Below are 72,089 nucleotides of genomic sequence, written 5' to 3' on the forward strand. Positions count from 1 at the left end.
ATTTTAACTAATAAAGCACTTGAGATAAAATCACTCTAAACCTGGCTCAAATACTTACTAATAATCAAATACAAATATTTCACACTCTGTCATGCTGCGTCTTCAATGGTATCTCACTGTGCGCACAGCAGTGCCATGGTGAGCTGAGTTAAATACTTGTGTAGAATTCTGGATAATTTAGAAATCAGAAAAGTGCACATCAACATGCCTCCCGTCTATATTTCTCAGCAAAATGATACAAATAGTTATTTTTTTTTAAAGACTGTTCTCTTGGTAATTTTACCCATTTTCCAATCTTTCATAATACATTGCGCACTGTGCCTGTGATAGGCCTGCCAGGAGCTGCTCATACTGCTCTTCCAATGCTCACAAGTGCACCTGAGGAGAGAACTTTGTGGGTTGAGCACCTCACACAGATACCAATGTAACCTACAGGTTAGAGCTTTGACTTCCAGCTGGACTCCCAATCGGCTTTTCATTTTTCTGACGCCAACACAATGGGACTGATCCCCCAAACCTTTTTTTTGGCACACGTTTTGGAATGCGCTAGCACACCCCACACTCTCGAAAAAACGTGTGCCCTCAAAGTCACAAAGGGCCTCTGAACGTGTGTGACATAGATAATTAATGCACACATTTAAATGCCAGTCCCACCCCTTGAAAAACTGTGCACATGGGTTTGTAGAAGGTGGGTCTGCACATGTTTAAGATCTTCCGAATTTACCAAAGGGCTGCGCGCTGAAATGCACAGAAATCAAAAGCATTCATTCCCCATTGCCTGTTAGGTCCAAGTGCAGGCGGATCTTCAAAGAATGAGAAGGTACATCCTGATCTTTTCACGTCCTTTTGGGACAACAGAGGTCTGCACAGTTGCTGTCCTGCTTGCGTTTCTACCCCTCAAACAGGAATAGAAGTGTCTTGATTTTTTCACGTTTGACACTGAAAAGCCATTTAAGTGCCTGTCACTGCGAAACGTGGCTGCAGGAAGCCTATGATACATAACGCATGCAAGGGGGTTGGGAAACACATCATGTGTGCTGGCGCTCAAGCCCTGGGTATGTTAGGACATGCTCTGGGAATAAGGTGACCTGTGTACATTTCCCAAACATTTATTGAAAATGTGCACCCTCTACGCTATCGTAAAATGCCCTTCCTGCCCATAAGTACAGCTGAGCTGGGTATGGTAAGCACTGAAGGGCATTTTAATTTGGAGTCTGCCCTATATAAATACTCCTATATCAAAGAGGGCACTTCACAGACTTCCGACAGCTTTTCAACATGTTGACACTATGTAGTGTGACTGACCTTGCTTTTCAGAAGCCTAGTGGGTCAGTGGGTGAGCTCCGTGCGCCACCACCTGCAGCAGGAGCAGGTGACAGGTGTCTTGTTTTGGTCGCCACTGGTCACCTGAGGCACGTGCGTCAGGTCAGTCACACACGAGCTGGCGTGGCGTGTGCCCGTATGGCAGTGAACATTGGGGGTGAACCAAGCCTGTCCCAGTCATTTCGGGCCTCGTGCTAGTGACTCGGGAATGTCACGACCGGGCCATCTCGCTGAAAGGCCCTGAGGCCCACACGTGGGGCATTGTTTTGACAATTAGGCATTGCTCAATGATCAGGCAGGGACATTGGGCGTGCGCCGACTTCAATGTCAAGCCGCACTCTGAATGCCTCTGTGTCAGCAAACGGCATTCCTGCCATTCTTCCGGGAAGTCTGTCCTGTCCAACTACATGGCGATGCCAAGCCACCTCCTCCCACCTGCCCGTGGATCCGAAGCTGGGGAGGCCTTTGAGAGGACGTCTGTAACTCTTTACCAAGATGTAAGCACTAAGTTCTGTGCCGTGATCTAACTGTGCACGTTTCTAATTTATAAATCAGTTCATGCATGTTTTCCAGTAGACCACACACTAGTCCAGCATCATTAGCAATGCAAGCCAGCGTTCAAGCCAGGACTACAACTTCTTGCCTGACATCAGCCAAAGGGTGTATTTGCATATTTGTATTTGAATTCATTTGAAGAACAGGGATGTCAATTTTGATCAGAATAGACTCACAATAAACCTTTACAGATGACGGAAGCTCTCCCACGAAGATAGAGTTAGCAAGTAAGTTAAGTTTAAGCCGAGCTTGAAAGAAATCCTGGATTTGATTGTTATGAGCGGCGGGTTCCAGCGAAGCAGGGCAAGTAGGGATCAAAAGTGGGAGAGTAGACACATGGAGAGTATGGGATGGTGAGTTTGAGTGCTTGGATGGGACAAGATGGTGAGTACACTGAGATACAATCAGACAGGTACTGAAGACCAACACCATTGATAGCTTTGTAGACTAGAAGAAGGAACTTGAAAATAGAGCAGCTGTACATGGAGAGGCAACCAGCATGTTGTCGGTAGGTAGAATTGGGGAAGGATATGGGTAGGTTGCAGAGAGTGTGGGTTGCAAAGTTGAGGAACTAGTAGAGAGCAAAGGTCAGGAGTAAGCTTGAGCAATAGTCCAGTTTGCTGAGAACAAGATGGGATATTAGAGTTTTGTGGAATGGTTAACTGGGCAAAGGGCACATTTTCTGAATGTCGAGGAGGTTAATAGGAGCAGTAGAGGCAGTGGTAGTAATGAATAGTTGCCGTGGGAGGTCGCTATCAATGAGGAACCCAGGATTGCGAGCCTTGGGTGAGGGAGAAAGAAGGCCAGAATGAAGGATCGGAGAGGGCAAGGGAGGGAAGGCATTGGTAGCTGCGGTTAAGATGACTTCCGTTGTTTTGAAGAGTTTAGCATGAGGCAGTAGAGGGCCATCCAGTGACGAGTTACAGAGAGACCATTTGTATTCTGTTCCAAGATGGCTGGGGTGAAGGAGGGAAAGGAGAGAAATATTTGTGTGTCATCAGCAAAAAGGTGATATTGAAAACCAAAGGATGAAAATGGTCTTCCTAGGGCAGAGGTATAGAGGATGAAGAGCAGAGTAGAGGTCCAAGGACTGATCCTTCGAGGACACCAACAGGAAAAAGAGTGGGGTCAGAGGGTTGTGAGTTCCAATTGATTAAAGGATCGACCTTCCAAGTAGGAGGCAAACCAGGCACGATCATATTTGTGAAAACCAATGTCCTAGAAAGTGAGCAGGCGAGTTGAGTGGTCGACAGTGTCAAAAGCGTCAAAAAGGTCCAAATGTGTGACTATAGAAGAGAGTTTGGGGTGGTGATCATTAGAGAGAACGATGAAGAAGTTCATGAGTGCAGTCTTGGTGGAGTGTTTACTACAGAAGCCAGATTAAAGTGGAACTCCATGGACATAATCCTCAAGTTACTTAGTGATCTGGTTGAGGTGTGAGCAAAGATTGGAGGGGAGATGAAAGTTTGCATGGGTGATTGTGAAGGGAGGAGATTAGGTTTGTGAAGTAGGAGGGTTTGTCAGAATCTAATGCAGAGGTTAGGGTATCAAGGGAATTTTTGTGGACTAGGAGTAGGAAATATGTCCGTAATTTGCATCAGTGTCATAGGTCACGGCGAATGTTTGTTTTCAGAGGTGATCTAATGCTGAGGACAGGTGCAGGAAGGTATGAATGTGCAAGCAGGATAGTATTGGTCAAAGGAAGTCATAGTGAAAGTCACAGAAAGCACAGTCAATGGAAGAGGCATGAATAGAGGGTAGAGACAGGAGAGAAGTGTTCACATCATCAATGTAAGGGGCAAGAAGGTCCTGCCTTAATTCCCTCCTAGTAATTGAAGAGGAGTGATGAGAAGAAGGCAGAGGAACTGAGATGTTAAAGTGAACAATGAAATGATCAGAGGAAGAGGGATCAATGGAGAGTTCAGAGTAGGAGAGTGAAATAGAGAGAAAGACAAGATCAAGAGTGGTCGCTCCAGAGTGGGTAGGCTGGTCGTGCAGGAAGTCAAGGGATTGGTCAGCTAGGAGGGATTTAAGTTCAAAGCAGGTGGCTGCACAGGGCTTGGGAAGGTTAGAGCCCCTCGATGTGTATGCCTGTAGGAAGTGACCCAAAGAGAAGGGTACGATCAGAGAAATTGAGAGGACCAGAGGTCTATAGAGAGCCAGAACAGTGAGATGCGATGAATAGTGGCATATTCAAAAGAGAAAGAGTTGATGTCAGAGTGAGTACAGGAGCAGTTCTGATGGCCTTATTAATAAGGTACCCCACACCACTGCCCTTCCGAACAGGTCTGGGAGAGTGGGAGAAGGTAGCAGAGCCGTGTGGTGAGCCTCTAGTGTAGCAGAATAATGAGTGGAGATCCAGGTTTCTGTGATAGCAACACGTGAAAGTTGAGGGAGCTAACAGTTGAAGTGGTTAGTAATGTAGGAAGATGAGTTGCAGAGGGATTATGCAATCCAGATGTCAAGTGAGTGATAGGTGGTGGAGAAGACAAGCAGTTACTGTGTGATAGAGGAGAGGGATAGATGAGGCTGGAGATCTTGGGAGCACAGAGCATCTTATTTGAGGGGTGTGTGAGCAGGGGGAAGGAGTATGATGGGGAGACCCTAGACCGGTGCAGAAGGTGCCCCAAGTTGAGGCTGAAGACTGTAAGGGAAGGGGAAGAGAAGAATGAGTAAAAGGAGGAATGGAGAGAAATCAAGTTGCATAATGGAGGGTAGACGAAATAGGCTGGTGAAGACAATGAAGAAAGGCTGCAGCCCAAAAGAGGGGAAGCTAGGTGGATGAGCAGAAAGGGGAGAGGTGTATGGCTAACTGAGGAGAAGCAGTTTTAAGTTCTGAGTTGGGCTTGAATTGGGGTATAGATTACCACATGACAGTTAACAGAACTATAGCAGCAATGTTCCTTGGTCCTGTGAGGTAACAGAACTCTGCTGTCAATAGACAGTCAATGGGTGGAAGGATCCCTATGCATGGAAGCAGAAGTCAGGTAAAGGGTGCGCTTGGTGAAGTCCTCATTTGAGCAGGGCTTCTGGCCCAAGGCTCTTTCCGGCCCCAACAGGCCGAAACGGGGAGCTACCCTTTACTGATTTTGACCAGTGGCTGCAGATTCCTGGGCTGTATGACCAGGGGAGATTGAATAAGAGAGGGAGTTTGTCACATGTCTCTCTCAGAGTCAGTCATAGTGCTCAAATGGCTTCCACACTTTCAGGCAGAGACCTGTGTGTTTTAAGCCCAGGAAGCTTTGCTATGTAGGCAGGACCCTCATATGGTGTACAGGGTCCGCAGGAAAAGCAGGATGTGGCCAAAGTGTAGATGGTCACAGGTTCAGAGTCCAGTAAAAACAAAGAGTATGAGGGCCAAGGCTCTGGTAAAAATCAATGGAATGAGCAAGGCCAATAAAAGACACAAAATGGAGTGGCTGTCCAGCTGTAAGTGGCCAGGTTTCTGCGAAAATGGAGAGATAGGACAGGGAAATATGCCTGAAATTTCAGAACTGAGCCACCAGATTTTGAGGAAATGCTAACATTTCACTATGACAGTATTCAACTGTGAGATAGGCTTTACAGCGGGATTACAGATTTCCATTGAGTCCGATCATTGGTATAAATCCCTGCCAACAGTGTATCCATCACAACAAGCATTTCTGAAGATGATATGCCTGAACAGACCACTTATCTGTGTATTTATTGGTCCGTTCAAAACGTCTTTATGCTACTTCAGCGTACTTGGTATATGTCCGGGAATATATACGGCAATTACTTAGTGTGTGCCTCCAAGTTTTGGGTTCAGTGGCTCCGGTGTCTGTCCGGGTGGTTTCACACTTGCTTGACAGGTAACTGTTTAAAGCCTGTGTTTCCTGATGTGACACAGCCATACTGTGAGTATGTGGAGACCCTAGGCTGGTGTTGGCTCTCCTTTTGGCAGAAAATTCCCCTTCAGACATGTTTCTGTATGATTGATTGATGGTCATTGGATGCCAATAAGGTAATTTGACATGGCATTGGTTGAAGTGAATGTCCGGATAACTGAGTTAGGTATGGGTACATGCATAGGTGGGTTTGACAGGTAGACACCTTGAGAGTTCACAGCAACTTTGCTTCTTCCACTAGGAGCTAAGGAGGGGTTGCCTGGGGTGGGCTCACCTCTTATACTTCCTGATGAGTGCCTGAGGGGTATGGCATTACCCACGCAGCCCCTGCCCATGGAAGGCAGCACAAGAGTTGCACAATTGTAAAGTGTGTACCAACAGGCTTCCTCTTTTCCTATTCTCCCTTGAGCCTCTGGCAGGCTCAGCCTTTTCTTGCCCGAGGGACACATGCTGAGGAGGAAGATCACAAGAAACACTCTGCTAGTTGAATCTAGCCATCAACAAGTCATTGTGAGTGGCTCTGTACAGGCACCTGGTGACAGCTTTCTCTGGCAGGAGAAAACGATTCCTCCTGTGCTTGGGTCTCAACTGTAGAGCAGGTTCTCCCCTCACCTGCAAGATACCATTTCCAGTGAATCCCAGCCAGCATGGCTATCCTTCTGAGGGAACATGTGGGTGTTCCGGATGCACTGTATTGGGCTCGTCTGTCAGTCACCCAATAAAAGTGGGTAGTCAAGTTATTCCTACCCACAAAGAGAAAATGCATGGCGTATGATGCATTCACCACAGCGTCGTGGCAGCATGTGTTGGCAAGCACATAATATAACTGGGGGATTCACCGTCATCATCATCCTCGGATTAATACAGTTTGGGCAATATGTATTTGCTACATGCATGTGAGTACTGCAACTTAATCTGTCTAGAGTTAGGCACACAGGGTTGGAATGTTCTGCCTTTGGTACTCATGTATAACCATGTGTAACTCTGGATAGATAGCTTTCTTGTATGCTGTTGGTTGGTTTGCCTGACTGGCCAACGCAAATAGTTCCAAGGGGTGTTATCAGCGAGTGGGTTATGAGTGCATCCGTGAAAATTACTCTCCCGGAAGCAATAATTGGATAAAGTTCTGGAAGATCATCTATACACACAATTACTTTTGGATGGCAGATAACCTAGCCCTTAAATAGGGGAGGCTACTCCTGGCAGGTAAGGAGACAGCTCGTACCGTTACTTTGGTTAACACAAGATTCTGCTCTGTTAAGAACTGGGATGCTGTGGGTTCAGGTGGGCTATACATATAAATATGTTCAATGCCCAATAATTGAAATGAAGAGTGTCATGCCTCTGGCCATATTGTACAAATGTAACAGAAATGTCATTTCTGACTAGAGATGCTGGAACTTCCCAAAATATGCCCACTGGGAAGGTCGAGCTTTTCTCAGCAGGTTCGACTCATCCCATGGAATCCCTGCTGGGTTTCCCATGGTCGAACGTTGCCACAGGTCTAAGAATGGGGTTTTAGGGCCTGCCTTCTAAAAACATTCAAGGCTTTAGAGGGGGGTACGACCAACCAATCAGAGGCTGAGACATTCAAAGACAGGATTGTCTTTATACAGCCCAGCTCGCCTCCTGCCTCCTCAGTGGAGTTTGTTTGGGAATTAGGGTAGTAGTGGACAGTACAGGCTCATAATATGTTGGTATCAGAGGAGTTTGGATTGCTTTTGACGAGTTTAGGAGTGTTTTGGTGGCGTTTGTTAGTGGTGTTTTTTCTGTGTGTTTCTTGATCCCTTTTTTACCTCATTTTCTCTGTGTTTTTATGCTCTTTTTCTAATGTTCCCTTTTTTTCCTTTCTCCCTTTTATATTTTTTTTAAAAGAATTACATGTGTATGTAACTATGAAAAATCATCATGTGCTGTGAGTGACAACCTTCTCTGCTGTTTGTGTATTACGAGAGGTCTTTCTCTTTGTGTGAGTTTTGCAGGAATCCCTTTGGTTGTCTTTGTCACTTATTCTGTATTTTGCACATTGACACCTTTGGCACATTTAGGATTTGTACATTGAGACCATATGCAACATGCACCTTTATTTGGAGGGATTGGTGGGGGGTAGGAGATGAGAAACTGCACTACTTCTTGACCTCTTTGGCAGGGGTTGGGGTAGAGCGGGAGACTGAGGATGAAGGCAAATGGAGGTTGAGAATGAGAGAGAGGCTGGAAAGATGATACTTGAAGTTGGGAAGCCAGTGGTTGAGGAAGGGGGGATGCTGGGTGAAGAGGAGGAGACAGTAGTTAACGAGTAGAATGGTGCTACCAATTTGGAGCAGGTTCTGGTGTCTTCTGAGTCACTTAAGGAGTACTGTCAAGATTGCCTGATTACCAAGACACTTCGTTGGTCACAGCTAACAACCCTATTAAGAGTTTCCTCATGATGGGGTAACCTTTCTCGTGAAACAACACTTCCCCAGAATAATACACTAGGCGAAGTCAAGGTTTAGGGGAAAGGGTTATTAGGCATCACCAGGCCAGGAAAGGAAAGTAACATGGCTTAGTTTCCAGGACAATTTATTATCACAAAAAAAGGATTGCACCTATATATATGACATACCTGAATGCCAATGGACTAGGGCTCAGACCATATAATCCCAAAAGGCCCTGTTTGGTTTCGGTATCTGGTGAATAGAATGATAGCTTCAGTACTTTGAGTTGAAAATTGTCTAGGAGTTAATATGAACCAATGTGAGAAGATCTCTCACCTAGTAACACTGCTGGAGGGACGCTATGATAAACCGATCCTGGGTGTGTGGCTATTTATGGAAGTGGGTCCTAGAGTCCAAGAAAGGTCCTCAGGACAATGAAAGGGAATGGAGGTTAGCAAGGTTAGTGGGACCTGACCCCGGGCGGCACATGGACGCTCTAGCAGGGACTTCCATAGATGGAGCAGTGATTCACAGCATAGCATCCAAAGTTCAACTGCTCCACTAATCTGCCAAAAGAGGCTATGCAATGTATTTCAAACAAAACACAAGACAATCCAGACAAGACTCATCAGCTATTTCAGGGTAATCCGAGGGCAATCCTTTACAAATGCCAGGACCCAGCAACAAGGAGAATCAAAAAGGAAACAGACTTGAGCAGCGTTACAAATGCAATCTGTTAAACAATGCAGGGTCAAGATACCAATAACAACAAACTTCAGGAACAAAAAATGTACTTCAATTAGAGGCAGCAGCACCATGTCAAGGGAGTGCTTTTCTATAATTCGGAATGCCAAGGTGGAAGGGCGTCCTGGTCTTCACAACTTGCCATGGCAGCATGAAACACACATCGGCGAGAGTGAGGCATGGAAGCCACTCTCATCCTGAGATGGCTTGTTGGGGCAACCTCCATGGCACCTGCCAGTTGCGCCCTGTGCAGCACCGGAGAAACCACCTAATCCGAGGGTGAGCAGTGAGACAGGACTGAATCCCAACAAGAACCTGCAGAAGGTGAGTGGCTCTTGACCCTGGAGTTGGGGGGTGCACTCCAGCAGCAAGAGCGAGAATTAGGCACAGAGGTGCAGGTGGAAAAATGGCAGATGGGTGAGGCAGAGCTGCAGGAGACCAAAGAGCACCGGACAGATAAGGCAGATCTGGTCCCCCAGCAGAGAGCTAAGCAGGAGGAGACTGGGGCAACTCAACAATGACCTGACTGTGTGGATTCGCAAAGCAGGCTCAGGTTTTTCTCAGGAGGGTTAATTCAGGCCAGGAGACTTTTCCACCCATGACCTCAAGGCTAATCTATTCATGAGTGTGGAATTATTTCAACTTGATAGAGGGTGTGGCTGTCAGGGGCAGACAGGTAGTATAATATACAAAGACTTCCTGAAGACAGTTCATCGGGGTAACCCAAGAAAGAGTGTTTTGGGCATCCCCCCCCGATGCTCAACCACTTTAGTTCCTGGCATAGCCATATGTTCAAGGAGCCCAGTGGCACCATCAACTAGCAGGGACAACTTACCATCACTTGCAGTGAAGTCTCGTATTGGTGGTGGTAGAATTCAGGGTGTGGTGACATTTGGGCAAAACAGGTGACACTGAGGAATGCAGACATGTATTGAATGCATTGCCTGAAGTCTGTCAGTCAGTGTAAGCTGGATGATGTGCTAGTGGTGGATGTTATGTAGAAGCACATGCTCGTGCACCATTCTACCCTCTTGTAGATGACTGGGTAAGAGGGTCATAAAAGTGAGGGCATAGTTCACTGCACAAGAGCAGAAAAAAGGCATTTGTTATTCTGCTGATTGGTAGAGTCAAATAAATGGAAGCAGAACATTCAGTTTGTGAGCGTAGTGCTAGGAGTCAGAGAGCGGCTCTTCTGATTGGTTGAGTCGAATCGAGGTAAAACCTCCATTTTGAGAATGCAGTACTAAGACTCAGAGAGTGGCTCTTCTGGTTGCTAAAGATAAATACATTCATGCATACCCTCCACTTTGTAAGTGTGGTACTGGGACTCAGAGAGTGTCTCTGCTGTTGGTAGAGCCAAATAAATTAAGACAGAATCACCAGTTTGTGAGCACCGTACTAGGACTCGGAGAGTGGCTGCACTGGATGGCAGGAACCTATAAATTGAGCCAGAGCCACCACTGCATCCGTTTGTGGTGTTAACCGGATGAAGGATATCAAGAATGAATCCTTATGTAGTGTTTGATGTGTGGCACTGCTCATTGGCAGAGCCAAATAAATTGAGGCAGGACCTCCAGTTTGGCAGTGTGATACTCAGAGAGTGGCTATACTGGTTGGTAGAGCTAGAGAAATGGAGGATGATGGAAAAACATATGATTTACCTTTGCAGTCTGTGAAACTACTACTGTCAAAGTCAGAGCCAGTAGCAGCTTTCAGCATGCCGCTCCATCGACATGATGTAGGTGGCTTGCATACAAATCTTCATCCCATGAGGAATCTGTTCTGTCTTCCAAGAGATGGTTCTGCTGTTTCCTCCCACCAATGGTAGTGTTACGACCGGGCTTGTGAAAATCTGCGAATCCTCAAGATTTTCTACTGTAGCGTTGCAGGATGTTGGCATACATTTCATGCATATGATCTAATGTGGGCCCATAGGGAAGAGGTGCACAAATATGTATCCAGCGTCCCTCACAAAACCCCTTTTTGCTTATATGGCAGGTGGCAAGATGTGCTTGTTGCTTTTCCTCTGTAAACTTCCTGCATACTTTTGACTTTATGGAGGGCTGAGACAGGCCCTAGCCTCTCCTCCTCCTTAGGGTTTGCTCAGTGTACTTTGCAGTGGCGGCTGTGCGGGTGCTCTTGACTGTGGAGCTGGCGCTGCTGAAGTGACTGACTGCAAAGTTGTGCTACCATGAGCATGTGTGTTTTCTGACCGTGTTTGGAAAGCACCGTGCACTCGGTAGCCAAAAGATCCCTTCATCTGCAGAGAACAGGGCTATCTATCTCAAAAGAATCTGGTGCTTCGGGAATGAAATTGTCCATGCGGGACTTTTGCACATGGATCAGCTGCCAGAGAATGCAGTTCAAGGTGCAATACTTTCTTTTGAGTTGTTTTTCGCATTTCACCCAATTTAATTTGTGTCCTCTTCCTTGGGTTCTTTTTGTTTTCTGTGGGCTGCTTGATGTGGTTTCTTTTTTTGTATATTTCCGGTTGGCACAGGAATTTTCCCTGCGTTTTTTTTTTTTTACTCTTTCAAAACTGACTTTTGATTTAGTGGAGGGGATCTTTTTTATAAAGGCATTTTTCCAGCAAGGTATCTTTCAAGCAACATAGATCCCAGGATGCATTAACAGAATGATATGATCTTATATGGCATTTATAACGCCCTTGTACACAAGTGTTTCTACTCAAATATTTCATGTTAAGGGCTGAACATACCTATGAGAAAGGAGGAGTTCAGCTTCTTTTCTGCAGCCCATGAAGGAAAGCAGCCCGAGGAGAAAGAAGCCTCTGTGCTGTGTGCAGGCAATCTGTTTACTTTACATGAGCTTCCAGCGCTTCCTACAAGCCCGAATCGCAGTTGCCACTGGCGCCGGCTCTCTTTCCTCTTTGCATCAGGGAGCAGCAGAGTGCAAGTTTTCTGGGAAAGTGGAAGCACTTATCTTTGCCTTGAAAGGGTTGCATGGAACCAGTATTTTTTTTAAATTTATTTTGCATTTTTAAAGCGCTCACACAGCCCCGGGGCATCAAGGCGCTGTTACAGAATATGTCTTAGTTGCGTATTTATAATGCGCTTAATACCCAGAGGTTTACTAAGCGCGGACCCGGGAATCGAACCTTGGTTGCTTTAGGTCGTCTTGTTTCCAAGGAGAGCACGTTGCCGCTGAGCTATCCCCCCGGAACATCAATCATGGTTATCAGGTCCTAAAAGTGAAGAGATGGGCAACTGTAATAATACTGCATACATTATGGGCAGCCTCAGACACCATGGCTCCTCTTAGAGGAAATTGCCAACCCATATAGGTTACTAATAATTTGTGTTTTATAGACAATGAACACAAGACTTTTTTCTGCCATGGGAGTGCGGTTCTCTAGGTGGTATCTTGCCGCAAAGCATGACCTTCTTCTCATATTGCCTAGCACTGAATACGCTGTTTGGCATTTGATTTCTCCAAGTATGCTTACACAATATCACACAAAATCTGGGGACCCTGTAATTGCTCGCCCAAAGTACATGTTATTTTCTATGGGAACTCATAGGATGTCTTATTGGAATGCCATAGGCCATGTGCTTTCTCATTGGAAGCAGGGAGCATTGTCTATTAGAAGGCCACAGGCTATGTGACCCTTAATTAGAACGCTGTGTGATTCCTAAATCGAAGATTAAAGAGTTCCTTGTTCATGAGCGAAATGGCATGTAAGTCATCACTGGAAGGCCAAAGACTATGTGATTCCTCAATGAATGATCACAACAGTCCTAATCTGAATGTCATGCAGTTATGTATTGGATCCCCAATGGGTTCCTTCATGAAAGCCCAACACCAACATTGGAACTAGGGTGCAAACCTGAAAGTATTCCTGTTTGGTAGTGTCGAACTATTTGTTGAGACTGCATGGTGGGAAAGTACCAATGAAAGGAATACAGTGTGAGTTAGAATTATCCTAATATTAAGCCCTATACAAGACACCTACATACATTAATGCATAAGTATGTAAAATGGCCACTGTGTTTACTTAACACTGAGGAAAGACAGGGTCGTAATGAATTGCTGCATATGTACACCCTGAATCATAAATAAAAAACAGGTTTACAATAATTCCTAGTACACCATTTGATGGTGAGGCAGAAACCTGAGGCTGATCTGTAATTTGGTGGGACGTCTTAAAGAATAGCATAGAACACAGTCTTATTCTCAATGGATATGTATGGCATTAGCAGGTAATTATAGTATATAATGTTAATGTTAAAGGACATTTTTACCAAGCACTTTCTCTACCGGGGTGGTCCCCTGGCGCTCTGGCAGATCTGAAAAGAAAAGGGAGTTAGTAGAACTGAACAGGGAAAGTGCAAACAGAGCAGTTGATGTGCTGTTGGCAGCTTCAGGTCGGTTAACACCATTCACTGAGGTCAGGTATGCTTTTCGGTTGGCAGCCGTCATGTTCTGTTGTGCAAGGCTATGTGTGATTTGTTTTTTTGTTGCAGTGTAGTGAAGTGCGTGCGGTTTGGTGTGCTTTAGAGAAATGGTTCTGTTTGGTTAGAGTTTGAGAGATGTATGCAGAATGGTAAGATTTTCGGTGGTCTGGTTAATGGCATTGCCATCTAGATGTTATGCGTGCTAATTTTAGCAATTCTTTCCTGATCTGGTGTCTGCTAATTCCCAAATTCTTTCTAGATGTGGTGTGTGAATTTCTCCACAATTCTGTCTAGATGTGATGCAAGCTAATATTCCCAATTTTATCTAAATGTGACGCAACCTATTATTCGCAATTTGATCTAAATGTGATGCAAACTAATATTCACAATCCGTTCTAGATGTGACACAGGCTAATATTCACAGTTCTTCTGGAGTGGCAAGCACATTTAGCATACAATTCATCTAGATGTGGGAGATATCTAGGCAATACAGTTGACAGCTTGGTGGATATATATGGGGTTAACAGTTGCCAAAGGGAGATTGGTACATTATACAGGCTTCAAGGTAATGGGTGGTGGGGAAGATAAGGTAGGAGAGAAGTGGGCCAGTTTAGTGGGGTGCAGTGATTGGTCTGCCCCCTGTCACCACCACATCTACTTTGTCTGTCGCTGCTGGTTAATGGCTGCCTGCTTCCTACTTCCTCTACTGACACCTGCAGACACCATCTGAAGCTGCTTCTGCTGGAGATGCCATTTGCCTCGGGGCCCTTCACCATGGGGGCTGCCGGGCGTTGGGACTAAGTATGTCTGAAGGCCCAATCACAGTGCTCGGGGGGGTTGGAATGGAGGCAGCAACCCGGTGGGGGCTGTGGGTAGGGGGCTTCATCGTGCACAGTAGTGTGGGAAGGGCGGCAGAATGAACATAATATTTTTTAAATAAAAGAAGTTCAGGGGGTCACCAGAAAGGCAATACACCTACCTCTGTCTTGGGTCATGAGATAAAGAGGGTTCTGATTCAGGGAAGGGAGGTGATCCGTGATTCCTCACAGAGGGGGCAGAAGGCCAAACACGGTGCTCAGGGGGTGTGATGGAGGCGATAACCCAGCGGAAGCTGTGGGGAGGGGGCTGCATCGTGCGCAGTAGTGTGGGAAGGGCGGCAGAACGAACATCATACTTTTTTAATAAAAGAAGGTCGGGCAGGCATCAGAAAGGCAATACACCTACCTCTGCCTCGGGTCACGAGCTAAAGAGGGCTCCGAGGCAGGGAAGCAAAGGTGAGCCATGCTTTCTCACGCCTTAGGCAGACAGCCAATCACGGTGCTCGGGGGGCCAGATGGAGGCAGCAACCCGGTGGAGGCAGTGGGGAGGGGGTTGCATCACACGCAGTAGCACAGGAAGGGTGGCAGAACGAACATAATATTGCTTCTTTAAAGGAAAGTCCAGGGGCACCAAAAAGTAATACACCTACCTCTGCCTCGGATCATGAGGATCTACCCAGAAGATATCTGAAATGGATTGAAGCCCTGTACAATGCATCGTTGGTGAGTATGTCCATGGGCCAATCCCCATTTAAATCTTTCAACACGGAGAGAAGAACAAAACGACAGTGTCAGCTGTTTCACTTACATTTTGTCTGCCCAATGTAGCCCCTAGACCGCCAGATCAGGGAGAACTAAATCGATAGCTGAATTGCTCTGGCACATTTAAGAAGTAAACCTTCACTCTATGCAGATGATAACCTTTTCATTCTGGCTAACTGAGGGAAGTAATTGTGTGGGATCCTGGATCTCAAAGCCCACTTTGGCAGAATATCAGGGTATACAAAGTACTGGGTAAAGACGTGGGTCCTCCTGCTTAGGAGTGACATCCTGGACTTTGAGCTACTGAACATACCACAACTGTGACTCATCTGAACCTGGGCATATCTGGTTATTAGTCGTCAGTGGTCTCTGTTGACAATGCTGTAAACAAATGTCGGACGGTTGGGAGATTCCATTCACACAGACATGCACTTCTGGAAGAGCCCCTAGGTTGTGATGATCGTCTACCTCTTCAAAACGGTGCCCCTCTCACTAGATGATCGACCTCATGACGTGATGGATCTTATGAGTCCATCCACGTACTTAGAAAAGCTGTCAAACTACTCTTGATGCTGTTATGGCAACACTGGAGAGCCAATATTAAGGTAGGGATGCTCTACAAAGTCAAATCAATGGCAGGTTTAAGAATCTCAAATGCAGTGCTTTATCACTGGGCAGCTTGACTTACACAATTAGCCCAATCCCGAATCCATAGCAGAGAGAGACAAGTCTGGGTTCACTTTGAGAACTCCATACTCCAGCCATATTCAACGCTGCACTTATTAACCCAGAGTCACTCATTTTCGACACCCAATGCAGTAGTGTCATATTCGAGAGAAACGCAGAACGGTAGGGCGCTTGCTAGTCCTGATACTTGGAGTAACCATCTAGCTTAACATCACTTTCTGAATTGACCGTAAACCCTTCAACAGGCTATACATGCAGTGCTAAAAGTCTCAAACTCCTCGATACTGCTTTAAAGAAGGTCTGAACTAATCTTTTCAGAAGCGAGTGCCACCTCTGTCCTAGTAAAAGAGGATTTCTGGAGGTAATTGCAGTTGGGTAATGTCTTGCCCTCACTGAGCAAATTTAAGATGTCAGAACTCAAAGACTCTCCACACGACAATCACCTAAATTCCTTTGAAAACAAAAGGGAAACAATCTCCACAAATGATAGCGAGGCATCCATTTCCAAAGCTGAAGGCTGTATGGGAGGGAGACTTTGGACACTAATGAAATGTCGCTGGATATCCTGGGAGCTTGGACAGTGGGACTTCAATATGGGAACACCCCTTATGTATTACAGACTCTTACACACATCCTATTAGTTACCACTAGGTTTGCAGCATCACTTTAACAACCTTTCCACAGACTGTTAGAGAGTCTGTTCTGCAGTGGCCTATCTCTTCATCTGGGAATGCCCAGCAGTGAAAAAGATATGGGACAATGGGCCTCATTACACGGAAGGCGGTGAGCCATGGCGCTATTAGCGCCATGGCTCATGCCAGTAAAATACCGGCACCGCCTTGGCGGAAAGGGGATTTACCGCCCCATTCCAAGGTTGGTGGGGCGGTAAATCCCCCTTCCGCCATTGCCCTTCCCCATTCCCATTTCTGCCCCATAGGGCTCTATGGGAATGGGGAAGGCGCTAATTACGGCACCGCAATTTTGCGGTGCCGTAATTAGCTCCGAGGTCCCTTAGCGGGTTGGTTTTTAACGCCTGCAAAAAGCAGGCGTTAAAGCACCAACCCGCTAAGGGACCTCGTAGTAAGGCGGTAATGGTTAACGGTCACCGTTACCATTAACGGTGGCCTTTAACCATTACCGCCTTCCGTGTAATGAGGCCCAATGTGTTTAAAACAACTGATGATGTTCTAGGTTTGACGGTCGATAATTCCTGTTGTCAAGCATTAGTGAAAGGGAAGAAGGGGTGGCCGGTGGTCTGAGGACACTACTATTTTCTGCTAAAGCTGTGAGCCTGTTTGGAATCCTACTCAGACAGGGTAAAATTATCAGGAGGCTGGTGGTAACAATAAAAGCATGTGGTAATATAAATACCTTGTATGTTTAAAATGCCATCTAATAATGAGTTGAAATTACAATGGACACGTACTGCATGGGGCATATGGAAAGTACTTTGTGGGGTAAATGACTCTATTTATTTATGTATGTATTTATGTATGGATGTATTTATTTATTTATTTATTTATTTATAACAGACCAATTATAATATTTACCTCATGCAGTTTTTTTGTATGTTCCACATGCAGTAACTACCCTGTTCAATCCCAACTTATAATTAGGTTGTATTTTCTCCATATAACTTTTTAATATTTTAAAATCAAGTGGCATACACAATAGCACATGCTATAATGAGGCCCTGATTGCCCGCACACCAAGGCAGCCAATGATCAGGTGAGGTGTTCTCCTACACTACCTGAGTGTCTTTACAGAACTTTGCAACGATACTGCAAAACCATAGACAATAGACCAGATTCTCAAAAACGAATGCAAATGAGAAAAGCGCACAGGGTTTGCTTTTTTCATTTGATTTAGTTTTAGAAATGCACAGGTCACCTTATTCTCAAAGATGTCCGGCACATTCCTTGGGGGTGCGCAGCCGCCATGCATACATTAGTGTCATAATGTATGACAGACTTCTACCACCTATGTGGGTGCTGTGAGAGCATTTCACAGTGACCATTCAAGAGAAAATATCTACTTAAAAAGTGCACAAAAAAGCATTTCTGTCACTGTTTGGGGGCTACAAATGTAAGTTTGACAGCAGCACTTTAAACCGTTGTTGTTACACTTAAAAACAAATCCATAATGGTGTCAGAAATGACTGGTCATGCTTTGTGCAATTCCCTGCACCTATTCGTAACAGTTAAATGTCAGTAATTGCTGCACATTTCAAAGTGTATATCACTTGTGAATTTGGGATATGCATTAAAAATGTGTAAAAATGCACCGTTCTTTGCGCAAATGAGCAAATGAGTTGAGAAAGGGCACCTGAATCCATTCATTTGAACTTTCAGACTAGGCGAGTGCATCTTAACACTTGCAAACTAATTTTTTTCAGAATCTGAACCAATGAGTTCAAAACTATTTATGCAAATAAGGGATAGTGCTTGTACTGTCCAGAAGGCTGTAAGTATCTCCCAAAGTTAGAAATGTTCCAGAGAGTGACTGAACCTACCTAACACTGGCTGTTCTGCAGCTTCTAAGGCACTAGAAGGGCGTTGATGTGTACGAAAGAGGATTTTAGACATTCTGGACCAGTTACAGGAAACCATATAGACTGAAAGCACCAACTGCTGCACGGCGTCCAGGAAATAGGATTTTCTTTGAAACAAGTACAGTGTCCATCGTGGTTGTGTCTTTCAAGGCAATATTGTGGGAAAGAGCAGGTTGGGAGGCACTTGCTTCCCTCTGTGGGGCTCCCAAAAGGACAGCACTTAACGGATTTACACACAACTGCATTCTTTCCCAAAGTATGTGCAGAGACATCTCAGAATTCGATCACCTCTCCGAGGCATCCAATGCAACATCCATCTTAAACAGAGCCGGGTATCAGTTCTATGACGTTTGCTGGCAGCAGAGCTAACTCCTCTAGCCACTGATGTCAGCCTGAAGTCCAGCATTGCAATAAGCCCTGTCTTCACTTCGTGTGAAGCACAGTGGAACGAGGAGCTGCACACGCCAAGGGTAGGTTCTAGGTTATTTCATGGCGTGCCACCACACTAAATGTTACACCCTAGTCACTGTTGCAAGCAACACTCACCGAAATCAATGTTCTACACACCCGCTCAACACGCCATGAATTTACACTCACACGCCACTAGTATCCTCACATGGCTAGTGGACACATAGAGAAATCACCTAAACACCCTCTTTATGTTTGAATGAAACTTATCCCACAGAAAATGATCCACAAATCTTTTAGGAACTCGCGGCCGTCTGAGCCTGCATGGGCGTCTTGTTATGAAGCACAATGAACTGCCCTATCTACGTTTGTCTATAGAGTAACAGGACCAACACATTCTGCAGTAATACTTCTTTGGTTGGATCTCAATGTCTTTCTGGCACTGTTATTTATTTTGTTTATTTGTTGTTAATGTTTTGTAGTATAAAAACAATTACACATTTAGAAATAAAATCTCAATAAAATCATTAAGATTAAAATTAACATGAAATCATGTTTAAATTACTATCATGATCACGTACATGCATGCATGGATTAAAGAGAAATGTCATTTACCACAAGACCCAGAAGGACCAGCTATACTAAAACAAGCTTTTAGGCCCCAATCATTTCATTTCGATTTGCTGCATTGTTTTTATGACCTTATGATGTACTTCTTTACACTTCTCTCTCATCCTTCCTTGCAGTACAATTGCAGCGCTGGCCACCATCACTTCTATTCACTTAGGCAGTTGCTTTTGGACCATTAACCAGACCCGATCTAGGTCCAGGTGTAGGGATCTACTTTGCTTATTTGGACAGCATAACGAAAATGTCTTAGTCTTAATATTATCCAACTCGTGCACATGTACTCCTAAATGCCTCATATAAGTGGATCCCAAAAAGGCACACTCGGTTAGGACATGCTTGGAAGTCTACAATGACATATAGCTACGACAGCTTTGACAATCCGAGTAGGGCGGTAAGGGATACCGGGCACCGGTAAGGAGACCGGTGCTGGTAATCCCTTACCGCCCTACTACGAGGTCCCTTAGCGGGTCCCTCCTTTAACGCCTGGTCTGACCAGACGTTATGGACGGGACGCGTTAAGGGACATCAGAGCTAATAACGGTAACGCAATTTGCGGTACCGTTATTAGCGCCTTCCTCATTCCCATTCCCATTGAGCTCTATGGGAGCTCAGATGGGAATGGGGAATGGCTTTTTCAATGGGGATTTACCGGCCCTGCAAAGGTCGGACTACACCGGTAAGTTCCCATTGAACGAGGCCAGTGCCGGTACTGTTATTGGAGGCAGTCATGGCGCAAATAGCGCCATGATTACCACCAATCTCGGAATGAGGCCCAAAATCTGTCAGTCTTTTGGGATTTTACGTGAACTACCTATCACCGAAAGCACTTGGAGTCGAAAAATGAAAATGAATCAGCCGAGGTTCTTTGATGGACTAATAATCAAATATGCCTGAGGTTTCATATAGGAGTATAGAAACACCTTAACAAAGGGTCACATGTGATTTTTATCAATCACGCAACAACTAATTAATTTGTAACAAACCCAAAATATCCAAAAAGAAATTACATTTTATTTCTTTGTTTTTGTGGGGGTTTCATCCCAGGCCCCCTTTTTTAATTCATACTTTTGCCCCACCCCAAACTCCTATTACCATTCCCATCTATATATATACATATAGTTTTATAAAATTCGTTTTTTTATGGTAATTTTGTTCGTTACAATAGATAGGTGGTCAACATTTCCTCCCAACCCCACAGGTTAAATTTCTTGCTTATGTCTTTTTCAGTTCATGAAACCCTGTATCCCAATTTGGGGACCATCCCAGTGTTTCACATAATCTGACAATGCTTAATTCAAATTTGGGATTACCTGCAGTTCTACATGAATCAAGTCCCACATGGTGTAAAATGTGCATTTCAGCTCAGATCTTAGTTTGTATGTATATTAATGCTTGCTTTTTAGCTACCATAGATCTGCAGTGAAAGCAAGCTCAGCTCCAATCTAACAATAGCCATCGGTTTGCAGGGCGGGAGTCCAAGGAGCCTTCTCCAATACTTCCCCTCAATTCACTGAAACCACTTGTGCTCCAAACCATATATGATGGTTGGTACAAAGCATTGTAAATATAGTCTTCTGGCACCTTCCAGTGTAAAATCCCCACTTCTAATCACAAACTGATTGACTAGAGATGCTAGCTGGGATGCTTTCCTGTTGCGATCTGACTTACATGTATGATATCCTGATTGTGAGTTCAGTTCCACCCCTAGATATGTTTATGCGCTTACATACTCAATTGTTTCCTCGTTGACAATCAATCGCAGCCGAGCAGTTTTTTTTAGCTGCAAATGTCATCAATTTAGTTTAAGCTCCATCTGTGTTAAGCAAGTTTTTCCTCTACATACCTCCATAGCGTCTTAGTAGCTCGACTCATCCCTGTAAAGGTTTGATCTAGTAAAACTAAACTATCCGCACAGGCTAAAATCTGGCAATGGGCCATATTGATCTTTGGGGGATAGCTCCCTACTTTGGCTAGGCTATCCGGCAAGTCAGCAAGATATAAATTGAAAAGCAGGGGAGCCAGACCGCACCCCTGCTTAACACTCTGCCACTGGGAATCAGTGCTCTGAAGGCCCCCTGCCCGTCAAGTTTTACCCTGACTGTACTATTAGTGTGGAGAAGCTTCAGATAGTACAACATCTCTGCAGGGCATCCAAAATCTTCCAATTTCTCCCATAATCTTTTTCTGTCCTCAGAGTTGAAGGCGGCTCTAAAATACATGAAGAGGGCATATAATCCTGAGGTATCTCTCTTACATGCACTCTCTGTGAGGTAGTCACTCAATTCCAAATTCTGTGAAGTCGAATACCCCGGTCCGAAACCGCTCTGGAACCTGTCCAGAAGGCCAGCACGATCAACCCATTGTTGGGGTCCCCTCAGTAGAAAGATCGAGAATATCCATGTGCAATCAAGCACAGATAGCGAGCAAACATTTCATGGGGGTAATGGAGACACTTTCTTCAAAACCGGTATCATAATAGAGGAGTACCATGTACGTGGTATTCTTCCTTCCAATTACATTTTATCAAACAAATTCTTCAGACGAGCCACCCAGAAATCAGGATCCCACTTGAGGACCACATTGGCTAGAGCATCAGGTCCAGGGGCCCTTGATGATTTGAATCTGCCAATCTTTTGTTTAATGTCCTCCACCTCTACCACAGGGAAAGGAAAGCCCTTACTGGAGCTCACAATGACCACCTCTTCTGGCACCCAAATCTGGGCTTGCTCACTTAGGTGCTGTTTCCATGACTCCTTATTAATGGGACTAAGGACCTTTCGGATTTCATTTCTTTTTGCCTCACCAAGCAGTGACAATATATACTGCTAGTATCACCAGATGCCAAAACCTGAAACATTCTCTGCCATTGAGTACTGGACCCTGACATATGCCACCAGCAGATCCAGTTCATGTAAGCATTCTTAGCAACCTTGATCTCTCTCTGTCTTTCAGATATGTTACAACAGCAGCCTCTTATTTTTCGCACTTCGTGTCTTAAGAGGCACTTTCTGTCCCGTGTTGTCTTGTCAAAACGTATGTTTTTTTTTCCATCCCATTGGGTGTTAAAAGTCTGCCTACATACACCATTCTGTTTTGAGAATTCAGTGCACGACATCTCGATCTCATCAATGTCTTTGCGAATGTATTCCCGCATGCTTACAGGATCATAGACATTAGTAGCATCCTTAGCCCACTGCACGTTCTCTATTGACCAGCTAATACGGTTGCCAGAATAGTTGATTTGGACTGCTCCGATCGCCTTTTCATGTTTGATAGGGCCGCAATCCACACTCAATACCAGAGTGGAATGGTCACTCCAATCATTCCACGTTGCTGATAAGGTGCACACCCTTGACAAAACACCTACATGCACAAAAAAAATTAAAGGGTTGCCTTCGTATGTCCATGTCTCCTTGTAAAAGCCCCCAGCGTATCGCCCTCAGCCCGCCCATTAAGCATTTTAAGGTCCCAATAACCCAATAACTGTTTCCAGCTAACACCTGCGTAAGCTGCCTCATCGAGCTACAGGTTCTCACTCCTCTCCATCCAGTTAATTTTATGTCTCGGGAGGACATCTCAGGGGCCACGTTGGTCGCCTTGGAAGCAAGGCGGCACAGAGCACCACATGTTCGATCCCTGGGTCCGCACTTAGAAACCTCTGGGTATTAAGCGCGTTATAAATAATCTATCATATCACTTGGCAAATAACATGAGAGTTAAAATCTCTCCCATAATTATAATGTTACCGCCATCTCCCACCGCCCATGAGAAAAACAGTTATTGTAAGACTAATTGGATATGATCACTAGGAGTCGCAACAGGTGGATCATAGGTGTTAATGATGAGCACCGGTCGAGAGTACATAGATGACGGAGCTCCGCCTCAACCGCTAAAACAAAGTATGCAGCTAAGGTCTTATGTGTGACTCCCAGAAGGAAACCTCCATATAGTCTTCCCTTTTTTCCTTTTTTTGCCTTAATATGATACATAGTGTAGCCATCAAGATAGAAATTAGATAACATCCAAGACTCCTGTAATAAAAATGTTTTACTTTGTGTAAAATAATTTACAGAGCCATTCAGGGCAAGGAGATGGGCAAAGCCTCTGGTGATCCATGTCATCACAGTCAAATCTCATTTCTGGCGAGAGAGCACCGCTGGCAGGGATTCAGGAAGCCATTTTAATGTAGTGTGAAAGTCAGAAAGTTGCACATTTGTTGCATTTGCACTAAGACAAACAGAAATAGGTCTACCAGTACTTTGTAAATCTTCCCTGTTCCTTGGGAGAGTCGGATCTTCTTGATTTTCATTAACATCCAGCCCAACACTGCCATTATATAAACTTTTTTGCTTGAAAGCTTTGAATTAATAGTACAGTTCTCGGGTTACTAGAATGGATCTTGGATGCCTTTGGAATCACACAGTTTAATGGCTGAAAAAAAGTCAAAATTGCTTGATTCCAATACACGCAATTGGGGGATGCGGCTGAGGCGCTTTACAAATGCAGATCAACATAACAAAACTAATCTGATTAAGATTTTTTTATTAGGTGTTTCAAATCAGTCATTGAGAGTTTCTCTTTAGACATCTTTTTGCTATCCTTTTGTATGGTTGTTCCTTGATTCTCTGTCAATGTTTTCACTAAAACGGTTAATGGAGACAACTGCTCAACTGATTCTTCGAGATTAGATGTTTTATATAGATCCTGAGACAGGTCAGTGTTCTCAATAGCCTCAACTTCGGCCTTGTCTGTCTTGTTAGCTTTCCCACTTTCTTTAAATGCTGCTTTTTATTACGGGCAGCTTTCTTCTTAACACGTTTTGAGCCCTTTTGTTGATCAATAGATTGTGACCCCGGCAGCTCCATTAGCTGTTTCCCCGGTCTCACCGTGGCTCGTTTGGCAAGCAGCTTTTGTCTGCGAGAAAAGAAGGGATCAGGGGTTTCAGCCATATTATTGACTGTGTCTTGATTGTTGGGGTCTTCATTTCTTTTACTGCAATCCATGATCTCGTTCGGGTCTGTACGGCTATTTTGCTGTGTAGCCTGGTTAGCAGTTTCGTTTTGCAGATCCTCTTCTGCAGGTTCCGGCTCAATTTTAGTCAAGGAGACTGATGGCTGTACTGAGTCAAAGATTTTGCCACAAAGATTTGCAGTATTTTTGAGGCAAACTGCACTGAAGCTAGTGAGGATTGTATTTCTGAGTATGCTGCTTGACTTTGAATTGAAATCTCACTCTATGCAGGGATGAGTGCGGAAATAAATATGGTGAAGTAGATTTTTAGTAAATATTTCATAACTGTATGTAATTTTCCCTCCATGTGTCAACCCCCAAACTTTTTGCTGCTGGTTAGACACCATTGACTGACTTTGCCAGAGAAGCACAGCCTTCAGATGGACTCCTCTGGGCTTTCACTCACTTTTTATGGGGCAACTGACATGGCCTTAAGACAGTCAGTACTGGGAGACTTTGTTTCCCTCAGTCCTTTCCTCATGTTGCAACTTTTGTGCAACATGTAACAAGTGTGCAATGTATCTTACCATACAGCATTGTATATTAGGTGTATAGTCATTTCCAAAGGCCCTAGATACTTCGCTGGACTTTGTATCACCTGTGCAGATGTGTCATGGACAGGACTCGTTGCAGCTATCGTTTCGCATTATTTGTAACCCTTTCCTGCCATGTTAACCGCGTTAACCGCGTTTGGCACGAATAGGTGGCCTGGCTCCAAAATGGCCATGCCACGAAGTTCTTTGTCCTGTCCTTTGGCCATCTTGCCCCTTCCCCTTCCCCAGGTCAAGTCGACCCGGGTCAGTCCTTATTTGGTCATACACTTTCCCATGAAACCCAATGCTTTTCCGGGCTTCTGCATGCCTTGTGTGTGTGCCTCCAGGATACACATCCTGGGTGCCAGAGAGTCTGGAGTGCCATGAATGCCTTGGGCCACCGTAGTCCGTGATTGGTCCGCGTATGGAGTGTGAGTTTGTGAGCAGATCTCCCATTGGGTCCTCTCCATTTTGGCACAAAGGGAACTTTGCATGAGAGGAGGCTGAAAACACCACTACCATGTTGATCTCCTGAGTTCTCACTGAACAAAGGGTAGGATCCAAGTATCCTGCAACAGGAAGCCGAGTCGAGGCACCGCTGGTGACCCGCTGGAAAGTTTGCCACCCTGAGCCCGCTGTCGCACATGGGACCCCTTTGCATCTGGTCATCCTAGAAGGTCTGCGAAGACGCTGCGACCCATTGGAATAGTGGGACCAACTATTCTCGGCACCTTCATCAAACCCTGCAAGTAGGCTTTCTTGGAAGTGTCCCTGGGCCAACCAGTGGACTGACCAGTTTACCCAGTTGCTTTGCTCTGCCACCGCCGCCGTTTGGAGGAGGCCCTCGAAACTGGGTATACTGCTAGCTATGTGTCTCTGGCAGCCACACACCGAATTTTGTACACTTGTCATTCCCAGGTCTGAAGTGAGACAAGTGCACCAGGACCAGAGAAAACACAGTTACCGCGTTGCCCTGCCGCGGCAACGTCCTTTGCAAGTCTGCTGCATTTGTGACCCTCTTGCCCCTGAAGCCTGCTGCAGTGAAACTGGGTCGATTCATCCACCCAGAGTGGAGAAATCGCCACTGTCCCATTTGGGAATCATCACTGTATCTCAGGAACTGAACGGTGCAGAGACGTCCTTTTTGCCGCATTCGAACCTGCAAGCGAAGTGGACTGACCTGGCGAAGTTTGGGTCTGCATGCGTCGGGGACCGGTGAGTACTCCAAACCCAAACCAGTGGCCCCTAGTGCAAGGGGTCAGTATATATAAGAAGACAAAGCTAATGTGCAGATGCTAGAGAAAAAATATAATACTAATAATGACTCAGGTGGGGGGACCAGTCATGATTAAAAGATAGGTATCAATTTTAATAATTAGTCATGAAAATTAAAACATATAATTAAATAAAGTGGTCCACAATACAATACTTAACGTCCAATATGTAAAAAAAACACAGGGGATACGTAACAGGCTTCAATAGCAAGTTAAAACAGTTTCACAGAAAAAACAAACACAATTGATACTTGTAAGACAAATAGTGAAGTACCCGATTCTATTGAAATAAATGTGTCATAGAGTTATATCTCTGTTTATAGTCCAGAGAGTTGTCTCGACATGTTTCTGTTCATCAAGGCATTATTATAGAACATTCATCAGGAGGAAGAAGTTTAACAACGTAGCCTAATTATTATTGGATCAATAATATAATCAGCGAATGTCTCATAGCATCTGTGGGGTTAAAAACACATAAAACAAAGGGTCAGCTTCAGGGTAGCTAAATACTTTGATGTGTTCTAATGAAAGAACTAGAGCACTATAAGTAGGGGAATAATTACCTAGAATGGTGCAGGTGGGGGCTCTCTACTTCAGTCAGTAGGTAGTAGTAGACAAACTATTCAGTCCTACAGAGTATAGAATATATAATAGATTAAGCATAATAAATTGCTATAAGGAAAAAGCTTTAAATGTGCTCACAACATTAAAGCAGAATTAGTCGACCATTCCGATTAGCAAGGCTAGATAGTGTGATAAGGTGAACTGGCCTTAGGTAAAGCTAGCTAGTGGCATGCAGGTGCTCAGGCATATCGTAGTGAACGTGCAGTCATAATCATAAACAATCCCACAGAATGGTGTATAATAGGACTGTTCAATGGGAGGAATGGGGTGGGATAAGCACTGTCACCCGGAGGGATGAAAAGTGAGGGCGAGGTGGCCGCATAGAGAGAAAGAGATAGGGGGTGAATGGGTCAGTTTCGACGGCAATATTCGGATCTCTTAAAACAGCAGTAAGAGTCGCCCTATTGGGTGGGTGTTTAAAACAGGTAAAAGTAGAATACCTTGTAGACTGGAACAAGAGAAGTTAGGTCTAGGAAAAAGCCACAAGTTTTGCTGGCAGACGGGAAAAGATTCCTTCACTCGGCGCTGAAAAACAGGTAAAATCACATTCAGCAAATGGGAAGTTAAAGAAAGTAAAAAATGTAAAGATGGTGCACGGCGTGCCGGGGTGGCAATCGGGCGCGGGGCTTACCTATTGAAGAGTTTACGAGGCAAACAATGCCAGGTACGAGTCAGTGCGGCTCCGTGGGTCCACTGAGTGCACGAGGTGGCCGATGCCTCTGTGTGGTCATGGAAACGCAGAAGTACTTCTTCAGTACTAGTCATGTAAAAAAGCCCCCGGAGAGGGGCGAACAAGTGGCGGCCATCTTAGACTAGAGTGCGAGTGAGCATGAATAATGGAGACATGTGGCAAATACGAATAAATTGAATGAAGGTAAAGATTACTAGGGAGATTTAGCAGTTCAATGGAAACTTCTATCAACAAATCGAAGGAACTGCTATGGGGCCACTATGGCTCCCAGTATAGCAAACCTTCATGTCGAGACATTCGAAAAATCTCATATCTACAAGAACACAAATCAATTTATTAAGAACATCACTAAATGGAGTCGATACATAGAAGACTTTCTGGTACTATGTAAGGGCACCCAGAACGAGGCCAATAACTTTTTTACATGGCTGAACACTCTGAACCCTCATTTACAATTTACAACTTACTATGACGTCTAGCAACGAATTTAGCAACTTCCTAGATCTCACCATCTTCTCCCATAATGGTTTTTTAAAAATAAAACCATATCACAAGCCCACAGACAAGAACTCCCTATTAGATTACTCCAGTCACCATATCAAACATTTATAGTGCTCTAGTTCTTTCATTAGAACACATCAAAGTATTTAGCTACCCTGAAGCTGACCCTTTGTTTTATGTGTTTTTAACCCCACAGATGCTATGAGACATTCGCTGATTATATTATTGATCCAATAATAATTAGGCTACGTTGTTAAACTTCTTCCTCCTGATGAATGTTCTATACTAATGCCTTGATGAACAGAAACATGTCGAGACAACTCTCTGGACTATAAACAGAGATATAATTCTATGACACATTTATTTCAATAGAATCTGGTAATTCACTATTTGTCTTACAAGTACCAATTGTGTTTGTTTTTTCGGTGAAACTGTATTAACTTGCTATTGAAGCCTGTTACGTATCCCCTGTGTTTTTTTTATATATTGGGCGTTAAGTATTGTATTGTGGACCACTTTATTTAATTATATGTTTACATTTTCATGACTAATTATTAAAATTGATACATATCTTTTAATCATGACTGGTCCCCCGACCTGAGTTATTATTAGTATTATATTTTTTTCTCTAGCATCTGCACATTAGCTTTGTCTTCTTATATATACTGACAACTATCATCCCGGATATAGACAGAGTATACACTGTTAACTCATCTTAGTCAGTGTTATACCGGGTTTCCTCTCCTTATAAGTCAGGCCCTAGTGCAAGGGCCCATTTTTACGCATGAGTGGCCCCTGGGGGTCCCTCTCTTTCCACTGCTATTGTGAAATAGCGACTCCATCCCGAACTCTCGAACTGCCTCTGCCTTCAAGTGGAGGTCCTTCTTGAATAGTGGGAACTTGTTCTCCATCGCCTCATTCACCTTCCCGAGCTGCTAAAGACCCCTGAAGAGACCCTATTTTGCCCATTGGAGCAACCGCGTGCACTTGCATTGCATGTACTATTGAGCATAAGGCTCCTCTCTTCTTAGGGTTTGGACTGCCTCTTAGTTGGTGTATTGTTGATGTCGAACTGGGCCTAAAGAATATCTGCACTGCCTGTTTCCTTCCCCTCTAGGTTGTCGACATATTTCATGCATTTAACCCTTTATACCCCAATGGTCTTGTATATACATTGTATTAATAGAGTTGTGTTGGTTTACTTAGTGTTACAGTGATTCTTTTGCTATGGTCTATGTTACAAAGGCCTTGTAATAAATGTGTCTATATTTTTGATATAACAGTAATTTGTAAGTGTCCTTGCTCCGTGTGCTCATTGAGGTCCTTCAGTCACCCTCACCCCTCCTGAGACTTAAGGCCTCATTACACGGTAGGCGGTAAGGGTTTACCGGTACCAGTATTTTACCGGTACCGGTAAACCCTTACCGCCTTACTACGAGATCCCTTTGCGGGTTGGGGAATTTAACGCCTGCTTTTTGCAGGCGTTAAAAACCAACCCGCAAAGGGACCAGGAAGATAATTACAGTACCACAATTTGCGGTACCGTAATTAGCATCTTCCCCATTCCCATAGAGCCCTATGGGGCAAAAATGGGAATGGGGAAGGGCAATGGGGGAAGGGGGAATTACCGCCCCACCAACCTTGGAATAGGGCGGTAATTCCCCTTTCCACCAAGGCGGTGCCGGTATTTCACCGGCACGGACCAAGGTGCTAATAGCACCTTGGTCCACTGCCATCCGTGTAATGAGGCCCTTAGTCTTGACCGCCTGCCATAGCTACCCTGATTGGTCTGGCTTGTCCAGAGGTTACCCTGTTCCAAGAATCTAAGCTGGCCTCCTGAACCGCTGCCCCTCCAGGTCAGAGTTCAGAAATCCATCTTAACATAGATCAGCGGACGACATTCTTGAGTGCCTCAAAACTTGTCCCTGCTTGAAAAACCTGCGCTTCAATCACTGTGACCAGTCTCTTATCAGCATTCCCTGCCTCCACAGGCACAGCTAAACTTTGTTGCACTGAATAACAAAGATTCAGTAATGAATTATTATCAATGTTGTCAAACGACAATAAATCATTACTGGCTATGCCTTGGGCCATATTAGCGGGCTGAACAGCATTTTAAGGAGACCCGTTTTCACTAAATATTATAGCCACAGTTGTAGCCACAGAAGCATCCTGATACAAAGATGTAATCTTGCCCTTTGTTTATTAGTGTTAGGTACCACCATTTCGGGGAGGACTACAGATTGCACTGCCTGCGATAACAGTTCGGGGATCAGTTCGGTGTTAGGCTGCTCCTGAGCACCCCTCGAATTATACCTTATGGATTTAGTTATTATTTTATCAGCCATTTACAGTCCAGAGGATGAGCTAAATTGCTCACCAACTCCCGAGCACGCCAAATAGCAGATAGCGGGACAGCACTCTCCACAGCACTCATCCAACTGCGCACGCGACAAATGTGCACGGCCCACTGTTGAAATAGGCTTCCTGCTCCTGGAGGTGGGTCTTGTTGAAAGAGCCAATGGATTGAATGAAGATCGTAGCCCTGAGCCAATCCACAATAGTCCGGCTCGTGTAGCAATGTCAGCACAGTAGCACTGTAGAGAATGGTTGCGCCAGCGTTTACAAGTCTCCACTATTAAGACCAGGGGACAGCAAGACAGCACTCGTCCAACTGCGCACATGCCAACTGCACGCAGCCCGCTGTTGAAATAGGCTTCCAGCTCCTGGAGTTGGGTCTTGTTGAAAGAGCCAATGGATTGAATGAAGATGGTAGCACTGAGCCAATCCACAATAGTCTGGTTCATGTAGCAACGTCATCACAGTAGAACTGTAGAAAATTATTGAGCCAGCGTGTCCAAGTCTCCACTAATAAAACAAGGGGGATAGTGAGACAGCACTCTCCACAGCACTCATCCAACTGCCCGCGGCCCACTGTTGAAATAGGTTGCAGTCTCCTGGAGGCAGGTCGTGTTGGAAGAGCCAATTGATTGAATGAAGATCATAGCACTGAGCCTATCCACACTAGTCCAGCTCGTGCAGCAATGTCAGCACGGTAGCACTGTAGAAAATGCTTAAGCCTGCATTTCCAGGTCTCCACTAATAAGACCTGGGGTACAGCGAGACAACCCTCTCCACAGCACTCGTTACTGCAAGTTGGCAGAGCAACAGTGCCATCCTCACCCTCGGATACAGCATCATAGCCTCCATCCCCTGTCTCTACCATGCTTCAATGCATCACCACATCATCTTCATCACTCATGCTCACAACTAAAACACGTTCCTTACCCTATCATTTACCTCTGCTCACCTGCAGACAACGTCCACGATGAAGCATTGACCAAGGAACACTGCCCTTTCCTTACTAACCTTTCTGGGATTCTTTATGTGGAGCCAATCACACACTTCTTGCTTAACATCTTGTTGAGCCATGATAATGTTATTGGATCACGCAATGACTGTACTATCACTAACGTCTTGTACAAGAACACACAGAACACAGCTCACGTTGCACCTCTTCTTCTTTTCAAATGGAGAGAACGCTCGAGCCACATATGGTGTGGTCTGATGGACCGTTATTCTAATTGCAATGGCTTCCTGCAGCTCTGAATTATTACCCAATGTCTATATTTTGTCGGTGACTCTTTTATCTCACTTCTTGCCCTTTGGACGCAGTATGATATTCATTCTAGTTATTTATGTGTTGGCATTTGTAATGCACCCATGCTAAAACATGTTCTCTTCAGAGCAGAAGGAGACTAGATGTCGGTCAAAGGGTCAGCAAGCCAAGAAGAAGAGGAGCATTTTTAGGTGTTGGTAGAACCTAATGAGGATGTCTTCATTTCGTAGGCAGAGGTGAAGGTCATTCCACATATTCGGTGCTACAACTGCAATTCTTTGGCCTTCACATCTTGCTTTTTTAAAGGTGGGGGATAGGTGGAAGGAGGCATCTGACGACCAGAGAGAGCTGTATGCACTTACTATATTTTATTCACACCCAGAGAAGGGTGCACAGCCAATCAGCTGGCTAAGAACACAGGAAGAAACTGCCTGTATCCCCTGCGTTCACACAGTCATCTATGCTAATTTGGCAGGGTGCTGCAATTTTTTTGACCTTGGCTTACCCGTCCCCCATTCCCTCCCTTAGTCTACTCCACGACATCCCTCACCACACCTCTCTCGATGCCCCAAAGATTTACCTACTGCAACAGGGCTCCCTACTCCATCCACCAAACTCCCTCTCTGTCCTTGCCAGCCCGCCATAGAAATGGAAAAGGGACTGAATCTATTTTCTATTTACTCTGGCAGTGGCCATATTGTTTTTTTGGCGGGAGAATGGGCTGACACAGTATGCGTAGCGTTCTTCTCCCAAATTAAAAAAACATGTTCACTATTGTTACCCTGGCCGGATTCCCAGTATGAGAAAAGCTATCAGTCCCTGAGGCTGCGCTTCACTCGGGCCTACCTAGGCTTGGGCTAGCAGGCCGTGTCTGGCTCTGTACAAGCCTGAAAACTGTGTAATGCGGTATTCCACAAACTCTCCTGAACTCAGTCCTATAATCTAAACTAAACTGCACACTGTCACTCACTGTTGTGTTGGGGAAACCTTTTCTTCTGGATACAGTTTGTAAAGATAAGAATCCCTTCTATTTGACGTCAGTAATAGTCACAATAATGACGTACTATCAATTCCAGGGCAATTCCCAAAATAGCCCTTTGAAATTGACTGCCACCTTTTTCTATGAACCACCTGTAGACTTCATTGTTTGTAAAGGTGGCATATGGGTGTGTTGTAATTCGCCAGCACTCTTGTAAATTAAACAATGCTTTATCTTATCCTGCACATGATGTCCATACCTGGTCATCAAAATGATTGTCTGAGCTTTTGTTTGTGCTTTTGTTTGTCTAAAGTAATTCCCAGGTGTTCCTTGTGAGGTTGTCTGACCCCCCCCCCTTCGGCACCTTTCCTGGCTCAATAAAGTTTTGACCACAAACGACAAAATAATTTTCTGCAGATATTTCATCGGCTGTTTTTACAAAAGGCTGCAGTTTGCAGGGTACATTAGTTTCCCCTTTGTCCAACTCATCAGCAACCACACATATGTATACGTTCTGGATCTTCATTCATTCATTCTGACCTCCTTCTCACCTATGGGGGACCTTGTTGCTTCTAGGATGTGGGGTACCTGATTCCAAATACGTCTTTCCCTTTATTTGCAGAGTCATCTCCTTTTACTAGCATCGATCTTCTGGACACAGACTGCTCTTGTATGTTGTAGTTGTACTCATGCAATTTCGCTAAAATCCTTGACAAGATACCGAGCCCCGTTTTTCGTCCCAACTGCTAAAATTTTCACTAGTGGTTTGTGTTCTAACCTAAAAGATCTACCCAACAAAAAGCTATCAAAATGTTTGATGCCCCATGGACACCCAGGGTCCTCTTTTTCTGTTATTATGTGATTACAGCATATGCAGCCAGGTGCAAATGGCTTTGTTGAACTCCGCACTTTCTGCCTTCGGCAATGTGCATCGGGCTGCTCCAGTGCTGTATACAATGGCATCAGTCGTCACAGTACAAGCCAACTCCAAGTCAGAGCTCTTTTCCGGAGAAGATACTGTCAAATTAACCGGGACCTTGCCAGTGTTCGTTTCTCTCTGGCTCTTGGAATGCGAGAGGAAGGCTTTTCGCCTTTGGCGTTCCTGCACTCAGCAGAGTTCAGCAGGCTCTCGGCACACCACGTTTGCTCTGTGGTCCTTATTCCAGATTGTGCTCGATCCAGTGGCAGCGTGTCTCTTCCCCTGCCATTCAGCGCTATGTCAGGGATTCTCCTTTTGTAACTGAGGACCTCAGGTCTTTTATGGGCATCTGTGTAATGAGAGGCAGAGTTCCATTGAGCATGGGATGTCTGATTTGAGGAGGTTTCCGCATAGGAGTAAGACGCAGGCAGAAGAATGTTTTAACACACAGCCCACGTCCCTTGCCCACATGTAAGCAGAAAATACGGTCTTTATGGGACATCTCACAGTGCTTTGGGAGTTCTCATTCCCTAAGGGGGAGTCACTCTCAGAGAGGTCTCACTTTCCCAACCCCCTATGGAGGAATTTACAGAGCGGGCTCACCTCCCTAGCCTCAATGGGAGTGGCTCCCCGTATGGGAAGAGGGACGAATTCCCTAGATTCATCACATACCCTCTTTGTAAAATGGGAGTCCCCCCTTCACGTACTAGCGGATAACGACTGAGGAAATCTACATTCCCTGGTTCTTTCCCTTTTTGGTGTTTGACAGAGAAACAAAAGGATTGTAAATCCAAGAGCCATCTCATAAACCAGGCATTTGAATATTTTCGAAGACTCAGCCAGGTCAGGGTTCAATGATTTGTGATCAGCCTCAATTTTCTCGCAGTGAAATAATAATGTACACTTAATGGCTAGGCTTCAAGCTTTACTGTTGTATAGGTCTGTTCCCGGGGAGCAACTTTTAACTGGTGTGAAGGACCGGGTGTTCTAAGTCATTGTGTTCTTGGGGAAGTATGGCACCCAGGCCTGCTTTAGAGGTGACAGTCTGTAGAATAAATTCCCAATTGAAATAAGGCATTTTCATTACAGGCTCACTGCATATGATGCGTTTCAACCCATCGAAGTTCTTTTGGTCTAGACAACTCCAAGTGAGTTTGAGGGACTGAGTGTTCCTCGGTGTGTCTGTGAGAGTTGCAGTGAGGTAGGAATAGTTTAATATACATCTCTGGTAATACCTTGCCAACTGGCACTGAGGTCCTGTTTGGTTTTTGATGCAATTGTACAACCTTCACTCTCAGCTGGAGGTTGGATCAGTTCATTCCCTACAAAATATCCTGGTTATTTGACAGCCCTTTGAGCAAGATGACATTTCTCAGTGTTGGCTCAAAGTCCTGCTTTTCGTAAGGCTCTGGTAATCTCGTACAGATAAAACACGTGCTTTTCCCAGGTCTTACTGTGTATGATAATATTGCTTGATAGGGACGGATCACTTTGTCCCTGAGCCTCTAAAAGTGTGTTCGGGGGGTGCAATCCGAAAGGAAGGAATGTAAACTGAAATAACTCATTGGTTGTGGAAAAAGTAGTCTTCTCCTTGTCAGATGGATTAAGAGGGACTTGCCAATATCCTATTGTAAATTCTACAGTGGAAATATATTGGTCCTCCCCTAGTCTCTCAATAAGCTAATCTATCTGTGACATGGAATAGTTATCATAGGTGGCAATGGAGTTGAGTTTCGGGAAAGCAACACAAAATCACCAGCTCCCATCTGGCTAGGCCACTACGACTATCAGAGATGACCAAGGACAGTAAGAGGGCTTGATAATCCCTGATTTAAGCATGGCAGTGACTTCCACTAGTATAATACATATTTTATCGTGTTGTTCTGAGAAGACCTCCGGAAATTGGTTGAAGAAATCATGAAGGTCTTTCTTTTGAGAGAAGCTCAAGTTGTCAGGGACTATATTGAGCTCAGTGTCTTGATCTACTACAGAGTTGCCATGGTAACTCTAGCTTGTTCTTTGGGTTAACCTTCAACTACTTAAGGATATTTACATGGTAGACCTGGGATTTCTGTCGTCTGGCCAGTTGAACAACCACGTAGTTCAAGGAACCTTTCCTCTCCATGATTTTAAAGGGTTTGTGACATTTAAAGATCATTGCATTCTCAAGTTTGGGCAAGAGAGTTAGGACTCAATTGCCTACGGAGAAAGATCAAAACACGACCTGTTGATCATGAAAGGCCTTCTAATGTTCCTGGGTCTTAGCTAGATGTTGGGTCACGACTTCCCGAACTGCTTTCATGTGGGCTTTTAGCTTCTATGCGGTCTGCGATATTTTGTTCATTGTGCATTTGTAAGACGCTTATGCATCAAGGAATTGTGTTTCAAAGTGCCCTGGGTAGAGGGGCCTCCTCCCTTTCCTCCAAGGTTTCCATAAGCATCTCCAAAACATCCCGGGGTTGGTATCCAGTTAATATCTCGAAAAAATAATTTCGAATGACAAAAATGTCGAAAAAAGTATACCTAAAAATTTCGAATGTCTCATTTTTTATTTTACATGTTTTTTTTGTTTCGTGAGTAAAAAAAAAGGGTTAAAAAAGAGGGGGGTTTGGGGGGAACCCCCCCATTTCAAACAAAAAATAAAAAAAAGAAATTTGACATTTTTTTTAGGTATAATTTTTTCGATATTTTGCCATTCCAAATTATTTAATTCGAAATCGTCACTATAAACCCCTGGCGTTCCCTTCCAATACGGCAGCCCAAAAGGTGAATAATTCAAGTAAGATTGAGAAGTTTTCCTCACAGCAAAGAGGGCCCAGGGAATCATGGCTGTCTACTTCTGCAACTTTATGCAGGATGATTCTCTTAATTGTCTAATTAAAATGCTCTTCCAACCCATCTGTCTGGAGATGATAGACAGAGGTTTGTAGCGTTTTAAAATGGAGACGTTCTTTAACCTCTTGCATCAGTTTAGACATAAACGAGGTGCCCTGATCTGTAAGGACCTCTTTTGGGAGACCTACTTGAGAGGGAAGCCGAGTAGTTATTTCAATATCTGTTGATTTGTGTTATTTCTCAATGGGAATGCTTCGGGATACCAAGTAGTGTAGTCAACAAGGACAAATATGTTTTTACTTCCCAGTTTGGATGTTTCTAATTGTCCTAAAATGTCATTTTTTATCTGGGAGAATGGCACCTCAGCAAAAGGCATCGCTTGTAAAGGGGCTCAGGGTATCAGGTGGTTTCAGTTTTCTGACATATTTCACAGGCTACTGCACAGTTCTTTACATCCACACAAACTCCGGGCCAATCAAACCTATGGATCACCTGGCTCTCAGTCTTTTCTTTCCCTTGATGGGCAGCCGCTAGATGGGAATCGACAAGCTCTAGGACAAGCTGCAGGTGACCCCTCTGTACCACCAATTGGGGTTTAGGGAATGCCATATATCTCTTTGTCCCCTCAATAGAGAAGGCCATTCTTTTTGAAAAAGAATGGTTCGGCCTGACCACAGCCTAGTTCCTCAGGAACAATCCACCTGAAGGCTTCAGTTGGAACTGGGTTTTTCCTTTGGGCAAAAGCTAGGTCAGGTAATGCGGCATGATCTTCGGTTTCGTTCATATAGAGAGACAGTAACTGATTGTTGGAGTCACCGAACTCAAGAGAACCTCTGTCTCAGATCATTCTTCTACCACTTGGAAGGTGGCAATCAGAGCCTGCTCTAGGATCCCCTGGGTGACAGCCTCTCCTGCAGTAGCGGTGTAGCTGTGAGACCCATGAGTATGTAAGATCAAGTGTATCTCTCCCCTATAGTCTGGGTCAACTACTTTGGCAGTTGCGTCTAACGAATATTGCCAGGCCAACCCCAATTTAGTAGCTAACGTGAGAAAGGTTCCACATGGAGGGGAGAGGCTAATCCCAGCAGGAATCAGTCTTTTTTCATTTTCGAATATCTGGGCCTCCTTGGTGCTAAAAAAAAAGTCAAGTCCTATGAACTAAGGAGGGGTTCTAATGGGCAATTTGGCATTGGGGTATAACCACCTGACTAGCATGGGTCCCAACACTTTGTCGGGTTTTAACCAATCCCACATCTGACAACATATTCGGCATTCCAGAAAGAGGAGTCAGATCAGAGGACATGGTTCATAAGCAGGTTTATTCAAAATAAAAGCAAATGCCTCACTAGCCCTACTGCTAAATGGAATTCCCTTTCTAATTAACATAAACTAAGGGTGCTCATCAGAATGTCCAATAACATACAAGTCCTTCATTCTAACCTGTCCAAGTAGCTGGTCCTACCATTAGATTCAACAGGAAACAGAAAGAAAGTGTTTGACACAGTAAAGGTCTTCAATGTCCCCTGGCAGGAGGTCGCAGGAGTTGAAAAGTGAGGGTAGATGTCTGTCAAGAAGGATGAGGTTGGACTGAGAGCCCTGGGCCATGATAGTGCCATTATGATAGACATTGATGATGCACCTGGATGATGGAGAAGTGTGCCAAGAGCACTTCCCATCTTGTACCACCATCAATGGATGAGGAAGAGAAAGGAGTGAGGACAGAGACCATATAGGGAGTCCATAGGTCAGGAGAAGGAATGACAAAGAGAATGTCAGTGAAGGTCTCTCAGGAGGAAGCACTGATGTAGGTGTCTGCTATGGGCAGCAAAAACCTATGGGTGGGAACCTCTACTACCACTGGCTCCCTGAGGTAGAATGATAAGCTATAGAATAATAACGGTGCCAGGAGAGATTCAAGGAAAAACTGGGGATCGAGACTAGAGCTGTAAATATTAAATCATTGTTTTATTTAATTCTGATTTCGATGAAAAAATAGGGGAACATTTTTTGTTATTATTTCAATAAAAAACATCATAATAAAGTCATTCATTCATACTTCATTCATACAATTCAATTCTAAAACAGTTCATAATTTTGAGAACTCAAAACTTTGCGTATACATTTTTGAACTTCCAATATTTTTAACTATATCACTAACAATTGTCCACGTTGTAAACATATCGACTATAGGTGCCCCAACACATAGTGCTTCAATTAGTAAAGGGCTTCCAGGTTAACAATAGTTTCGACTCGACAATGTCTGGTACAAATCTTCCAGACGGATTGTGCGTGTCTTCTTCAGGATATGTGAACATTTGTGAATTCTATAAAGGCAAGTGTCCAATGAATTCTGAATGTATCTTTTTAGAAGTGAGTTCGGAAATAATTCATATGTTGCCATCAGCAAAAAAGATCTGCTTAAGTTTGTCTGCAATGAAAAGACCTCATCTAAGTGGCATGTTCTATTCGGAATGTGAGAGCTCTCCACATTCTCTTTCGGACGGACCTCAGAATGACGCTCTATATGGCTCTTTTGTATATGTGAAAGCCGTGTCTACTCCCACAGTCATTTATTCAAAACGCGAGCGGAAAACAATAGGAACGTCCTCTGGGAACGTGGTGCAGTTTCAGTTAATCCAAGATCTAGAGTCCTTCCTCCTTGCCGCAGTTTACGCATGTGGATTCACCCAAAGGGGAAGCTGGAAGTGCGCCTTTTATTTTTAGTCATGGGCAGACCTCGGTTGGAGAGTACATTTTCCCCTGTCACCAGTGCTTACTGTCAACACATAATTCCTAATGCCTTCTTCCAACAATTCCTCCTCATCTTCATTTTCTTCCACATCCACAACAAGCATTATTTGTCCATTGTCCTCTTCAGTCGCATTTTATCTATTGCTTGTCTTTTGCTGTACACTAACAGCTTGTGCCGGAACCATGTTCTATTTCTTCTTGCAAGCATGTCATTCCTACTGCTTACTCTTCTAGATTTCTGTCTATAGTTCTTTGTTAATATCTGTTTTACCACAGCAGCCACTTGTTGCACATCTGCAAATGTGGATGCATTTCATCTAATTCCTTCATGGGTGTGACTGCTCTATGGCTTTGACGTTTACTTAGTGTCCATCAAACTTGGATTCTCAACAAATCAGTGGCCTCTCCTTTTTTTGTTTTTGGTACATGTGGTGATGCTCCATTTCCACCTTGTGGCCAAACAGTTCCACATAGAGGAGAGAAGATACAGGGTGTTGAGAAGCAGAAAGTGTGATTGGCCTGACAAATAGCAATGCTATTGGAATGCATTGGCTGCAAAAAAGGCTTCTTTTTGTTGTGTCCTTCCGTCACCATACTTTCTTCTATTTCTTCATCCTAGTCCTTAATAGTAGCCACCTTCATCATTGTCATTTTTTACTTTCCCATGTCCTTTTCCTTCATCAAAGGCCTACTTCATAGTCATTCATGTTGGTAATGTCCCTGCATCACAGTCCATCATTCTAATCATTCTCCTATATCATAGTCTTTCATCATAGCTCTCCCTCATTATCAAATGGGTGTTATTTACGTTACCTCATGATCGCATGAACACAATCATTTGCTATACTTATTATTTGCTGATAAATCCCTCGGAGGCAGCAATGGAATGTCTGAGGATTCAGAGGTTAATGGCCAGCACAATCCATCTTTGGGCTTGCTTCCATCTGAAGGAGGTGTTCATGGATATTGTAGCTTATTGGTCCCCAAAACCACAAGAGTACGAGGCACAGATGTCAGTGCCTGAAGGTCAATTGGTGTCTGATCCAGCTGCATGTCTCCTTCCTTTGTTGAGGAATGTTTCACTGGTTATCCTGATTCTTTTGACAACTGATACCAGTCACCTGTGTTGGGGTGTGACATATTGGCATTATGTGGCGGATGGATAACGGTCTCACTGTGAGTGCCAGCACTCCTACAGCAAAAGGGAGCTGATTGCCGATCTCAAGTCATTTCTATCATTCAATCCATTTTCTAAGAGCCTGTGTGTGTGGTCATTCGAAATGACAAGCAGGTTGCAAAATGGTATGTAAACAGACCAAGAGGAGGGGAGAGAGAGAGGTGTTCCCATTGATGGCAATCACATCACTGAATATCTGTGCTCGGGCATACATAAATCTGACAAGCTTAAGAACACCCTATCTTCCAGAGAGGGAGAATGGGTGTGAAAATCAAACCAGTCGAGTGCTCCACTCCTCGACTGAGCTGTGCCGGATCACCTCAGTGACGGTTCCTCAGTGATAGAACTATTCGCCTTATAAGATTACACGCAGGTTACATTGGTCCGATCCATACTACTGCGTGCAGCAGCAAGAGGAAGGACACACTAACTGTATAAGGGCCCCAACGTTTATTGTATGCATTCCCACCAATTCCTTTCAAACCTATGGTGATTTCGAAGTTTCAGGAGACAGTGGGACCAAGCAGAGGTCATTGTTTTGGTTTTGTTTAGGACTAGTTTGAATTGCTTTACAAGGCTTAGGAGCCTAGCTCTCAGCTCTCCCTTGGTCCTCCAAACCTCTCCATCCTCTCTCATCTGACCCTGTCTTCCTCGCTCGCTCTCACTTGCTCCTGCTCTTTCTTTCTCTCTTCCAATCCTGAGATGTCTTTCCCTGTTGACTTGAAAATTAGGAGGATACGAATCCAGGAACAGGTTTGCTGTAAAGAGAGAACAATGGGCATACCAGAATCCAAACTCTCCAACCCAGGTCTGCCCATATAGCAGACACCTACATCACTGCTTCCTCCAGACAGACTTTGACTGACATTCTCTTTGTCATTCACTAGCGACTGTGAAGGTTTATGTTGGATATTGGTCACATATCTCTAGGTAGGGTAACAACATGATTTTACCTGCTATGGACAGTGATACTTTACGCATCCCTGATGTTATGAATTATGGTTCCCTTCTGTGCCTCTCAGTGATAACCTCAAGAGGACAATGGTCTACTATATAAACGTATTTCATGAGTCAGGTCCAGAGGAGTCAAGTACTGTGGTGTTCACTAGGAGGCTTTGAAACATAAGCATCCATATGTGCTCCTTTGGTCACCTTGGATTTACAGGCTGTCCGTATTGCCCTTGCAAATCTGCCATTTCAATCTTTTGAGGAGTTTCCTCTGGGATTATTGTCGGCCACAGTGCTGTTTTTTAGTAGCCATTACATCTAACAGGTGAAGAGGCAAATAGTTGCACTAATCTGTATTTGGTCTCCCTTTCCTGCATTTATTTCTTGTGTGGTGGTACTACGCCCTGGTCCAACATTTCGTCCAAAAGTATCTTCAAAAGTTCCATTTGATGCAGGACATAGTTATTTCTTCTTTTGTCCAAATCCTTCCTCAGAGGAGATGATTGGCTGGCAACTTTAGACATTGAATGCAACATTAGGATTTAGTTATGAGGCTCTTTTTATTTAATGTGGGGTGCCATCTACGGACAAGACGCCATCAGAAGCAAAGCTGAGCAGATGGATGAGATTAGCTATTTCTGCAACATACGAGGTTCCCCATGTCCCTCTTGTGAGGTCCTGGTTGATGTAAGGACTGCAAAAAGGAAAAGAGATGAGGTGGTAACAGCTAATTACCTGCTAGCAATCTTCATTACTCAGAGACCTAGTCTTCCTCTTCAGATTCCTTCTTTCCTCCCTCCTTTGATTGATTGTCCACCCGGGTACTAGCATCTGCTTATTATTTGTTATTATTTGGTGGTTGTTCCGTTGAGAACAGGGGGGCACTCATATTGGAAGGGAGGGAGGATTTTAAGAAATTAAACACTAGCTATTTAGGGGTTACATCAAACATTCCTGACTCATCTCATTGATATATAGGCTGTGACGAGAAGGTTTATGGTGGAAAGGATTGCCATTTGCGAGTGTGGAGTAATGTGAGATTTTTTTATTTTTCATACAAAATGACAATGGTAATTCTGCATCGAGAAAGTGAGATCTGCTAATCATACATCTCTTTATTTGTTTATTTAGGATGTATAAAGCGCAAACAAAGGCCAGAAGGCATCAATGCCGAAAAGTATAGTGCACCAATGTTTCTCTGCTGTGACTGTATACTGTCACCCCTCTGCCACTGCATTGTAGTCTGGCAACATCACAGTTACAGATTAACATGGCCATTTCTGCAACCAGTCTGCTGTAACCCAAACGTTACAACAGCCAGGATCTGCCTTCAACTTTGGGCAACCATGATTCAAATTACAAATAATTGTGTACCCACAAAGGCTAGTGGCATATTAGTAAGTAAACATAAATCATATTTGGTTTGATAGGGTGGTCTACGGGACTATGCAAGGCCAGAACGCTTTGGAGTAATGTGTTTTGACAACTGGGTTTCTAGTGATGCATTCAACTGTCAGGGCCTAATGTGCATCAGCAGTCTGAGCTTTGGTTTCACCCAAAACAAACCATTTGGGTCCAGCTCTAGAACCTCCACATTGTTATCACTGGGAAGGTGTGTCTCCTTCAAAAAAGAGGACAGGAAATATCCCCATGGGGATAGCTGCAACCAGTGCCTCAAAGACTGGCCCTGCCAGGACAATGGCGAGCTCACACCAGAGTGGCAATGCTGGATTTCCTTTAATGCAGGGTAGATGGGGTGGGGGGAGGGAGGGCAGTAGACTAACGACATTGGGGTAGCCTGGTGAGAAGTTGCAGCCACAAAAAAGGAATTCCACCTTCTTGGGATTTCATAGGCCACTCACAGTTCCTGTGCCTCCTCCCCACTTTCTGCAGACAAAGCCTTCTGGGACTGACATCACCAGGAAAGCCCTCCAGTCTTGTCACAGCAGCCAAGATTGGACTTTTATAGATGACTAGCAATGGCCCAATCCATTGTCGCAAATTGACTATATAAGGGGTGAACTTCTCAACCCCCTTAGTTGAACCATCTTTGAATCATCTGTGAACATTACAAGAGGAATATTTCACCTGGAGCATTATTGTGGTAAAATATGCCGCAAGTCATCTGTGAAAGAGGTGAAAATAAAAACAGCAAGAAAGGCGCACAACTCTTCCTTCACCCATCTCCGAGCCCCATTTGGGTGAATTGCTGTGTGGACAAGGCCTGTTGATGCCTGAACACTGGTAAGATCTTGCTCAGTTTGTCCCTGTGGAGCTGGAACAAAGAAGCCACGTAACAGCTCTGGCCTTTGAACTGAGCCAACTCAACCACTTTGTAATTGTTTTTGAGCTGCTGTAGTACCCCTGGAGCTGCTTTGATACTCACCGCTTTTTCAATCCACTTTGAGTGGTTGAGCTGCTGACTCAAGTATTGCATGCCTGCACTCAAGCTGTCTTCGAGGCTATTGCCGCTGCAGAATGCATCACATTGCTGATCCTTGTTGAATTAACTTGATCATTTCAAGATACTGACTCGACCATTGCTTGGCTGTTTCCTAGACCAATTCGAGCTGAACACCTCTACAAGACTGCACTGCTTCGCTGCACCTTGTAGAACCGACTCAACCGTCTCAACGCCGACTTGACCGATTGGGAGCACCAAACTCAACCATCTTTGCATATTTGTGCACCATTGCAAAGTTTCAAGAGGACCAACATGATGCTTTCAAGCCAACAATAAGAATATAAAGGTACTGATAGTGGTTCTGCCCACTAGGCCTGGTTTAGGGGCCTTAGTGGCAATATAAGCCCCCATTCCTTACCTTTTCAGAATATATTTTTATATGTAAGCACTGCTGCACATTCTATTGCCTGTCTACCCGTGTCTTCAGACCCAGAGAGCCCTCTTCCATCTTTATCTCATCATGTTCTGTTTCTTCTCTTACAGCGGGTGGTACTAGTGCTTTATTAGTGTGTTTGCATTTTTAGTTTAATCACAGTCTTCTCGTTTTATTGAACCTGGTTGGACATTGCTTTTATTTTGGTGCCACAGAACTACTGTTTATTTAGATGCTTATTTGCTAGCTCACACCATCCTGAAGAATATAGCCTGTCCTCTGCCCACATTATCACAAGAGGCAAAAGGGGTACATCAGCCTGTGCTACCTATTTTACCTTTATGAGTGGGATTACTGCTGATTTAGTTGTAGTGTGGGGCTCTGTAGGCATGTTAACACTACTCTTCCCTGTACTCCTGCACAGCAGCAGTCATTTCATCGCATACTGCTACTAGATAGCAATAACATGTATTTTAATACATAACAAATTGGACCCACCTTCAGCTTCAAAGATAGGCATTGTCTAACGATGGTTACTTTTCTAAAAAGGAAAAATCAAACATTTTTGTAAAGGTTTTTTGTAAAGGTTTTTTTCGGTAAAAAAGAATACAATTTAAAAAGAAAAAGGAGAAAAAAAAGATAGACATTGGTGCTGTGACTGTTTGCCCTTCTGCCTTCGTTGTGAATGCAGACTATATGAACTGTCATGTGTCTTTGGAAAAACATACACATTCTCCCTTATCTGGCAGTATGCTTGTTCTTACCCCACGGTCACAATCTTGTCCGCTAGAATTAGATCAAGCCAGATTCCCTTATTCTTTTTAGAATTCAAGTACCAAAATGTTTGTTGTTGGGGTACAGTATGTGATGTCACACTTGCTTTGTCCTCAATCTCCCCGTTGCAGTTCCCATGGTGCTATCTGTGATGTTACATTAACACCCGCAGTGGGAGGCGCGGTGGGAGGCGCAGCCAATCAGGTTCCGCAGAACGTGGGCTGAAATCACTGATCACACCATTCTTAATTATTCCACTACACTTTTAACTAAGCAATAAAGCCTACATGGAACAAATAACAATTAAAATACATTGAAACCAAGAATAAAATGTGCAAATAACCCATCTCTAGTTCATTTAACAAAATGTCCATGTGAATCATAAACATATGAACGATACTAAAGCCATAAAGAAAAAAAGAAAAATATATAAAAGATACCAAACGCCTGTCTCTGGTTAATTTGACAGTCACAACGGACAGTGAAAAACTGATTTTTCATGTACAAACTCCCAATTTCCAACAGTTACTTACATGTTTTGACAGATTTGACAAACTGCGATTATTCCTAGTGTTTGGACACATTTGAATATGCCTTGATAGACATGTTAATGCAAGAATTAAAGATTTGTTTCCCCCCACATACAAGAAATCCAGAGTAATTCTAGAGCAAAGTATGACCTATTCACCAAATACTGAACCAATGCACACATACGTTGAATTTCAAAGAATTGACAATATAGAATATAGAATTACATGTTTTAGGGTTTCTATTTCATTAGAACTATCACAGAATCGACACCACTGCTCAATTGTGATTAACAATTGATTTTTCCAATGCTTGATTCATTCCTTGGTGTGAAAAAGATGTACTCTAAACCTCATAAACGATTGTCTGACTTGATTACTAGGACAAAGTTTGAGATAAGATAATCGTGGGCTTTGTTTGTGTTTAAATTTAGCATATTATGCAAATTGAGTATAATTTGCTAGCCGATCAGAAGTGCACACCCAGTCTAGTTGAAGAAGTTTTTTCTTGACAATTTCAGGATGTGTGAGCAAGTCATATTCTACCATGCCTAACGTGAGCAGTGCAGACAGCATTTGCACTTTAAATCGTGCCATTGAAATTGGAGAATCTTTGGTCATCATCTCAGCCAGATCCTCATAAAGAGAATTAGACAGTGCTTGTAACATTTTATCAAAGTTACTAAGTCTACGCCATTGAAGCCTCATGCCTAGAGATGAAAGACCTAGCACATTAGTAATATATACATTAGGCAAACTTTTGGGAAGGTGTAAAACCATTTTCCACATCAATCCTTGTATTTTGTTTAGGTGATTACCTATGTCCAGTAAACAGAGATCTAGTCATAGAGGAGAATGAACTCAGCAAGTAGAAGTCTATCAAGGGGAGCAAGGAAAATTAGCAAAATTTGGTCAGGATAATTCTCATTTGGGCTATTAACGGGGCCAATTTAACAGTTAGAAAATTATACCATTTCGTAAGGGAGTTTGTAATGGTTAGGTTATAACCCAAATAGATTATACCCCTCTTATATTGAATAGATCTTCCCCCTAAGATCCAATTATAACATAGCTCTCTTTAAAATACAACAATATTTGATTTCTCAGCATTGGTAATCAAGGTGTGTTGCATACAAAACCCAGCAAAGTAATCCAATTTCTTCTGCAGGCCATAAGGTGTACAATCAAATAGGATCACAACATCTGTGAAGGCGAGCCAATTTAAACGCACATTTTTAATCCACAAACTCAGAGTATAGGAACTGCGCCAGACTCTTGTGATTGCGTTACTCAAGTTTTTATTCCACACATTTGAACACATTTCACAGTACTTGAATCAAAGAGGAAAGATAAGGGCTTTAAAACGGGCGATTCCCGGAAACGTAAATAAAGGGAACAAAGGATGGGCACATCCACATCGATATTCTATAAAACGAACAGCATAAACAAACAATGAACTGAAGTAACGGTACCATGAAAGATATGGGAATAGATTAAAAGTAATGATGGGAATACATTATGTGCATATATTATTAATGGAACCCAATTGAGAAAAGAAGACGTTTTCTAATTTAAAAAGAATACAAGATGAATGTAGAATTTAATCGAACAATCCGGCAACATCTGATATGAGAAATTGAATGCAATATTCGATACTTACCCGCAGGTATCGGACCCTTTAAATTGGTGACGATTATTACTGTGACAACGCAGCAAAGGTAACGTGGAACACTAACTTTATACATTTCCATATGAGAATAATATGGTTGACTGTTCTTTTATTATTTACATTGTGGTAACCTGACCTTGATTATTTGTTTTTTGTCTTTTGTCCATTGTGCTATCTTTCTCAAAATCTCTCAAAATTACCTGACAATCCGACCCTTCTCCAACCCCGAACCTCTGTGTTTTATTATTTTGGTGTCTTATTATTCTGGTGCTTTTTTACTTTGATTTTGTGAATTCTGCAATCTCCAATGCTTGATTTTTGTGGCATTTTGTTCCTTTCAATTTTTGTGAATACTATTATATTTACTTATTTATCCCAATGTTGTACATATGATTACTTATGATAGTAATACTAACACTGATTTGAGAAAGGCCTTCAGCGGCCGAAACACGTGTCATCACTATAGGGCATGGAATAAAAACTTGAGTAACGCAATCACAAGAGTCTGGTGCAGTTCCTATACTCTGAGTTTGTGGATTAAATGTTATTTGCAAAGTGGTTGAGCTGACTCCTTCCCACCTAACTCAGTTTAGACGCAACCAAATATATCGACTTGTTTGAATATAAAAGCAATAGGATAAATAAAATCAAGTGTCGCCTGACAGACTAGCCTCTCAAAAGTAGTTCAAGCAATTTAAACATAAGTGACCCTAACTTTGCCGGAAAGGTGTCCTGGTTAAGCCATAGTGCATCAATGTCCGCAATATAAAGATTGAACAAGACAGAAGCCAAGTTACAACCTTGTTTAACTCCTGTCCCCGTCGAAATTTTATCAGTCAGGGAACCGGCCTGGTCAATTCTAATTTGATAATTTGTTTTATGGTGCAATAAGGAAATGATGGCTATGAGATGTGGCAGGAAGTTATAGCTTTTGCATTTTTGCCCAGAGAATACTTGTGATTACGCTATCGAATGCCGATGATAGATCTAAAAATGCCATGCATATTGGTCCATTTGTGGATTGATGGGATGAAACCAGCATGTGAGCTAAAATGGTGGCATTTAATTGCGTACCCATAGATTGCCTAAAACCAGTTTAAAATTGGGAAAGAAATGTATGTGTGGCAATAAAGTGATTTAGATCTTGAAGTGCTAAAGAGGCAAAAAGATTTGCGGCTACGTCTATTATTGCAATAGGTCTTTAAGTTAGATGGCAAATCCATTGGCCCTTGTTTGTACAATGGGATAATAATAGACGTAAGCCATGACTCAGGAGTTAACCTAGTTTGAAATATGGTATCAAAACTCCTCTTAAGAACAGGGGCCCAGTAATGGGGATCATCCTTCAATACACATGGTGGAAGGCCGTCAGGCCATGCAGCCCTGGAATACTTAAGCTTGGTTAGGGCACATAGGGCCTCATTACGACCCTGGCGGTAAGTGAAAAACGATGCCAGTAAATGATTACCGGCATTGCTTACCGCTAGTTCCGATCATGACCCGAGAAAGTGCAATTAGCGGCATCGTAGTTAATGGTGCGGCTAACATCACCAAGCTCGCACGCACGCGAACTCCCATGACGTAAATACCGGCATCTCGCAAAGGTGGGAAAATCACGAATCAAGCGGACATGCTCTTAACGCCCTTGCGAAGCCCGTAAAGTACCTTACCGCCATGGTGCTAATTCCGCCATCGCAAACCAACCGTAAATGGCCATGTGCAGTGTTCCCAGCTGCCACAGGTGCACACAATCAGCACAGGTGGAGGCAATACAGACTCACCAAGTACAAAAAGAGCACACCCCACCCCTTCCCACACCCAGTCACACTCCACAATGATTCCAATACGACTAGCAATGTTGGGGCTGGAGGACCTAATTGCAATGCAAGTGCTACAACTACAACAACAACAACAACAACAGGCAGCACAGAGGAGACGCAGGAGGAGAAGGAGGGCAAGGCAGGGCCAGCAAGCCCCACCAGCACAGCCAATGCCACCACGTAGGCAGCCCCCAATCCCACGCATCCGAGCCAGTCCATTCAACCTCACCGCTGAGCAGATCCACACCTTGTACCGTTTGGACCGGGACACCATCACCACCATCGTGGACATGATACACAATGACATCGTCATCCTGATTGAAACACCCACCACCCCCCCCCCCTACTGAAGGTAGTGTCCGTGCTCCACTTCCTGGCCACAGGCACCTACCAGCACACAGTGGGGCACTTGCATGGCATTTCACAACCATTATTCTCACGTACGCTGATCCAAGTGCTCGATGCCCTCTTCAACCACAAAGACGACCACTTTTCCTTAACACGGTCTGCCCAGGAGATCGCAAACACCAAAGTGGGTTTCCACGCACTCGCCGGCATACCTGGTTGCATTGGTGCCATCGACTGCACCCATGTGGAATTGGTGGTCCCACATGCCATTGAGGTAGCGTACTGCAACCGTAAGCTATTCCACTCAATCAACATGCAAATGGTATGTGACTCCAACAGGATCATCAAACATTGTTGTGCCCGATTCCCCGGATCAACCCATGATTCAATGGTCCTGCGTAACTCCACAATACCACTCTACATGGAGCGACATGCAGGGCCAAGATCCTGGCTACTCGGTGAGTCTCATGTCATGGCCATGGAAATGTGAAGTGAGTAGGTGATTGACGTACCAATGCATACTTTACCTGGCTGAAAAGGGCGGGGGTGGGGAGAGATGCATACTTTACCTGGCTGAAAGGGGGGGCAGAGATGCATACTTTACCTGGCTGCGAGTACCAGAGGCAATGGAGCCAGCTCATACCCTGAAGCAGCCCAAACTTTAGCTGACACCTGAACACATAATGCCCGATGTAAGCAGCCCTACCATGTGAATGAAAGTGTGTCCCAAACATGACACAACCATCTGCAAGTGCACTGTACCGAATCGGACCGCATCCACCTCAACGAAATGCACCTACATGCAATGACTTCAGCCAATACACGGCACCAAACACCATCAACTGAAAGGCCAGTCCCCCATAACTGCACACAAAGGAGGCACATGACGGACATAAACAACAATACACCACTAAACAGACACAGAGGCCAAAATAAATTGCATAACAACATTTGTAGTGCTCAGTGAGGTCATCATGAGGCTGACAGCAATGTTGCCATGATGAGATCATTGATATCACTGGACATCTGCCAGATCACCAAAACAACCGCTATGGACTAACACAGTGGATGGGCACTCACAAGATACTGCCCCCCCCTGCATACACTGGTTGATGGCATGCAAAACAGTCCATGAGAGGAATACACATATACCGGTCACATAGTGTGGCTCCATTCGTGCATGTAAATGTGGTACAAAGTAAGAGATGAATGCATGCCATGGTGGCACGTCATGATTTGAAGTTTGATGTCATGACTGACACATACATTGTTGCCCACATACTGGTGATGCAGGCTATCCCTTGAAGAGGTGGCTCCTTACCCCAGTCCGGAACCCACAGAACCAGCATGAGAAGGACTTTAATCATGCACATACACAAACCCGTGTGGTGATTGAGCAGACATTTGGCCTCTTGAAGGCACGGTTTCGCTGCCTCAGCAGGTCTGGTGGGGCACTCCTGTACCGCCATGAGAAGGTGGCGAAGATCGTCATGGCATGTGTAATGCTACACAATATGTGCATCAGACAAAATGTGCCCCTGCCCCCTGACGCTGAACTGCAACCACCTGACAATGACGATGAGGAGGGTGCAGATGGGGCAGCACCTCAGGGAGGAGGCGATGCACAGGAGGGACGTGCCATGCGTCAAACTCTCATTAACCAATGCTTCTAGCACACACGGATGGTGTGTGTCACATGGAGATGGCACTTGGGGCACTGTGGGTGTCTGGGACATGCACACTGTGGGCTGTTCACCAATAAAGCACACATACGCAATGAGCAATGTCCACACATGTGATTTGTGCACAAGCAAAAAGTGTATTGAAAATGTGATTTGAATGAACACACCCACTCCCCCCTGCCCCCTCAATTCCCCAACACACCCACTCCCCTGCCCCCCTCAACTCCCCAACACACCCACTCTCCCCTCAACTCCCCAACACACCCACTCCCCCCTCCCCGCTCAACTCCCCAACACACCCACTCCCCCCTGCCCCATCAACTCACCGCAAAAGTGTGTGGATGCCTGTGGTGAAGTGCATAATTTGGGATTGTTCCACTGGGCGGCCTCTATTGGCAGCCCCCTCTACCGGCCCCCGGGGCACCCCTGCCTGAACACATCAGGTTCCTGCCCGATCTGCAGACGGGGCTGCTTGGGGTAGAACTGGCAACGGAGGAGGTACTTGGCTGCTCACGAGGATGCATGTCCCTCATTGTTTGAACGAGCTCCGAGAGCATATGCCGCACCGCGGCGAGTTCTGCACAGATATCCTTGGTGGAGGATTGTATGGCTGCCTTCACAGTATCTGCACATTGTTGCATTTCCGCCCTTGCACCTCCACATTCGGCCACATGCTGGGTCAGGAGTGAGGACAGTTGGTGTTGGCGTGTGATGATTTGGTCCAGCGACTCTTGGTTTTTTTGGACAATGGATAATGCCAGTGGCGTGTCGATTGTGCTGCTCCCCTCCTGCACATCTTCCACTGGGCATGGAGTGGCTGGCCAAGAGTCATCAGGGGATTGCCCCTGTGTGACATCATCATGCTGGCTGCATGGGGACAGGTAGGGGGAATGAGGGTGGGCAGTGGGGGGACATACTACATCAGCATCCTCACATCACTATCCGAGCTAGCTGCAATGGCAGCAGTCTCCCCAATCGTGTTGCTTCCTGCAGACACAGTCCCTTCAGTGGGCACCAGTTGGTGGATGTCTGTTTCTGGTGGTACCGTGGTGCTTGCCTTGGTGATTATCAGTGCCCTGGCCTGTGTTGTGCCCATAGATTTTGGTTGCTGTGGGGGTTTGTTTTGTCCAGCAGAGGTGGAGGGTTGGTGTGGTGGTACTTTGGGCCTGGCCTTCTTGGGAGGTGTGGTGCCAGTGTCTTCATCGCCAAGGTCCGAATGAGAGTCTGTGGTAGAGCAAAGGAGGGAAAGTGTTATTGATGGGTCTGCGGACATTGAACAGGCATTGTGATGACTGCCATCATTTTGATAACTAGATGGTGCACATTGGAGGCAGTGACATACAGGTTGTCTCCCTTTTGGGCGGAAGAAGCATGGAGGAATGTGGGTGCCTACAGTAAGGGTGTGCATACTGCATGTGTACAGGGTGGAGGTCAAAAATGCCTGTAGGCAGTCTTCTGCTCATGTGTCGCGTTAACCCTATTAGGCAACATTGCGCTTCACATGATTCTGGACTTCAGTGAGTTTGGCATGGCTTGATTTAAGGCACCTACCTGCGTCACCTGATGTCGGGATCTCCTCTCTCCATTTCTCCGACCCCCTCGATGCTCTCGATGCCAATGGTTGTGGCACATATCTCCTCCCACGGCTGCAATTTTATCGGTGACTCTGCTCCTCCACCAGTTGCCATGCCCAGGTTTCTGTTAGCAGACATCATACTCCTTACGCGGAGCCGGAGATCGTCCCACCTTTTCCGGCACTGTCTTGCGTTGCGGGGTGTTGTGCCAACTGCACTGACCCGCTGTGCTACTATGGCTCATATGGCCTTCTTCCGTGCTATCGCCGGTCTGGTCATCTCTGTTGAAAATACGACATCAGCGTTTTCCTGTAGGCTTTCGGCCAACATGTTGAGCTCCTCCCTAGTGAAGCGCTCCTGCCGCAGCCGATCACAACTTCTTTTCACAACTTTCGGCATTCTGACGATGGGTGGATGTAGGTGAAGGTTTGTGGCGGTTCTGGGGGTCAGATGTCCACTGGTTGCGGAGGATGGCAATGGATTGTGTATTTAAAGATGGCCCCCGTGCTCTTTCCCGTTCCGTTGCGATGATGCAACTACCGGATCCGCTTATTTACGTTCACCGCTAATAGCGGTCACCACTATTTGCGGTGATCGCTAATATCGATGGGAAGGGTGGCGGTAGTGCACCTTGTACGGCATATGATGCCGGTAGGTGCCGTTTTTGGGACGTTACCGGCATGGCGCTGATTACATTACCGGCATGGCGCAATGCTCGTGCCCGAGAGGTCGTAATCTACCGCTTTTAACGGTTTCTGGCCAGCACCGACATGTTAGTTGCGCCATGCCAGTAATGCCCATTACTTACCGCAAGGGTCATAATGAGGCCCATTTTATTTCCCATGGGCAGGAGGGTAACATAAACTTAGAGTAACCCTGAACGTTGAACTCACAAAAACCATGAGACAGAGTGTATTTGGCTTTGTTATATTGTGACCAGATAGCACCCGAAATCGATGCATGGAGATCAGGCTTAACTTTTCCTGAAGGATTTCTAATTAATGCCCAAAATGCTCTTGAATTTTTCATATTTTGATTTTCCTTCAGATGCAAATCAAGTTTCATTTTTTAAATCTCATTTTTATACGTTGACACAATACATTTTTTTTAAGTGGAATAATCCACTGCGGTACATGTGGAATTATTCAAGTGTCTTATAGCACGGTTTTAGTGACTTCTCAAACAAAGTAGAAAAGGGGGGGGCAATAAAAAAGGCCACTAGTAACACCAGCGCTAATGCCTACTAGTAGGGTTGTAACGACGGCAGTGTTCAACTGTTAGTTTGAGGGTGCTTAGACCAAGAACCCTCAGTAGAAAACAGAGTGAATTTAACCAGTGAACTGCGCCATGTTACAGACAATACATCAAAACAGTTTGTTTGTTTGTTTGTTTATTATTTATAGCGCGCGCCAGACCCGAAGGTAACCGGGCGCGTTGTTCAAGGATACTTTAAACTTTACAGGTTACGCATGTTTACTTGTAATGTATTTTTAATTCCGTTCTACAGCCTGACGCGTGTTTCGAGCAAAGGTCTTCCTCTGAGGCTGAACATACATTGTCAATTGATTGAAAAATTACATGTGCAGTTCATTGTTACATACATATAATAACGGCCAAACCAGGTAAAACAAAGAAGGTGGGAAAGAGGGGAATTGTTGCCAAATTTTAAGTGAAAATTGAATGGCATCATAGGATAAATTAATTGCAGGTTAGCATAACAATGAGTAAAATGAACAATCATAAGCGAAAGGAAATGCATGTATGCAGTTACCATATCAGTGATGGCATCACAATAATTCCAGGCTCAGGAGAGAAAATAAAAGCGACAAAGAGAATTAGTGTGGTGCGGTGGTTAGACAGCCATGGATAACATTAATGGCTAATTAGCCTATACTCTAAATGGTAATTTAAACCATAATATTTACCCACGGGTGCTTGTCCAATTGGATATGCTGTGCGAGAAAGAAATTTATAACCAAATCAACCATAATATGTATAACAAAAGTATAGCGATAGACACAGGTACTTGAGCAATAGTTTATCAAGGGTCAACACTTACCAATAACTTGCTTAAATCACGAAAAGAATCACAGTGCTAAACCGGAGAAAAAATATATAATATGTGGCTGTATATTAGTATATGGTAGAAAGGACGGATGTCAAATTGCCAATTCAGGTAATTAAAGATTAAAGATTACCTGAGTTCCAATTGCAAATGCAAGTGAACAATTATATGTAACTGTACCAGTCCCAAGTTGCCACCGTGGGTGGAGATAATTGATACCACAATCAATCCATTCCGTAGAGCGCAAATAATCCCCATGGCACAAATTGCCAGCCGATACAAGAAAGGAGAGAAAAACCTGAATTAGGCAATTGTCAAATAATAATGATCGGACATAGTTAAGAGGCAGGGACCGTGTCAAAGTAACACACGTCCTACTCACCAGCCTTCCGGCATCGGACTGATTCAAGGGAGAGCGTGTGCGAGCACTGTCTCATGTTTATTAAAGGAAACTGAACCGCCGACCGAGGAGGACAGTCAATCTAATCGCGGCCGCCATTTTGGGTGAGGGAATTGTCCTGGCCACCATAACCCATCACAGTGAAAACATATACTCACCCCACGGGTAGCAACAGGGTACTAAAAACAGATACAGCGGTGGGACCACCTCCCACCGCAATAGGTCAATTATCAGTGCAATTTAAATGTACACTGTTGTGTTGTCAATTACATTAAAGCCCATCAACTCAAATTACCATGGCTGTATAAACTGCTGCATCACTTATGCCATTGGTATCGTGGAAACAATCAAATCACGGGGAGTGTACCTCCCAAACATAACATGGGAGTAATGTGCTTGCATCCCCAGAGCCAGTGGTACTTCCAACCAAAAAAAAAAATAATAAAATTGAATGGGGGAAATAAATGACTGTGTATAAAGTCAATGAACCTATTAACATAATTGCAGTCATTAGTAGAGTGGATCAGTAGTATCTATATGCAATTGTGTAATAGTTTGACACTATACTTAAAAAACCCTTAAAGAACATCAATTAGAACACAGTTTTACCATTTTTTATATGTATAATTGTTACATAATACTTAGTCAAGGCCAATTGAGACAATAATTTACGCTGAGGTGCAGATTAAGTCATAGGAAAACATGGAATTCATGATCCGAATTGAGTCCTCGAGTGACCAATCTGTGTTTACAAATAAGTCTTGCTTCCAATTGTCTAAGTCTGAGTTCCATATTTCCTCCTCTCTTAGATGGGCATATCTGAGCTAAACCAATAAAACGTAAATCCTTAATCTCATCAAGTTGATGTGATGTCTGCCAGTGCAGCGCTAATGGATATTTCGATTCCTGTTTATTCAATGAGGCCAAATGTTCCTGAATGCGGATCTTAAGAGGCCTAATAGTGCTTCCTATGTAAAATAATCCACAAACACAAATAATGCAGTATACTACAAACTTAGTGTTGCAGTTAATGAATAAACTGATAACAAGATGTAGAAGATGCCAGTGGCATTTGAGGATGGCATAAACACAATTACTGTCTCTGTTATACTGTGTAATCAATCTAATTTTATTATGTGGCTCGTTACCTGAGATTTGTCTAGTTTTGGGTTTAAGTAAATCTGCTCGCTTCATACTAGAGACTTCCCGTTCAACTTTGGTCAGCAATGTGGGTTGGTACCCTTGTGCTGCAAATTGGTCATGGATAAAGGTTTTTTCCGCCATAAAATCAGCATCCAGCGAACAATTACTTTTTGCCCTGATATATTCACCCTTCGGGATGTTATTGATGACAGACTTTTTATGAGAACTAGATGAATGTAAAACAGCATTGACTGAAGTTGGTTTACGAAAGGTTTTTGTTGTAAAGCCATCAGGAGAGACAGAAATATTTAGATATAGAAAATCAATAGAACAGGTGGAACATTGGTATGTAAATTGTAAACCCCAATTGTTAGCATTCAAAAAGATAACACATTGGCGTAAGTCCACTTCACTGCCAGTCCAGAGCATGATATCAATACATCTTTTCCAAAGATATATAAGGTGTGTAAAATCATTATTCAGAAACACATATTGCTCTTCAAATTGATGCATGAATATGTTAGCCACAGGTGGAACAAAACTTGCCCCCATTGCAATTCCAATACGTTGTCGATAGTATGCATCGTTAAATAAAAAGACATTGTTTTGCAAAGCACAAAAGAGTAATTCCTTGATCATTTCAATGTGCAGGTGGTATGATGCTGATTTATGTCGAAAAATGTAAGTGACACTGTCAATTGCTTTCTGGTGGTCAATAGATGTGTATAGTGACTTGACATCAAGTGTAACCAATAAGACATCAAAAATAGGTGGCAATTGTGCAAGAATATTTAGAATATGCATAGTATTGTGTATATATGTAGGTGTAGTATATACCAAAGGTGAAATACATTCATTTACATTTTGATTTGTTTGCAAAATCTTTAATTTTCAGAATTACGATGTTGTATGTCCAACTCTTTCATAGTATCCAAGAGATTGGTCTCACTGTCAGAAATCGCATCATCAATAGACATGAGTATATGTGTGCTCATCATGGTTTGCAAAGAGAGTTCTGAAAGTTCAGCGACAGGTGTCTTAGGAGAGTACTGTTTGACTTGTGTGGCAAAATGTTTTTTCAATTTAAGTTTCGTAATGAACTTAAATAAGTCAATCTGTATCTGAACATAATCATTCTTACTAGATGGTGCAAAGGAAAGACCTTTATTTAGTAGTGAGTGTTCTTCTGAAGAGAGCTGATATTGACTTAAATTGTGAATCAGATCTATCTGAACTGATTTGGATCGTTCTGGTTCTGAAGAGATTTCTGGTGTGAGGCTCTGGTTAGCAGTTGAGCGAGTGGGGCGGTGCTGACACCGCCTGTGTAGGCTGCCCCTTGGTTTGGACCTGGAATTACTGTATTGGCAGCGGTTGGTAAGCGAAACCTGACCTTTTTCTGATAGCCTCTTGTCTGTTGCCCTTTTTGAATCTTCTCATTTGTTCTAAAAAAGAAACCAGAGTAGGTAGTGCTGGTGAGTCCCCAGATTCCACGTCCTCATCATTGGTAGTCTCCTCCTGAATTGGTGCATTGCCCGCCACGGCCTTATTACTGGATCTATCCGAGTCACTTTCGATATCAGAACTAGCGGGAGAGGAAACAGCACTATTATTACGTGATCTAGAAACATCATCAAATTTAGGCTGATAGGTGTATACCCGATTATCACGATAGTCCCTGTCATCTCTGGAGAATTTCCTACATTTTCTCATTTTGACATCATCCTGATGTCGCCTCAATATATTGTACATTGTTTTAAAAATTTCCTCAATAGTGGCAGCGGGGGCATCAAACAATTCAATTTCTCGTTTCAGCTCATCTATTTGTTTGACTACACAGATAAGCTCCCTTTCAGCGTGTTCAATAAGTAACAAAATCATTTTATTGGAGCTGGCGGTCAGGTTAGTTTCCCATTCTGCTGCCAAGTCACTGTCCTGAGGATCCTCAAAATCGGGCAAAATAAGTATACGGAGACCTCTCGGTATTTTGTGTTCTTGAATATAGCGGTTGAGCGTGGTCATCTCCCAGAATTTATTTATCTCTCTAATGCTCAACCTTTCTAGCTTGATAAATTTCCTCAGTAGCATTAGTTAACCGTTTGAAGGGATTCAATGTAGATCCGCGAGGTGCAAAAAGTGCTTTAATATCCTCATCTCTCGTGCGGATATATTCGGCTGCTTCGGCCATTTAGATATATGTAGCAAACTGCAAAGCAGCTAGTGTAAGGAGCAATAACAAAGCAGAAAAGGGGTGGCGGTCAAAAAGGCCACTAGTAACACCAGCGCTAATGCCTACTAGTAGGGTTGTGACGACGGCAGCATTCAACTGTTAGTTTAAGGGTGCTTAGACCAAGAACCCTCAGTAGAAAACAGAGTGAATTTAACCAGTGAACTGCATGGGTGGAGATAATTGATACCACAATCAATCCATTTTGTAGAGCGTAAATAATCCCCATTGCACAAATTGACAATTGACAATGTATGTACAGCCTCAGAGGAAGAGCTTTGCTCGAAACACGTGTGAGGCTGTAGAACGGAATTAAAAATACATTACAACTGTTTTGATGTATTGTCTGTAACTTGGCACAGTTCACTGGTTAAATTCACTCTGACTTCTCAAACAATGCTTTAATGGAACTGCTAAAATTGTTTGCAGAATATTAGACGACTCCAAACGAGCTAGCTCAATAAGATTGTTGCGAATCATATGAAGATTCCAAGTATCAATTTTCTTGTTGCTGCCCCCCCACTCCCCCCCGGATGGGTCTTCTGGAAGCCATAGGTCACGACTAGCCAGGCTGTTCAACTGTCTACACGTGGCAGGATGCCATCTGACAGCTAGCAAATGTCTATCGATGAATGGTAATGTAAGTATAGAATTAGTCACATCTGTGGAACAGGGAATGGACATTATACAATTTAGCAAATGATGATCACTTGTCACAGAGTGGTCTAGAGTTAGTGGACCTGCTTTCTTGGCTAGGCCAGTTGATAGTACAAGATAGTCAATACATGAACTGTGTGTGCCCTCTGCCAAGTACATAGGGAGGTTTGTTGTTCTGAGAGCATTATCCGAATATCCCAGTCCTCAAGAAAGTGATACCATAGACGTCCTCTTGCATAGGATTCAGAAAACTGATAGTCCTGAATTGAATGATTAGGAGAACTATTTACGACAAATTAAAGTCAGCATCAATGATGATTTCAATTTTGGGGTTGCAAAGAAAAGCATCAGTTAAAATTGCATTAAGATTATGTATAACTGTCTCAATGTGACTGGAAACTGGATTTCAGTAAAGTGATATAATCAGAATGGTCTGTGACGGAATCGAGGAAAAGGACAGCTCTATGACTAAAAATTGCATAAAGGAATAGATCACTTGAAAGGTGACTTGAAGTTTATTTTGAATCAGCACAGCAAACCCACCATACGGTCTCCCCAAGCACCCTCTTTCTGCGCATTGCAACTGAGCTGTAAATCTATCTGATACGATGTCTATCAAGGCCATCGTTTCTTGTAGAATTATGGTTTATGGATTCTCTGTCACACTTAAAAACTTGAACCAAGCAGGGTAATTATTAAAACCACAGCAGTTCCATGAACATATGGAAATGTCTGTGTTTTATGATTTGGGAGCCTGCGCATTGGTGTTTGATAGAGTTTTAATCAAGGGTTCAAGCCATGCAAGCCCCTTTATTATATTGGAAAATGAATCAAGTTGATCCTTCAAGGCATTGTTAATCACCTGAACTTGTTGATCAGGAACAGTTGTCAGCATAGCCGATGAAACTACAGGCGGTTGACACTCAATAAAGGGGATTGTTTCTTCTAAAGATTTAAAAATGAATAGTTGATAGCCAAGTAGCACCAAGTCCGCTTCGTCATCCCATATACATTTTGCTATGATATGTGATTTCAATTTACAAAGCATACGATTGTTCCGCGAGATGGGAAGTTTGATCCATTTCACATCTTCCGAAATCAAGCTTCGCAGGGATGGAATTAAATGGAAAAGTGCCATTTGTGCTGAGCGATTGAGGCTTACTGGACAGTTTGTAGCAGGATTAGAATACAAGCCTAGCAATAGTTTCATATCCGGTGAGACATCCTCAAACATAGTGACTGGTATCTCTGCTACACCCTGTAGATATTTGCCTGTTCCCACTGGACCATCATCAATATTAGGGCACTGACCTGTGGAGGTAAGAGCCACTTGACCGTGTTCGTTCAAAGAGTAAAACATGGAGAGTACCTCTTTAGATGGCAATACATACATGTTTACGGATTGTCTTTTAAAAAGGTTCTGCTTGTCACAGATGGGTAATTGTTATTTTTCTTAACTGGAATCTCCTCCTTAACTGGCGAAATGACGATAGAGGTGGTAGCAGAACAGTCTTGAGAGAAACCAGATGTCTTCTTATTTCCAGTTGTCTGAAAATAGTTAAGCATCAGCCTTTGAGTTAGAGGAGTATTTGCGTTGACTGGTTTATGTGATGAGTCCTTTCTTGGAATCAAAGATGCATTGCCGTCATTTGCAGACATTGTGGCAGAAGGCACGCTAGATGTGGCGGGACTCGCCTTAGATGGCAAAGGTGTGTCATGATTCTTTAACTAGCGGCAGTTTACTTTCAAGATCAAGTTGATTTAGGTCAATAATCGCATCATTGTGAGACAAAATAACAAGTTTTTTAACTGCTGAGTTATGACCTTTTATTTTTTTTAGTGGCATGTTTTTAGATTGGGACTCTGCAATTCCTTTGGTACTTGCAGCAGCTTTCGCTTGAGCCAATGCTGTCCTTCTCCTTTTTCACTGCTCTTGGATATGATTTTTTGTCTTTATGCGACATAAATTGCACATTTTGTTGGTTTTCTTTCTGATTGCTTATTTCCTCATTTGGCAAGCTAGAATCACCAGACTTTCGCTCATTAGCGTCTATAATAGCCGTTAAAACTGATGGACTATCTGGTGAGGGAGAAACTACCTCAACGGGTAGGTTGGTATCATGTGTCATGTAAACCTCATGGAGGGGATCACTAGGGACTAGATTTGGTTGTAATAAGATGCTTTCGATGACCAAAATGTTGTCATGTTGTAATTTTGCCACCATTATATAATCCACTGGTGGCGAGGTCGCATCATTAGAACTCATAGTCGGTGACTGTTGCAACACTTCTGTGAACAGTTTTGGCTTCATCGCTCAGTGTTCTAATTCAATGCAAGTTTGTGATTCTTGTGACATAAAGTTTTTAGGAGGAACGTCCTGGTCAGGAGATGTACTATGAGCCTGATTGCAGGTTTGGAGAGATTGAGGTGCCAGATAGTTTTCACGTGCTAGCATGTAGCCCTCAATTCTACTCAATTTGATCAGTATGTCAGAGGTAGACGAATTGAGAGTGTTGATGGCTAGATGCGTGTGTTCGTGTCCCCTATCCAATAAGTTTAATATTCGAGTAAGCACAGGAACATTTTGCAATGCGTGTTCATTCAGATGGATTAAAGAGTCTTCCAATGGAAAAAATTGAAGATTAGAATGAGATGGATGAAAGGTAACCCCCATGGCATTTTGTGAGGAGCTAGTTATTCCAACGGGGGAATGCAAAGGAAGCGGCTCTAAAATTAAAGATGCAGCATCAAGGTTTGGAGAACTTGCATTCACTTGATTATAGATTTTCTCTTTGTAAGAGACAACCTACCCACTTGGAATAGGAACTACCTGAGTCGTTATCAGGGTTTGGTGAAAATTAACTTGTTCACGTAAGCCTTGGGATTTCGAGGCAGGTGTTGAGGGGCCAATTGACAGGCGGACTCGCTTGTGTAATTTTGCCATAATTGCTGGTGCAACTAGAGAAGTGTCTCCAACTGGCAAAACGTTTCCTTCACTCGCTGCACCCAGCAGCGAGTTATCAGTAATTGGAATGTTGGAGAGATTTTGCGTGTGAGGTATCACATTTGAGTGCTGTTTGAGTAACCTCACTGCCTCTGTGCCCATGTCAGCGTGACTTGTGGCATTATCTGAGCTGAAAACTTTTTGTATACCCAAAACAGAAGCCTCTGGACCAAATACATCCTGTGCTAATTGTGAGGTTTCGACTGTTGTTGTCATTTTTGATGGAGATTGGAACAATAAGTGCGCCGTAGCAGAGGGAATTGTTCAAGTTTTCAAAGGGAGGTTAATTAGAGATTTTCCATTTCTCAAGATACTCGTGCTCATGCTAAGTTATGCTTGTAACATGTGGTATAGAAATAGGATGCGATAGTTAGTAATCACTGATGTATGCGTAGAGCTGCAATCAGTGATTAGACTCACCACAACTTGGGTTCTTTCCTCACCGTATGACAGCTATATGGCAGATAAAGAAATATCTGCACTTGCTATGAACAACCTAGAGGCCACCAACCCAACAAAAGTTATGATCTCGATGTGTAGCTTTAGAGACTACACAGAGTCCCCAAGACTGCCTACACTGCACACCCGAACAGCCAAACAGCCTTGCACTTACGGGGCACTACCGGGTGCGCGCGCGCCATGCGCATGGGCGTTGTAAAAGTAGGCAGAGCTGTGGGAGGTGGGAGGAGCCATAGGACGTATTTGAAGAAGGAGTCCAGTTAGGTGCAGGATGAGTGCTGCGACGGAGAAGTTCCTTCACCTTGCAGACGGCAAAGGTAGTTAGACGGTCTCACACAAGATCCCCAGCCAAACAGCCTCGCACGTATGGGGCACTTCCGGGTGTACGTGCGCAGTGCGTGTGGGAGTTGTAAAAGTAGGCAGAGCTGCGCGAGGTCGGAGGAGCCAAAGGGCGGATTTGAAGAAGAGTCAGTTAGGTGCAGGATGAGTGTTGCGATGGAGAAGTTCCTTCACCTTGCAGACGGCGAACGTAGTTAGATGGTCTCACACAAGATCCCCAGCCAAACAGCCTCGCACTTATGGGGCACTTGTGAGTGCCCCATAAGTGGGGTTATAGTGTTTGGAGGGGTAACGTCCAGTGTCTGTGTTGTTTGTTAATGCATCATTTGTGAATTGTTATGTTATGACTCAGATCTATGGGGTAATCGTTTGTTCTTTATCGTACAGAAGGTGCCCTGGGTGGTTCAGCACCCCAGAAGGCCTGGGTGGTTTCCCTCCTGCTACTTGTTTCTAACTGGTAGAGGATCAGTTCTGTTTGTATGGTGACCCCCCAGCTTCCATATATCTTGAACATACATTGGCATCAGAAGGTGATAGGTCTCGTTACTGGAAGGTAACAGGATTCATTTATTGGAAGGGCAAAGTCAATTTGATTTTTGATTGAACAGTCACGCAGCGTCCCACTGCTGGTGATTTTTTTCCTGGAGGAAGGACACATCACCACTTTAAAGGCAGGACAAGGATGTCCTCTACAAGAAAAGATGCAAAAACAAAATGTAGGATCCAACTTTATGGAAACAAACCCAGCATAGCCCCTGCCAGCTTCTCAAGTGGGACAAGTCCAGGATCCGTCGCCCTGAGCCCGCCTTTCAGGACCTCTACACGGTCTAATCCTCTTTGGCTTGGTGCCGACCTTTGATGAGCCCGGCAGAACGAAGGCACCAAATCCCTGTTTCATCCACAGTGCCAAAACCATGTAGAAACTTGGCACGCCAAACAAGAAGTGCCAGCTGTAGACAAAAATATGTTCAGTATAATTACCTGCTTCATTTAAGTGGCCGTCGCTGCAGCATCTCCCTCTGTGGGAAATGTCCTCGTCACAGTGACTAGGTCAGGCGTGCTGCACAGGAGGCTTTACGAGTAGGCGGCAGTGTCACACGTTATTTAAAAAACAATCAAGCCTAATCGCAATTAGAGCGTTACACATAACAAGCCGATGGGATCACATATGTCTCTGCATTTTACTTTTAGGTCACAGCAACTGAGAGGTGTTTTTTAAAAGAGAGATGCTCAGATGGGTACTTTGTGAGAGAGAGCTCATGAGTGCAATGCCATTAAAGCACAGCAGCAGTACTGGCAATGGGATGGCAGGAAGCGCGTTCTGAAAGCATGAAACACTTAGAATGTTGACATCTCTTTACAAGAAAGTGAGATTTTGTGGGAGAAACTGAGTTTGGATATAGAGCATGAGACAATGTTGAATTAAAAACAAATAAGTCGGAATTCCTCCTCATTTATGCTATCTTAATCCAGTGCCCGCCAGTTCAAGCTTCCCACACTGCCAGGGATTTCATTTGGGGTTTGCCAGGGCTGCCACGCTTGGCTCCCCTTCTGCTACCCCTAGACCTGTCCTTGACACCTCTGGGCCACTGGAAAAAGAGGCAGTGCCAAGAGCAGATATCTGTGTCGCACATGAAAAAGGCTGCTGCAAATGTTGCTAAATGTGCGACAGCTTTGTCCACCTGGAATCTCGGTCTCGCTAGCTGGAGAAATAACAGGGATGCAGGAAACACCATGAAGCCGCCATCACAAACAGGCTGGCAGTCCATTAGTGAAGAATGCCTGATTGGTTGGGTTCAGAGGAAAGGCTGTCTGTGCAGCTCACACCCAGTACTGAAGCAACAGGAAGGGTATGGGGGCAGGACTAGCTAGTTGGGAATGGTAAGAGCAGCCTACAGTACTCAGTGACAGCAAAGCATGAACGCACATCTCATCAGTGTTTCTCTTTGTCTGCTTTGCACATTCAGTGAGCCACTGGCCTGTGATGTGAGGGGTGTGCCACAGTGGCTTATGCCACCAATCCTATTTGGGCACTGTGTGACCTGGCCAGACCTGCCAGACCTGCATTACAGGCACACTGTAGGTGAGATTATTAATTTACATGAAGTTGCCCTCTGCCTTTGAAATAAACCATCTCTTGCTTCCTCAAGCAAAATAAATATATATTTGGAAGGATAGCTCAGGGGCAACACACTTGCATTGGGAACAAGAGGATGCAGTGCAACATTGGCTCAGTTCCTGCTCAGTTCTTAGAAGCTGCAAGAGGCTTATTTAAAGGACCAAAGAAAATAATAAAATTGACCTTTTTTAGCGGTGATGTCATTGAGTTGCTCTTGCTGTTTACATTTTGAAATTTAAAAAAAAACCTGCAGTTACTGTGACCTGCAGCACATCCTTCCCCTCTACCTCCCACCTAATATAAAACTGTGGGTCACTTACCAAATAAGCAAAACAGAAAGGTGATGGCTGGAAGGTTTTAAATCATTCATAACCACTGGCACGGCTCTGGGAAACCCTCCATACCATAATTTTTCTGTTGGTCAGTTGCTGTTTCCGGCCTGTGGGCAGACGATTGGCAGGCACAGGATATCTGCGATTTTGGCGTTTAGGCCTCTTTGAGATGCTCTGCCTGTTTACAGTTTAGCCCGAGTGATGTACAATAGTCCAAGTTGCTGTGTTGGACGTCTGCTTACATTCACAGTAATTTGGTAATATGGGCCTGTACATACTGATATTAACACTAGATATGGTGATCCATTCTTGTATGAAATGTACATCATATTACAGTGATATCACAACCATATTTTTCTTAGTGTACTGGAACAATGCTATGTGATGCCACTTCCTGTTTAGTCAAGGGGTGAAAGGTTGCAAGATGTCCTTTGGGGGAGGGGTTAAAATGACAACACTTCCTGTGATTTCATCAGCGGTTAAGGGTCATATGATGTCACTTCAGCTACCCATGGTAATTTGGTGAAATGATGTCCTTGCACACTGTCCACAAATGCAAGCCTCTCACACTGCCCACCATAATGCATACAATCAACTGAGCTAGTGAGAGGTTAGTTCATGCTTGCTCAACCCCAATTTGAGGGTGGTTATGTGTGGTGTGCTCATTTACTGAAATGAAAATGAGGGGTGTAAATATAATTTTCACACTGATGGGTGCACCATGCATTCACTCATTGTAGGCTGTTAATCAATCGTGGAAAGCACATGTTGCTTTTATTTCTCAATATCTAAGTTTTTTATTTATGATTTATGAAGTGTCTTGTGCAAAGAGGATATTTCAGGGTTCAAATGAAAAGGTTGCAGGGAACAGGGGGGGCACAACAGGGGAAGTAAAATAACACATACTACATAGTATCAAGGCATAACATGATGCTTAGGCAACAGTATTTAAAATATTTAAAATACATTTTTCTTTTGAAGCACTAGTTCTCCTTCACTATATAGCATGTACTAGTGAAATGCTAAAAGAGTAAATTTTCAAGAGCTTGCCTAACAGTATTCTGACATATATAGAATAGTATGGTGAGCACACAGCAGGGGACCCATGACAGTGAAGGGCCGGGGCCCTCTCGATGTTCCTAGCAATTACTCCGTCAGGCAGGTGCAAGTCTGTTTCTTAAAAGACTGGAGAGTGTACATTATATTCTCCAGTAAGTTCCTCTTTTGCACCTGAGCATTGAAGAATCTTGTAGGGCCCTTGATGTTTGTTTTTCAGGGTCCTAGTAAAGAAGACCCTGCCTATGCTTGTTTCTTGAGCACTAGGTCCGGTCTCCCATTATCTGACCGGTTTCTGTGGTATTCAGTGGGTAGGCCACATTCCTCAGGGCTTAAGGGGGCATCAAAATGGGTGCCTCCTAGTTTACAGTGACAGCGTCGTCTGCATTATTCAAAGTCCTCTCCTCTTTCCATGTAGTTAGTAGTTCTATGCACGGAAGGGTGAGGCAGCCTGAGACCTTGTGTGTTGGATGTAACACCACAGCACGCGTCGGATACACAATCTTCTGCAACCTTCCGACAATTTTCTCGGAAGGTTGCAATTTTGTCGGAAGGTTGCAGAGAATTATGTATCCGACGCGTGCTGTGGTGTTACATCCAACACACAAGGTCTCAGGCTGCCTCACCCTTCTGTGCACAGAACTACTAACTACATGGAAAGGGGAGAGGACTTTGAATAATGCAGACGATGCTGCCACTGTAAACTAGGAGGCACCCATTTTGATGCCCCCTTAAGCCCTGAGGAATGTGGCCTACCCACTGAATACCACAGAAACCGGTCGGCTAATGGGAGACCTGACCTAGTGCACAAGAAACAAGCACAGGCAGGGTCTTCCTTACTAGGACCTTGAAAAACAAACATCAAGGGCCCTACAAGATTCTTCAATGCTCAGATGCAAAAGAGGAACTTACTGGAGAATATAATGTACACTCTCCAGTCTTTTAAGAAACAGACTTGCACCTGCCTGACGGAGAAAGCCCATTAAAGTCGATAGAATTTCATCAGGACAGTGGCAGACACATAGATAGCCTAGAATGGCTTAATATATGTGATTTTAGCACCACAGAGTGCACCAACTTACAATTTTAAGTCCAGTAAAAGATATGTACCCATCCTAACCCACCCTAACAAAGAAACTGTGAGTTCCAGAGTGTGATCAAAGCATTGGGAAACCCACAGTAGGAATACCCACAACAGTCCCTTGTGTTTTACATAGTCCTAGCAATTACTCAACATTTCTGTGAAACTCGATCTTGACAGCATAATGCAGGGGGCTTGCTACAACTACATTTTATTTTAGAGGGCAAGGGAAGAAGTGCCCTGGGCCACTGCCACGTTCTTTGAAACAATAGCACTTTCAGCACATTATGGTGTTAACGTCTGTTCCAAGGGCTGGAACAGTGGTTAACTGACCGGCAGCCCGACTTATCAGCCCGAGCGAAGCAAGGGCCAATAATGAGGGAAACGGTCCACCATTAGCAACCGTCCCAAAGACTGTGACGGGGCTAAATAAAAGTATTTTCCTACCGCGAACGGGACCCCATGAAGGAAAATACTATTCCAAGATGGCCAAGGGCTGGAATGGTGGTTAACGGATCGGCAGCCCGACTTATCAGCCTGAGCGAAGCGAGGGCCAATAATGAGGGAAACGAGCCACCATTAGCACCTGCCCCAAGGACTGGGACGGGCTAAATAAAAGTATTTTCCTACCGCGAACGGGACGCCATGAAGGAAAATACTATTCCAAGATGGCCATCATGGAAAGGGAAGTGGGGCTCCACATGGAGCCCCACTTCCCTTTCCATGGCGGCCTGAAGGAGCCGAGATGAGAGAGGGGCTGTAGCAGCAGCACTCGCCACCACCAAAATAAGGTAAGTGGGGGCTAGGAAGGTGGAAATAAAAAGTGGCTGGAGGGTGGGGAGAAGATGAGGGAAGGGGAAACCGGCCATTATGCGGCATGGAACGCGGGCTGAGATCGCAGGTTTCAGCCACGTTCCTAGCCACCTGCTTTGCTGGCTCCCCCCACCAGGGTGCTAATGAACATTAACACATGGGAATGAATTTTTTTTTGCAAACCAAGTGTATGCTCAAAATGGTGAGTAGTGTGGTCTCTGGGAGTGAGGCCTGTGTAGCAGTGGTGATCCAGGAAGTACCAAATGGAGCCTCTAGAATAGGCACAGTCATGAAATAACCCCTCCTCCCCCGTACCGGCCCCACGTCTGGTGTAATAGTTTATCCAGTCATGGCCCATTCTTTGCTATCTGGCACGTGTAGTCCTAAATGTACAATTAATAAGCGAGGTAAATACCAGAATTCAAAGAGAAACACAAGACCGGACCAACGATCATGACCAGCATGGAAAATACTTGAGATCTCAGATTACCGTCTTGCTTGTACAATTACAAACAAGGCAGAGAAGAGATACATTTGCTGAAACGTTACATTTCCCTTTTAGCAATACAGAACAACCATATTAAGCACATGACCCTGATTTTCAAATTAGCCTATCATCTAGCACGATGCATTTGTAAGCTGGGGATTTTAATTTAGTTTTTTTTAATTTTCATTACAAACATGGACCTCCAAGTTCCTGCGTGGAACGCTTAAGACGTTTGTCGACCAAAAGCCAGTGGCAGATAAAGACGACTCAACAGGTGTTGGGGGTTGTCTCTCAGCTAATGGTTAATTTCTGAAGCAAATCATCACCTCTAAGCTGAGCCTTAGATGAACTGTTCTACTTTAAGTAACATTAACACTTACGTCCTTGTTGCTGCTGAAAAATCATATACAAAGACCCCAACCACATCCGCTTTCACAGCCCGGGTTCACTTTGGCAGATCATCTTGTTTTTCGGCAAGGATTCAGTCATTGTATTCCGTTATACCCTTGGTTTCTAGGCCTAAATTCATTCCAAGCAGACAATCCAAATTGATCTCTGAAGTGGGAGAATGGAAGAACAGGCTCCCGCCAATCCCCTCTCGCGCTTGGCCTAGAGGATCACGGCCTAGACACCCGCTACGAGAGGAGTTTGCCTATCTACCAGACAACCAAATACCCTGGTACAGGAACATACGGATGTGCCCACCCACTTGCCCAGCAGCCCGCCCTGCCCATGCCGACACCTGCGGCATAGATCAACTCGACTAAACCAACACATCGTTAGAGATGCCATGACGACCTAGCCAACGGTCAGCACGCCTGTGCAAAACATACACACCGGACACTCCCACACCAATCCACACGAAGAACATACTCAGTGCTATGACGTAGGCGACGGACACACCCACGGACGTGCATCTTTATTATTTTCCACAGAGGCTCTCAAAATGCAGAAACGCAAGACGCATAATGAACTTATCTAAAAAGGCTTGCTCACGCTTCTTCTAAAACCATGTACCATAATGAAGAATATAACAAAGACACGATACTGGGGATAGAGCAATATGATACCGTAACCTAAAGCGCTCTGCATCAAACGGTTCCACCTATGCACCAGGCCCAAGTAGGCCGCAAGCAAAAGCTTCCATGAACATTGAATGAGCAAGAGCTCGGTTGCTGACCCTGCAGAATGAGCCCGGCGAAAGCACACAGCCAAGGGTACAATGTTGCAATCTCGCACGCCGCAAGCCGACGTCAAGGTCGCACCTGCAAATTAAACCAGGCACACAGTGGAAAAAACAATATTAATTGTGCAGAATTCTGCCTCAAACACGGTCCCACCTCACGTGACAAAGCCAAACCTGACAGGATGCCAAGCCCAGGAGGAAGAAGGCGCCTGAATCCCACGTTTCAAAACACAAGCAGATACAATTAAAAGACTCAATGGACATCTGCGACAGTGGGAGTAGTCGGCCTTCCAGCATATGAATAAATCCTCACATTGTCTGCACCTACCCATAGTGAAACATTGTTGCAAATGACAGGTGCACCGCGAGCTGGGAACAGCGATGGTCCCAGACTGGGAGGCTCGCGAGCGGACCAATCAGAACATGGGGCTCTTATCACTGACGCCATTAATATTGACCAATCCTCAGGGGTCTTCATGTAACAATTTTCATGTATCAAATTAAAGGGACAACCCAAGTATATCACCTGACTTACCCTCAACCACTAACACCGTTCTCTATACGTATGCTATACTAACCCTACCACTCGAGTAACCAATCCAGAGTGGAGATAGGTTTTTTGCTAACTTTCCAAGGTGACGCAAGTAGCGCGTCATACTAAGGTAAAAAGGGCCTGCGAGCCCCACGATTGAGTGTGTGTCAGGACGGACGCGTACGATCCTTGACCCATCCCTGCCGTTTTGTCTAATAAACAGCAGAATCACCTTGCTTCTTGCGTGTGTCTCATACTCTATCTCTTTTGGGATATACGGGAGGAGTTGGGGCCTCCCTGCCCGGAGGTCTGCGGACGGCCCGGCCGACCCCGGCAGAATTTCCCCCCGACAAGTTGGAGGCACTGCTGAGATCTGTTTAAGATCTGCTTTTTCTTTTTATTTTTCCAGGTACTCCCGTTGCGAGGAGGCCCGGCGGCGCGGCCCCCTCTGCCGCTGCCCCCTTCTGAGGACTACAGGACCATCGCGGAACTGCGAGAAGACCGGACAGCGCAATCCGGATATTGGCCTTCGGGAGCCGGTTGAGAAGTATCCCGCTCGCGGTTGGCGAGTGTCCAGACGTGGTCCAGACGAGGGGAGGTGGCGAGCCGCTTGGAGGGGTGCACGCAGTCGAGCGGCCCCGCATCAAGAGAACTTGGTGAGCATGCCACGCACAACAAGCAATGTGAAATTCTGAGGGAGGGGGGAGGAATTAAATACGGGAGGTGGGAGGTGTTGCACAGGTGCGCGGCGAAGGTTTGACAATTTAGTGTTGGCAATGAAATGAATGGTAGCCGAACGAGTGCGAGAGCAGTCGGCTACGTTACGCGAGAGAGGGGGGCAGAGCACGAAAACATCACGTGCGGCCGCTCGTAGACACTGATTGGCCTAGGTCACGACTACGTGTAAGGGTGTGTGTGTGTGGTTTCCTACGATTTGGCATTTATTGATCAATGAGTAGATGAGGATCCCTATTGTTTGAGCAAGAAACTCGATAGGTAGATGACGTTTCCCTGTAGGCGGTAGCTAGCTAGTTGCCCAATACGGAAGATAATTGGCTGGTTAAGCCCTCCTGTCGAGGGGCGTATCACACGCGAGGCGACGCAGCGTGCGCAGTCCGATTATATTATTGATTACCTTGTTCCAGGCGAGACAGGAAGACAGTGGTGGGGTTAACGGGGGTAGATTGCAAGTGTATTAAGAACTTATCAGTAGTTTGAAGAGATCGGTGACGTCACCAGTAGGGCTTTCATAGGATATCCCGAGCACAAGGCATCTTTCTTTCTGAGAGTGGTGGGGAAGAGAATTGCAGTAAGGGAGTGGAAATGGAGATAAACGGTAATGTGTTGATCGGGGGAAGGCGAAACGGGGGATGTGGCTGCGCACGGAGAACGCCAGCCACGGCAAGTGTAGAAGAGGGAGGAGGAGCAAATGAAAATAGGACGGCTATATAAGAACGTCACAAGGGGTACGCAGCCGCAGGGGGCTACGTGCGCCTCGGCCGCAGGGTGCCGTAAGGGTGTTCTGTAAAGGAAGAAAAGAAAGAAAAGAATATACAAATGTAAATACTATATTTTAATAATTTCCCTTAGCTCAAACTCACGGGGCCAGGTAAAGGTATAAGGCTGTGTATTGTAAGTGTTAGTAAGATAATAGCTACCAGATAGGGGAAAGATAACAAGTGGAGCGCTACTATGTCATACGGGGCAGGATCGGGAGGGCGGGGGAACACCCTCACTACCCCACTACAACACATATGTAAAACACTGTCACCCCATAGGGAGAAACTGATCAAGTATAGCATAGAATGGACACAGGGGACGGACAACAAAATGATAACACCATGGCCGCCTAATGGTAGCTTCGATCCATATACCCAACATTCACTATTAAACCATCTGCATAACACATACAAGGGGAAG

This window comes from Ambystoma mexicanum, chromosome 10 (assembly GCF_040938575.1).
Source record: "Ambystoma mexicanum isolate Mex_15411 chromosome 10, UKY_AmexF1_1, whole genome shotgun sequence".
In the NCBI taxonomy this organism is placed as follows: Eukaryota; Metazoa; Chordata; class Amphibia; order Caudata; family Ambystomatidae; genus Ambystoma; species Ambystoma mexicanum.